General features: G+C 45.4%; 1 long non-coding RNA gene and 1 pseudogene across 1 annotated transcript; one reads left to right on the top strand and one right to left on the bottom strand.

Moving 5' to 3' along the window:
* The window catches only part of LOC141067759 (carboxypeptidase O-like), a 1,273,696-nt pseudogene extending 1,237,439 nt beyond the window's left edge, over positions 1 to 36,257 (top strand).
* A 1,296-nt stretch (positions 36,258 to 37,553) lies between these two features.
* Positions 37,554 to 71,055, bottom strand: LOC141067758 (uncharacterized). Its single transcript, XR_012226475.1, has 2 exons — positions 70,980 to 71,055; positions 37,554 to 39,741 (listed from the first exon to the last, which is right to left on the bottom strand). It is a non-coding gene; the product is annotated as an uncharacterized lncRNA (long non-coding RNA).
* Between the last annotated feature and the right edge of the window lie 1,034 nt (positions 71,056 to 72,089).

The following is a 72,089-nucleotide window of genomic DNA, read 5'->3' as shown; positions in this document are numbered from 1 at the left end:
GGCCTAGGTGCCTCCTTCTCGGTATCCGAGTTCCAGCAACGTCTGCTGGTCCTTGGTCGTTCTTTCTAGCACAGGTACCTCCTGCTTAGTAACCGTGTTCCAGCATCGTCAGCTCGTCCACAGTTGTGCCATTGGCTCTTGTTCCTTCAGCTGCCACTCTGGGTTCCAGCACCGTCAGCTGGTTCTCGGTAGTCCCATTGACTCTTGTAGCTTCTGCTACCCATCTGGGTTCCAGCACCGTCAGCTGGTTCTTGGCAGTATCTTTGGCACGGGTACTCCCTCCTGCCCAGCCTGGGTCCAGCACGCCTGCTGTTTCCGGGTAGTGTCAACGTCTCTTTGCCACCAATACGTTGTCCTGTCGTGTTGCGGTCGGATTAGCCAAGCCTATGGTGCCTGCTGTTAAGGTGCTTCCTATGTGGGCTGCGGGTTCTGGTAATAAAGGCTGGTTCCATAGTGCCAATAGGACAAGCACCCCCTGTAGGACTGTGGGTTTCGGTAACTGCGGCCGGCTTGCGGCCTTGCAACTTTGTTTTTTTCATGGGTACCTTCTGCTACCCATCCGGGTTCCAGCACCGTCAGCTGGTTCTCGGCAGTGCCTTTGGCCTAGGTGCCTCCTTCTCGGTATCCGAGTTCCAGCAACGTCTGCTGGTCCTTGGTTGTGCTTTGGAGCACAGGTACCTCCTGCTTAGTAACCATGTTCCAGCACTGTCAGCTGGTCCACAGTTGTGCCATTGGCTCTTGTTCCTTATGCTGCCCCTCCGGGTTCCAGCACCGTCAGCTGGTCCTCGCTAGTTCCATATGCTCTTGGTCCTTCTGCTAACCATCCGGGTTCCAGTACCGTCAGCTGGTTTTCAGCAGTTCCTCAGCCTTCTTGCACCTTCTGCTACTTTTCCAAGTTCGAGCATGTGGAAATGGTTTTTGGATCTCACTCTGGATCTCCCTGACAATGACCCTGAAGACGACGACCCTGAAGACCACACCGAAGAAGACCAAAAAGATGACCCTGAAGAAGATGACCAAGAGGATAAAGAACATGAAGACAACCACCAAGATGCAGATCAACAAGAGACAGAAGACCAAGAAGCAGAAAAAACAAAAGCAGAAGAACATTAAACTTAAGACTAAAAATCAGAGCAAATGATATTATCTAAATTATAACCAGAAGAAGACTAAGCAGTGTATGGGGGTGAGTCCGTTCCTCCTCGTGGTGCCCCTGGAAAATGTCTGCTGCTGCAGGCCAAACTGAAAGCGGACAAATCCTGTTGTACATCTTTTGTGACAGGCAGAACGGAAGGTGTAATCTTCAAACTTTTATAGATAACAACTACAGGAATGACTGTCACAAATAAGAACATGATGAATAAGAAGAATAGGAAGAAGATGAAGAAGTAGAATATGAAGAAGAATATTAGTTGAATAAGAAGAATATGAAGAATGTAAAAAAAAAAGAATAATAGGAAGAAGGTGAAGAAGAAGATGAATAAGGTGAAGAAGAAGTTGATGATAAAGATGCTGCTGCTGAGGATCATGAAGGAGAAAGTGTGGGATAAGTAAAAAAAAGGTGAAGAGCATGGAAGTAGTAACATAGTAACATAGTTATTAAGGTTGAAGGGAGACTTTAAGTCCATCTAGTTTAACCCATATCCTATCCTAACTTGCCCTATCATGCTGATCCAGAGGAAGGCAAAAATACCCATGTGGCAAATAGTAAGCTTCACATTGGGGAAAAAAATTCCTTTCCAACTCCACATACGGCAATCAGACTAGCTCCCTGGATCAACGAAATATTAAGGAAACTAGTGTGTTTACCCTGTAATATTATACTTTTCAAAAAAGCATCCAGTCCCTTCTTAAATTTTAGTAGGGAATCACTCATTACAACATCATATGGCAGAGAGTTCCATAGTCTCACTGCTCTTACAGTAAAGAATCCACGTCTGTGAGTATGCTTAAACCTTCTTTCCTCCAGACGTAGAGGATGCCCCCTTGTCCCCGTCACAGGTCTAATATTAAAAAGATCATTAGAAAGGTCTTGGTATTGTACCAGCATATATTTATACATTGTAATAAGATCACCCCTAAGCATTCGATTCTCCAAACTAAATAACCCCAAGTGTAATAACCTGTCTTGGTATTGCAGACCCCCTAGTTCCCTAATAACCTTGGTCGCACTTCTCTGCACCCGCTCCAGTTCAGCTATGTCTTTCTTATACACCGGAGAACAGAACTGTACACAGTATTCTAAGTGTGGTTGCACTAGTGACTTATATAGAGGTAAAATTATGTTCTCCTCATGAGCATCTATGCCTCTTTTAATGCATTCCATTATTTTATTTGCCTTTGCAGCAGCTGCCTGACACTGGCCGCTAAATGTGAGTTTGTCGTCCACCCATACACCCAGGTCTTTTTCAGTGACTGTTTTGCCCAGTGTTTTACAATTAAGCACATAATTATACTTCTTCTTCGTTCTACCCAAGTGCATGACCTTACATTTATCCCCATTTAAGCTCATTTGCCATTTATCAGCCCAAGCTTCTGGTTTACATAAATCCTCCTGTAATATAAAATTGTCCTCGTCTGTATTGATTACCCTGCAGAGTTTAGTGTCATCTGCAAATATTTAAATTCTACTCTCTATGCCCCCTAAAAGGTCATTATTAATTATGTTAAAAAGAAGCGGGCCCAAAACTGACCTCTGTGGTACCCCACTGCTAACCGTGACCCAGTCCGAGTGTGCTCCATTAATAACCACCCTTTGTTTCCTATCCCTGAGCCAGCTCTTAACCCACCTACACATATTTTCCCCTATCCCCATTGTTCTCATTTTTTGTATGAACCTTTTGTGTGGCACCGTATCAAAAGCTTTTGAAAAGTCCATGTACACCACGTCCACTGCATTCCCTTGGTCCAGTCCGGAACTTACCTCTTCATAAAAGCTTATCAGCTTTAGTCTGACAGGAACGGTCCCTTGTAAACCCATGTTGATATTGGGTCATAAGGTTATTCTTCGCTAGATACTCCAGTATAGTATCTCTTAGAAAACCCTTCAAGATGTTACCCACAGTTGAGGTTAAACTTACTGGCCTATAATTTCCAAGTTCAGTTTTTGTCCCCTTTTTGAATATTGGCACCACATTTGCTATACGCCAGTCCTGTGGTACAGACCCTGTTATTATGGAATCTTTAAAGATTAAAAATAATGGTCTATCTATGACTGTGCTTAATTCCTGCAGTATGTAGTTAAAGATTAGTTTGGGATTATTTTTACTTTCTCTGGTAATGAGTCTCTCTGTCTCAATCTTTGCTGTTTTGATTTGCTTTTTACAGAATTTATTTAATTTTCTGTATTTATTTAATGCCTCATCACTACCCACTTGCTTTATTTCTCTAAATGCTTTATTTTTATCTCTTATTGCACCCCTTACAGCTCTATTTAGCCATAGTGGTTTCCTCCTATTTCTAGCATGTTTATTCCCATACGGTATATATTGTGCACAGGTCCTATTCAGGATGCTAATAAATGTCTCCCATTTTCTTTGTGCATTTTTATGTCTCAGGATATCGTCCCAGTTAATTGCACCAAGATCATCTCTCATCCGTTGGAAATTTGCCTTCCTGAAGTTTAGTGTCCTTGTAACCCCTCTACTACACATCTTAGAATCATAGAATCATAGAATCGTAGAGTTGGAAGGGACCTCCTGGGCCATCTGGTCCAACCCCCTGCTCAAAGCAGGATTCGCTAAATCATCCCAGTCAGATGTCTGTCCAGCTTCTGTTTGAAGACTTCCATTGAAGGAGAACTCACCACTTCTCGTGGCAGTTTGTTCCACTCATTGATCACTCTAACTGTCAAAAAGTTTTTTCTAATATCTAATCTGTGTCTCCTCCCATTCAGTTTCATCCCATTGCTTCTAGTCTTTCCTTGTGCAAATGAGAATAAAGTTGATCCATCTACAATGTGACAGCCCTTTAGATATTTTTAGACAGCTATTAAGTCTCCTCTCAGTCTTCTCTTTTGCAAACTAAACAATCCCAAATCCTGCAACCTTTCCTCATAAGACAGGGTTTGCAGACCGGTCACCATTCTGGTCGCTCTTTTCTGAACTTGCTCCAGTTTGTTGATGTCTTTTTTAAAATGTGGTGCCCAAAACTGGACACAATATTCCAGATGAGGTCTGACCAAAGAGGAGCAGAGGGAAATAATGACTTCACGTGATCTAGACTGTATGCTTCTGTTAATACATCCTAGAATTGCATTTGCCTTTTTTGCTGCTGCATCACACTGTTGACTCATATTCAGTCTGTGATCTATTAGTATACCCAAGTCTTTTTCACATGTGCTGTTGCTTAGGCCTATTCCTCCCATTCTGTATATGCTTTTTTCATTTTTATTGCCCAGATGTAGAACTTTGCATTTTTCCCTGTTAAAAACCATTCTGCAAGCTGCTGACCACTTCTCCAGTTTATTTATATCTTTTTGAATCCTCTCTCTCTCTTCTCTAGTATTAGCTATCCCTCCTAGCTTTGTGTCATCAGCAAATTTAATCAGTTTACCCTCAATTCCTTCATCTAAATCATTGATAAAGATGTTGAACAATACAGGGCCCAGGACAGAGCCCTGCGGTACCCCACTTGAGACATTCTTCCAACAGGATGTGCAGCCATTTACAACCACTCTTTGGGTCCGATCACTAAGCCAGTTATGAATCCACCTAACAGTTGCCTTGTCCATTCCATACTTAGTCATTTTTTCAATAAGGATTGTATGAGATACTTTGTCATATGCTTTGCTGAAGTCAAGATATACTATATCTACAGCATTTCCTTGATCCACCCAATCAGTGATTCCGTCATAGAAGGAAATTAAGTTAGTCTGACATGACTTATTAGTTACAAACCCATGCTGACTCTGTTTAATCACTTCATTCTTATTCAGGTACTGACATACATGTTGTTTAATAATTTGTTCAAAGATCTTTCCTGGTATAGAAGTCAGACTCACCGGCCTATAGTTGCCTGGGTCCATCTTCTTCCCCTTTTTGAAGATAGGAACAACATTTGCTCTTCTCCAGTCTTCTGGGACTTCTCCTGTTCTCCAAGAATTTTCAAAGATTATGGAGAGGGGTTCAAAAATTTATTCTGCTATCTCCTTCAGGACTCTGGGGTGTAATTCATCTGGACCTGGAGACTTGAATTCATTTAGGTTAGCTAAGTGTTTCCTCACTATCTTTCTGTTTATAGATATCCTGGATTCTTCTATTCCCTTAATAGGACAGTGAAGAACAGTTGATGTTACATTTTCTTTCTGAGAGAAAACAGATACAAAATAGGAATTTAAAAGTTCGGCCTTCTCAACATCCTGTCTTACCATTACATCTTTTTCATCCTGTAAAAATCCTATTGCATCTTTGACTTTTCTTTTACTTTTGACATATCCCCAAAATCCTTTATTATTGCTTTTGACATCTCTTGCAAGCCTCAATTCATTGTCAGCTTTAGATAATCTGATTTGTGCCCTGCAGGTTCTGCAGACAGCATTATATTCTTCTTTAGATATGCCTCCCTCTTTCCATTTTATAAACATTTTTTTCTTCCTTTTTAGCATGTGCTTAAGTTCTGTGTTCATCCATCCTGGCTTCCTTAAATGCTTCCTATTCTTCCCTCTTTTCGGAATTGTTAACAATTGTGCTTTGAGAATTTCATTTTTCAAGATTTCCCATCCTTCCTGGACATTTTTGTCTTTAAGGATATCCAGCCATTGGATCCCTACAATTCTCTTTCTGAATCCCTTAAAATCTGCCTTTCTGAAATCTAACCTTGACGTCTGAGTCTTCACAGGTCTTCCTCCTCTAGTTATCCAAAATTCTAAAATAGCATGGTCGCTACCTCCTAGGGTCCCAGCCACTTTTACCTCCTCAACCATTTCCTCCCTGTTTATAAGGATTAGATCCAAGGTAGCAGTTCCCCTTGTTTTCTCCCCTACCTTTTGGAAGATAAAGTTGTCAGCAAGAGAGGATAAGAATTTCCTTGACCTGTTAGTTTTGCCTGAGAGAGATTCCCAACAAATGTCTGGATAGTTGAAATCTCCCATGACAACTATGTCATATTTTTTGGAGAACTTGGCCATTTGATTCATAAAGAGTTCATCCATATCTTCAGCTTGCACAGGCGGCCTGTAGTAAATGCCTACAATGGTGTCCTTTCCATTGTTCTGTCCTTGTATTCTTACCCAAACAGTTTCCACAGAACTGACAGTCTCTAAAGCTTCAATCTCTGTGCAGATATACGCGTTTCTAACATACAATGCGACACCTCCTACTCGTTTAACAAGTCTGTTTCTTGCAAATAAGTTGTATCCTTCTAGTCTTGTATTCCAATCTTGTGTATTGTCCCACCAAGTTTCAGTGATTCCAATGACATCATATTTCTTTTCCTGTGTTAGTAGTTCCAATTCTCCTTGTTTGTTGCCCATGCTTTGTGCATTAGTATAGAAACATTTTAGTTTGTGATTGGTTTCTCTTTCTCCAATATTTTTATTAATTAGATTCTTTAGTCTTTGTTTTTCCTTTCCACTTCTAATAGCAGAGTTCTCAATAGCATTTGTCAGGTGTATGGCTTTTTCTGGTCTTTTTCTTCCCTTCTCATGTTGTTCTAGTTTAAAGCTCTCCTTATAAGTGTAGCAAGGCGACTTCCAAATACATGTTTTCCAGTCTTCGTAAGGTGCACCCAATCTCTAGCAAGTAGTCCATCGTAAAGGTAATTCACTCTGTGATCCAAAATCCAAATCATTGCTGACGGCACCATTGACGTAGCCAGTTGTTCACCTGCAGAATCTTATTCCACCTCCTTGTTCCATGGCCATCCACTGGGAGGATGGAAGAGAAGACCACCTGCGCTCCCAGTTCTTTCACTTTCTTGCCTAAGTCTTCAAAGTCTCTGCATATGGTTTCCAGGTCGTTTCTTGCGGTGTCATTTGTCCCCACATGTAGTAGCAGGAATGGGTAGTCATCTGTAGGTCTGAAGAGTCCTGATATCCTGTCAGACACATCTTTAATTTTTGCACCGGGAAGACAGCACATTTCTCTTGAAGTTATATCCGGTCTGCAGATAGCAGCCTCTGTTCCTCTCAACAGGGAATCCCCCATGACCACCACTCTTCGTTTCTTCTTCACAACATTTTTCTTTCTCCATCCAGGAGGACTCTGAAGGCGTACAAGGTTGCTGTTTGTGGGCAAAGTCTTATCCTGATGTATTTCTTCATCGTTTTCCTGCGTGAGAGCCTGGTACTGGTTCCTGAGAAGTGTGGGTGCTGTCTGCATCCTGATCCTCCTGCTTCTCTGGGTCACATGTCTCCATTCCTCTGTTTCTTCAGGTGCACTTCGAATTTCTTCTCTTTCTGTAACATGAAGAGATAATTCTGCTCTGTCTAAGAACTCTTCACCTTCCTTAATGATCTTCAACGTAGCTAACCTCTCTTCGAGATTTTGCAACTTTTCCTCCAACAGGGACACAAGCTTGCATTTGTGGCATGTGAAGTTTGGTTTTTCCACTGGTAAGTCTGAGAACATGTAGCAAGAAATGCAGCTCACCAAATGGCTCCTGTCCTCTTCCATATTGAGATTTCTTAAAAACGATGAAAGATGAGCCAAAGTTTGGGCGCCTATCGGCGCACGGTTTTCCGATTTTCTCTTTTAAGCTGCAACGGCCAAAAGCCAGTGAGTGTTGAGCTCGCGGAGACTCTTCACTTATCCCAGAAGGCACTGGGACTATGCAAATGATCTCCTCAAGACTCTTCCCCCGGTTTGCCTGCTGATTCTGTACTGCGTTATTATCTCTGTGTATGACTCATTGCCTGTGACCTGACTACTCTCTGCTCGCCCCTTTGGTACCTTGCAGCTATCTCTGTGTTTGACTCATTGGCTACGTCCTGGCTATCCTCCCTGTCTATGCCCCTTGGTAACTTTGTCTTGCAGTTACCCTGCTAGGAGTTCTCTTGCAGCTCCTAGCTCTCTGGAGTTTAGGCCACGCCCCCAGCAGTCACGTGCTTCAGGTCCTGCGGCTCTGAAGTACGCAGCTACCCAGCTGCTGCCCGCTCCACAGGTATCATTGAGCACAGTTCGCTTTACTCAGGACACGCGCACTGGCTCAGTGATCAAGTTCAGTGCGGTGTTCCTGACACTACCTATGATGTCAATTACAGGCCTCTCATCTTTTTAAGTGGGAGAACTTGCACAATTGGTGGCTGACTAAATTCTTTTTTCCCCACTGTAGCTCAGAAACTGGTGAATCCTCCCAGCGCAGAGTACATGTCCTGGGGTTATTTAAACATTTTTATTTTAGACTAGGCTGTATAGTCATTCATACATACTCATTCATTCATACAGTTGTGGCCAAAAGTATTGACACCCCTGCAATTCTGTCAGACATTACTCAGTTTCTTCCTGAAAATTATTGCAAACACAAATTCTTTGCTATTATTATCTTCATTTAATTTGTCTTAAATGAAAAAACACAAAAAGAATTGTCCTAAAGCCAAATTGGATATAATTCCACACCAAACAAAAAAAAGGGTGGACAAAAGTATTGGCACTGTTCGAAAAATCATGTGATGCTTCTCTAATTTGTGTAATTAACAGCACCTGTAACTCACCTGTGGCACCTAACAGGTGTTGGCAATAACTAAATCACACTTGCAGCCAGTTGACATGGATTAAAGTTGACTCAACCTCTGTCCTGTGTCCTTGTGTGTACCACATTGAGCATGGAGAAAAGAAAGAAGACCAAAGAACTGTCTGAGGACTTGAGCAACCAAATTGTGAGGAAGCATGAGCAATCTCAAGGCTACAAGTCCATCTCCAAAGACCTGAATGATCCTGTGTCTACCGTGCGCAGTGTCATCAAGAAGTTTAAAGCCCATGGCACTGTGGCTAACCTCCCTAGATGTGGACGGAAAAGAAAAATTGACAAGAGATTTCAGCACAAGATTGTGCGGATGTTGGATAAAGAACCTTGACTAACATCCAAACAAGTTCAAGCTGCCCTGCAGTCCGAGGGTACAACAGTGTCAGCCCGTACTATCCGTCAGCGTCTGAATGAAAAGGGACTGTATGGTAGGAGACCCAGGAAGACCCCACTTCTTACCCCAAGACATAAAAAAGCCAGGCTGGAGTTTGCCAAAACTTACCTGAAAAAGCCTAAAACGTTTTGGAAGAATGTTCTCTGGTCAGATGAGAGAAAAGTAGAGCTTTTTGGGCAAAGGCATCAACATAGAGTTTACAGGAGAAAAAAAGAGGCATTCAAAGAAAAGAACACGGTCCCTACAGTCAAACATGGCGGAGGTTCCCTGATGTTTTGGGGTTGCTTTGCTGCCTCTGGCACTGGACTGCTTGACCGTGTGCATGGCATTATGAAGTCTGAAGACTACCAACAAATTTTGCAGCATAATGTAGGCCCAAATGTGAGAAAGCTGGGTCTCCCTCAGCGGTCATGGGTCTTCCAGCAGGACAATGACTCAAAACACACTTCAAAAAGCACTAGAAAATGGTTTGAGAGAAAGCACTGGAGACTTCTAAGGTGGCCAGCAATGAGTCCAGACCTGAATCCCATAGAACACCTGTGGAGAGATCTAAAAATGGCAGTTTGGAGAAGGCACCCTTCAAATATCAGGGACCTGGAGCAGTTTGCCAAAGAAGAATGGTCTAAAATTCCAGCAGAGCATTGTAAGAAACTCATTGATGGTTACCGAAAGCAGTTGGTCGCAGTTATTTTGGCTTAAAGTTGTGCAACCAAGTATTAGGCTGATGGTGCCAATACCTTTGTCTGGCCCATTTTTGGAGTTTTGTGTGAAATGATCAATGTTTTGCTTTTTGCTTCATTTTCTTTTGTGGTTTTTCATTTAAGACAAATTAAATGAAGATAATAATACCAAAGAATTTGTGTTTGCAATCATTTTCAGGAAGAAACTGAGTATTAGCTGACAGAATTGCAGGGGTGTCAATACTTTTGGCTACAACTGTACATACTCATACATCACCACATAGTGATCCATACAGTATTATGGGCACCACATAGTACTGAATACAGTATAATGAGACCCATATATTGCTCCATAAGGAATAATGGGCTCCATATAGTGCTTTATACAGAATAATGGGCACTATGTAATGCTCCATATAGAATGATGGGCCTCATATTATACTCCACACAGAATAATGGGCCCCATATAATGCTCCATATAGAAAGGGCTCCATATAGTGCTCAACAAGCAGCATGGTGGCTCAGTGGTTAGCACTGTAGCCTTGCATTGCTGGGGTCCTGGGTTCAAATCCCACCAAGGACAAAATCTGCAAGGAGTTCGTATGTTCTCCCTGTGTTTGCGTCGGTGTTCTCTGGTTTCCTCCCACATTCCAAAGACATACTGATAGGCACTCTAGATTGTGAGCCCCATTGGCGACAGTACCAATAATGTATGTAAAACGCTATGGAATTTATTGCACTCTATAAATGAGTAAAATAAATACAGAATATTGGGCATCATATAATGCTCCATACAAAATGGGACTAATATAGTGCTCCATACATTTTGGCCCCATATAGTGCTCCATGCAGAAAAATGGGCTCCATATAGAAAAATGGACCCCTTAAATTGCTTGATACAGAATAATGGGCCCCATATAGTGCTTCATGGGCACGGTGGCTCAGTGGTTAGCACTGCAGCCTTGCAGCGCTGGGGTCCTTGGTTCATATCCCACCAAGGACAACATCTGCAAGGATTTTGTATGCTCTCCCCTTGTTCTCCAGTTTCCTCCCACATTCCAAAGACATGCTGACAGGGATTCTAGATTGCGAGCCCCACTGGGGACAGTGCCTATAATGTATGTAAAGCGTTGTGGAATTAATGGCACTATATAAATGAGTAAAATAAATAAAATAAATGCAGAATAATGGGCCTCATATAATGCTCCATACAGAATGGGCTCCATATATTGCTCCATACAGAATAATTGGCCTCATATAATACTCCACACAGAAAAATGGGCACCATATAATGCTCCATATAGAATAATGGACCCCATATATTGCACCATACAGAATAATGGGCCTCATATAATGCTCCATACAGAATAATAGGACCCAAATAATGATCCATACAGAATAAGCTCCATATAGTGCTCCATACAGAATAATTGGCCTCATATAATACTCCACACAGAAAAATGGGCACCATATAATGCTCCATATAGAATAATAGGACCCAAATAATGATCCATACAGAATAAGCTCCATATATTGCTCCATACAGAATAATTGGCCTCATATAATACTCCACACAGAAAAATGGGCACCATATAATGCTCCATATAGAATAATGGACCCCATATATTGCACCATACAGAATAATGGGCCTCATATAATGCTCCATACAGAATAATAGGACCCAAATAATGATCCATACAGAATAAGCTCCATATAGTGCTCCATACAGAATAAGGGGCCCCATATAATGCTCCACACAGAAAAATGGGCCTCATATATTGCTCCATAAACAAAAATGAGCGCCTTATAATTCTCCATACAGAATATTGTACCCCATATAATGCTCCATACAGAATAATATACCCAATATAGTGCTGCATACTTAGGCCTCTTTCACACTTCAGTTTTTTCACATCAGTCATAATCCGCCAATTTTTTAAAAAAACGGATCCGCCAAAAAAGGGGTGGATCCGTTTTTCCCCCATAGACTTACATTATTGGCAGATCTTGACTGACGGTCGTCCGTCACCCCCGTTTTTTGACAGATCCGCCAAAATTTTTCTGGCTCCCGGGCAGATGAGACGGACATTGCAACGTTTTTTCTTCTTGGCGGTCCGCTATTTTCATGTGCACATGCCCGGAAGCTTTGCTCCGGGATCATTTTTAACCCAGCAGTGCCGTTCCGGTCTCTCTTTCTCTCTCTTTCTCCTCTCTCTCCTTTTTTCCTGGCACGTGTTCCTTTAAAATTCAGCCTTCGCCGAATCCGTCAAAACAACGGTCCGGTGGCACACGTTGCTGTGAAAACGGAGACAGATCCGTTTTCCGCCATTTTAGCCGATTACAACTGATAAGAAAAACGGAAGTGTGAAACAGGCCTTAGGGATGAGCGAATAATCGGTACTCGAGGTACTCGGAACATAGCGAGTATTTCACTACTCACCTCGCAATATTCGGATCTCCCGCTCAGCATGTTAGCCAATCACAGTAATGCCGCAGCCTTCTTGGTTGTGGCATTACTATGATTGGCTGAACGCGCAGTGTCATAGGTCAGTCCTAGCCTATGACTCATAGGCTCTATATAAGCCCTGCCACCCCCATTTTATGCACATTGCATCCAGGACACAGCTAGTACTAGCGTAGGGAGAGTGTGAGCAGCTGCTAGTGAGAGTTGTGCTTTTGCAAATCGTCCATAAATCATCTCAAAAACACAAAAGCTCTTGTGAGTATTTTAGTAGTAGGTGACTGTAGTGCAGGGAGACAGGCAGGTGCATTACAGTACATACATAGTACCTCAATATCTCAGCTCTTCTGAGAGCTGAAAGTACTGTATAAGGTCAGGGAGTAGTGACAGTTTTCCCAGCTATTTTTGGGGTCACATTTACCCCTGCAGGCCAATTTATTTGCACTTGCGATGCTGTTTGCACACCAAATAGCACGCATGGTACTGCACAACTGAGACGCAACCAGCCTCGCTGTCTTCTGTGGTGACTGTCGAGCTAAATCTTTGGCTTTAACCTGAGACCAATGTTTTTGCCCTTGCAGTGCTGTTTGTAAAACACAAAGCATTACTAGGCTGTAGTGCTACCTTCCACAAAGCATGAACTGCTCCTTGTTCCCAAATATCTGCATCTGAATATCTGCAAATATGTCACAAAAACTCCAAATTCCCAAAAAGCCTGTTGTGAAGGGACAGTGACATGGACGTGGACGTGAGCATGGGGTTGTCAGTGGTGCCTGACAAGGCACTGAGTCTGGGAGACAGAAGAAGGTTCATGAATCTATGTTCCTGGTGAAAATTCCTGGTCTTCAACGTAAACGTGTCTGGAAGCCAGAAGAGCAAGAGCAAATACTGTTTTGGATGGCAGATAAGGGCTCAGCGAAATTTTCTAGCAGCACTCAATCTTCCACGACCACACAGTCTACTGTCGATACAAAGAATGCTGGGTCAACCAATCCTCAACCTGCTCCCACTTCTTCCCCCCTCAGCAGGAAACATTTAACCCCAAGCCAAGCTTGGCCACTCTGATGATCTGTTTGGTACATATGATCCTTTGGTTGCCTCTGGTCTCTCAACGCACAACATTGAAGAACGTGAGGAGGTATCTGTCACGGGGGCTTAGTTCAACTAAGGCTGAAATACCCGGGGCCCCTGTGGTGTCCCTTTACTAGGGGAAACCCTGTCTGACCCTCAACCCAGGGTTTTTGCTGAAGGTGCAAATGCCTGAGCCTCCGACCTTTCCTTATCTCCTGCTCAGCCCTGCACTTAACCCTCCACCCTCCACCCAGTGAGAAGTCACCACCAAAGCTCCCACACAAATAATGACAGACAGGGAGAGCTTAAACTGCACTGCGCCGCACACACACAGGAATAAACAGTAATGTGAACAGGGCACAGCTAAACACAAATATGGGAAGGAGAAAGGATAACGACGGATCATACGACACCAGATATGAATCTCTCTCTCTTGAACACCTCCACTCCAGACCGGAACCACTTGGTATGAAACACAAGCTATAATCGGCGACGCCCATAGGCCAGCATGACTATTTAAAGACCGTGGGCGTGACTAACCATCCAACCTGGTCTCCAGCAGGATTAACCCCCGAGAGCCTGAAGATCAGGCCGGCGCCACTGAGGCTATAGTGGCTGGAGGTGGAACTACCTCTGCCTGCCGGATGCTGTGGTGTGAACAGCGTCCGACATGACAGTACCCCGTCTTCTACGAGGGACCCCAGGGCCCTCAAGACTCATAGGACCCGGCTTGTCCGGATGACGACGGTGAAAAGAACTGACCAGCCGATCCGCATGTATGTCTGAGGCTGGAACCCAAGACCTCTCCTCTGGACCATACCCCCGCCAGTGCACCAAATACTGAAGAGTACGGCGTACTACTCGAGAGTCCACTACCTTGGCGACCTCGAACTCCAACTCGCCATCCACCATGACTGGAGGTGGCATCGGCGTCGTGTCCACCAAGCCTACCACCTTTTTCAATAAAGTCCTGTGAAACACGTTGTGTATCTTGTACACCGCGGGAAGTTCCAACCGATAAGCTACTGGGTTAATGATGGCAGAAATCCTAAAAGGCCCAATAAACCTTGGACCCAGTTTTAAAGAAGGGATTTTGAGTTTTATGTTCTTCGTAGCTAACCACACCCATTCACCCACACACAGGTCCGGACCTGGCACGCGTCTACTGTCAGCCACCCATTTGTACCTGGCACTCATGCTCAACAAACGCTGTTTCACCCGCCTCCAGACTGATGACAATTGGGCTCCTAGCTGATCCTCCTCCGGGACACCCCCGGAGTCACCCTGACGTAAGGTACAAAACTGAGGATGTTGACCGTACACACAAAAGAATGGAGACTCTCCTGATGACTCTTGGCGGTGATTATTTAATGCGAATTCGGCCAGAGGAAGGAAAGTAGACCACTCCTCCTGGTTGTCGGACACAAAGCATCGTAAATACTGTTCTAGATTTTGGTTCATGCGCTCAGTTTGTCCATTAGACTGTGGATGAAACGCCGATGAATGTGACAACTTGATCCCCAACCTTGAGCAAAAAGCTTTCCAAAACCTCGCCACAAATTGCGTACCCCTATCAGATACTATGTCAGACGGTACTCCGTGGAGTCTGACCACCTCCTTCACAAATACCTGAGCCAACGTCTTAGCATTGGGCAAAGAGGACAACGCCACAAAATGCGCCAACTTTGAAAAACGGTCAACCACCACCAGGATGACCGTGTTCCCTGCCGAGGCTGGCAAGTCAGTGATAAAATCCATGGAGATTTCTGTCCATGGCCTATTGGGTACCCCCAGAGGCTGTAGCGTGCCAGCAGGACGGGTTCGGGGTGACTTAGCCCTAGCGCACGTGATGCAAGCTGCCACGTACGAGACCACGTCCTGCCGGATTTTGGGCCACCAGAAACGACGCGATACCAGCTCTAAGGTGCCCTTCACCCCTGGGTGACCAGCCAGTACCGAATCGTGGTGTTCCTTCAACACCTTAGGCCGAAGATGCAGGGGTACAAATGATTTGTTGGCGGGAAGTCCTGGTGGTACCTCCTCTTGGGCCTCGGCAATCTCCGCCTCTACCTCAGTCGTGAGAGCCGAGACCACTACCCCTTTCTGGAGGATGGGTACCGGCTCTTCCCAAGGTTCTCCCCCCGGAAAACACCTAGACAAAGCATCCGCCTTGGTGTTTTTAGCCCCGGGACGGTACGTCACAAGAAAATTGAAACGAGTAAAAAACAATGCCCAGCGAGCCTGCCTAGGAGACAGACGCTTGGCCGACTCCAGGTAGAGCAGATTCTTATGGTCGGTGATAACTGTGACCTGGTGAGCCGCCCCCTCCAAGAAGTGTCGCCATTCCTCAAAAGCCAGTTTGATGGCCAACAACTCCCTGTTGCCGATATCATAATTCCGTTCGGCCGGCGACAACTTCTTGGAGAAGTAGGCGCATGGATGCATCTCGCTCAAGGACGAGCCTTGAGACAGTACTGCCCCCACTCCCACCTCCGACGCATCAACCTCTACCACAAAAGGTTTAGACACGTCTGGTTGCACGAGAATGGGGGCTGAAGCAAAACTATTCTTCAGACGCTCAAATGCACGTATAGCCACCTCAGGCCAGTTCGCCAGATCGGCACCCTTTTTTGTCATGTCCGTGAGCGGTTTGGCGACAGTCGAAAAGTGTTTTATAAATTTCCTATAATAATTCGCAAACCCAAGGAACCGCTGGAGTGCTTTCAGACTCTCCGGCCTCTCCCATTGCAACACCGCTTGCACCTTAGCGGTGTCCATTTTAAAACCAGCTGCGGACACAATATATCCCAAAAAGGACAACTCCTGGACAAAAAATAAACATTTTTCCAGCTTAGCATAGAGCTGGTTCTCCCGGAGCAACTGTAACACCTGCCTAACATGCTGCAAATGAGTGTCCCGATCGCTAGAATAAATGAGGATATCATCCAGGTATACAATCACAAATCTCCCCAGGACATGAGCGAAGACATCATTAATAAAATGTTGGAAAACGGCAGGCGCGGTCGTCAACCCAAACGGCATAACCAGACTCTCAAAATGACCCTCAGGAGTGTTAAACGCCGTCTTCCACTCATCCCCCTGACGGACCCTTATGAGGTTATACGCCCCCCTGAGGTCCAGCTTGGAAAACCATTTTGCCCCCGCTACCTGGTTGAACAAATCCGGGATCAACGGCATTGGGTAGGGATCACGGATAGTAATCTGGTTTAACTCTCGGAAATCCAGACACGGGCGTAACCCCCCATCTTTCTTCTTAATGAAGAAAAACCCCGCGGCTACAGGCGAGGATGAATGCCGGATGTGACCTTTGCTCAGACTCTCCGCGATGTAGTCTTTCAGAGCTTGTCTCTCAGGACCAGAAATATTAAACATCCTGGCCTTAGGTAATTTGGCCCCGGGTTTTAACCTAATAGCACAGTCATAGGCTCTATGTGGAGGCAGTTCTGAGCAACCCTTCTCAGAGAAAACATCCGCGAAATCCTGCAAAGCCTCCGGCAGGCTGGGCGTCACGGCGGACACACATGTGGCCAAGCAATTGTCTTGGCAGAAACCACTCCATTGTACTATGTCCTGAGTTTTCCAATCAATTACCGGGTTGTGCCTGGACAGCCATGGAAAACCCAGGACCATTTGAGCTGGGAGATTACGGAGGACCCTACATGTAACCGACTCAGAATGTAGGACCCCAATGTGGAGTTTCACCTCTGCCACAAACTCAGTAATCTCCCCTTGAGGGAGGGGAACAGCATTAATGGTCACCACCTGTATGGGGTGAGGAAGTTTTTCAATCTTAAACCCGGCGGTGTGTGCAAACTCCTCATCTATGAGATTGGTGGCGGAACCGCTATCCACAAACACTGATATAGGTAGCTCTCTGCCGGCGACAATAACCTTGGCAGGGAGCATACATTGAGATACCATCATGGAGGATATGCATACGCTCAGTTGGGTCTCCTCCATACCCTCTGAGCTTAACAGTTTTCCGCCGGTGTGACCCTCTTAGGTAGTACCGGGCAAACGTTAACATAATGACCTCCTTTACCACAGTAGAAACATGCTCCGGACTTCCGGACTCCCGGAGCGCGAGGCTGAACCTGTGCCACGCCAGCAATCTGCATAGGTTCAGGGGACTCATCTACTTCAACCACACCTGCACCTCTGTTTTCCCCCAGAGGTAGCGTCTCCTGTGCCCCCTGACGAAAACGGCGATCAATACGTATCACCAAACTCATGGCAGACTCCAATGATGCCGGAGTCTCATACATCAGGAGGGCTTGTTTCACCCTCCCTGATACCCCATGAATAAACTGGCTCCGCAGTGCTGGGTCATTCCACTGTGTGTCTACAGCCCAGCGGCGAAATTCCGAACAATAGTCTTCTGCCAAGCGCTCCCCCTGGCGGAGGGCGCGGATTTTAGATTCCGCTAGAGCCAGTCGGTCAGGGTCATCGTAAATGAGCCCGAGGGCAGAAAAAACATTATCGACCGAATGAAATGTAGCAGAGTCAGGTGGTAAGGAAAATGCCCATGCTTGGGGGTCACCACTCAGTAATGACAACACCAGCCCTACTCGCTGGGCCTCATTACCTGAGGATATTGGCCGCATGCGGAAGTATAATTTGCAGGCCTCCTGAAATACGACAAATTTGCTGCGATCGCCTGAAAATCGTTCTGGCAGCGGAAACTTCGGCTCTGCACCGATACCTGCAGATGCCGTTTGCACCTTTGCTACTACCAGGCCCTGCTGCTGAACTGCCCCATTCAACTCGGAGACCTGTATGGACAGCGCCGCCAACTGGCGGGTTATGGAATCTAATGGATCCATGGACTCCTGAAAAAATGTGGGCCGATTATAATGTCACGGGGGCTTAGTTCAACTAAGGCTGAAATACCCGGGGCCCCTGTGGTGTCCCTTTACTAGGGGAAACCCTGTCTGACCCTCAACCCAGGGTTTTTGCTGAAGGTGCAAATGCCTGAGCCTCCGACCTTTCCTTATCTCCTGCTCAGCCCTGCACTTAACCCTCCACCCTCCACCCAGTGAGAAGTCACCACCAAAGCTCCCACACAAATAATGACAGACAGGGAGAACTTAAACTGCACTGCGCCGCACACACACAGGAATAAACAGTAATGTGAACAGGGCACAGCTAAACACAAATATGGGAAGGAGAAAGGATAACGACGGATCATACGACACCAGATATGAATCTCTCTCTCTTGAACACCTCCACTCCAGACCGGAACCACTTGGTATGAAACACAAGCTATAATCGGCGACGCCCATAGGCCAGCATGACTATTTAAAGACCGTGGGCGTGACTAACCATCCAACCTGGTCTCCAGCAGGATTAACCCCCGAGAGCCTGAAGATCAGGCCGGCGCCACTGAGGCTATAGTGGCTGGAGGTGGAACTACCTCTGCCTGCCGGATGCTGTGGTGTGAACAGCGTCCGACATGACAGTATCATTAGTTCATGGCCAAATATTTGAAAACCCAAGGCCAGAAGAAAGCCACTTTCAGCCACGCGATATACCGGCTCAACAGGTGAAGGCTGATGATTATGAAATACAGTTGCCATCTGGCCAGCCAACAATATCAATACGGAAGGAGGATGACATGGATGACAAGGTGGTCGATGATGATTCCACTGATCCGACCTGGACTGTTAGTACGCATAGCCAGCACCACAGCACAGAGGAAGAAGGTGGATATGTAGCACCAACAAAGGAATCAAGGGATATTGGTTTGAGCAGAGTTCAAAGTGTGTCAACTGTTGCCAAGAGCAATCCCTCTGTGCCCCAAGTCAAGGCAAGGGGGCGTTCATCTTCTGTAATTTTTTTTCGGATAGTCCTTCCTGAACCAAACATGGCATCTGCCATACGAAGCTGAGCAGAGGCCAGGGCAAAGGCAGCCAGAGCACCAGTATGCGGAAACACATGACAGCCAAGCACCCTAGTTGGTGGGTGGAACAGTATCAAATCAGTGTCTGCGGGTCAAACAACTGCCATGTCGCCTGTGATCTTTCCTTCCCAATCTGCTGGCCAGGAAGCAGGTACTCATACCTCCTGATCACAAGCTGCAGTTGCAGAGACACAGGACACAACAATCCCATTCACTTGTTTGTCCCAGCCAAGTGTCCAGTTGTCCATGACCCAGATCTGTGAAAGGAAGCAATACCAACCCACGCACCCACAAGCACAAATACTAAACGCACACATTGCCAAGTTGCTATCCATGGAGATTATGCCGTTTAGGCTTGTGGGGACACAGGCTTTCTGTGATCTCTTGGCTGTGGTTGCCCCATACTCTGTTCCCAGCCGGCACTATTTTTCCCGGTGTGCCATCACGACGTTACACCAGCACGTGTTAAACAATCTAAAGTGTGCTCTCATCAACACCGTAACCTGGAAGGTCCACCTAACAACAGACATGTGGACAAGTGGTTGTGGACAGGGACAATACATTTCTGTCATGGCACACTGCTGAACCTGGTGGAGGGTGGGACAAAGTCACCAACTGGAACATCACATATCCTACACATGCCACGGATAGTGTGCCCAATCTCAATCATGGTTTTTGCCTCATCATATACGTCCTGTCTCTCCTCCTTCTTGTCCTCCACCTCCTCATTCTATGCTGAATTACCCTCCACATCACTCCCAAATTGGGAGCTATGCAGCAGCACATCGGCAAAGCGGCAACATGCTCTGCTGAAGCTGATCTGTTTAGGTCAAACACCACACACTGCAGCAGAGCTGTGGCAAGGGATAAAACAACAGACCGATCAGTGGCTCTTCCCACTGCAACTCGAACCCGATCTGGTTGTCTGCGATAATGGGCGTAACCTCATGGCAGCTTTAAAGCTCGGGAAGCTGGTACACGTGCCTTGCATGGCTCACGTGCTGAACCTAGTAGCTCAGAAATTTATCAAGACATACCATGACTTGCCGTACCTACTTGAGAAGGTGCGCTGTATTTGCACCCATTTCCGCCATTCCTCTACCCCTGTTGCCGAACTTGTAGCGCTTCAAAAGTAATTTAATTTGCCAATTCACTGACTCATTTGCGACCTGCCAACACGGTGGAACTCAACATATATGTTGGCAAGGATTAGTGAGCAGCAGAGGGCACTTGCTGAATACCAGATTAAACATGCCCGACAGACTGCGACTCAGCCAAGACACATAACAACAGTCGAGTGAGTGTGGATCCCTGACATTTGTGAGGTGCTTGATAGCTTTGAGTACTGCACCAACCTCGTGAGCGGTGATCAGGCTATTATCAGCGTTACCATACTGATGCTATGTACGTTGAAAGAATCACCGCATAATCTAAACATGGAATCTTTGAGTGCCTATCAGCTGGGTATGGTCCAAGATTTCACACTGGGTGATCCTACCCAGCCCAGCCAATATCATGAGGCAAGATTGGGTGATGAAGATGAGGAGGAAGACAAGGAGGGAGAGGACTTCTTTTTCTGTTGGACCACTGATGCTACAGAAGGGACTCTGTTATGATTGAGTCACCGTAGGAGGCAAAAACAGAAATGCTAGCTAGGTCCAGAAAACCAGAGCGGTTGGCAGCTATCGGATTGCAGACCCCTGATCCTATCCACAACAACTAACAGTAGCCGTGGGGGGTTCCTACGATGCCCTAGACCCCTCGATCACAGCCGGAGAATTAAATAGGCCTAAAGAAAGAAAGGGGAAATCTAAACTGCCCCAGAGCAGACCCCAAAGCAATAGGCAGCCCCCAACATATAATGACGGTGAAGCAAGATGAAAACACTAACACAGACAGAAAGATAGACTGAGCAAAGACGGGGCCCAAGCTAACTAGGTAGGAAAGGACAGGAAGGCTGCTGTCTGCAATCCGTGAAAAACCCTATAAAAATAAGAGCCAACAGACTGACAGTGAAAAAGGCCCTGAAGACACTAGGCTTCAAAAAAGCTATGTCAGTACTCAGGAATATTCTGAAGACAGATAAACAGGCAAAAGGAGATTCAGCTCACCCCAGCAGAGAATGGCAGAATCCAGAAAAGCAAGGAAAACAAAAAACAAAAAACAAATGCTAACAGGCAAAGCAGAAAACTTAGCTTTAGAGGAGCAGGAATCAGACTGGTGTCCTAGAAGTCCACAGAGAAATCACCCGCAGGGCAGAAGGGCGTCGGCAGCCTTATATCCAGTCCGTGACCCCACTCAGCCAGTCATCCTCATTAGGCTCAGGTGCCTGATAATCAGGCTCATTACCTTCCTTTACCAGAATAGGGAGTTCACCAGACCTCAGTGACGAAGGGGAAAATGAACTCACAACAGTACGTCCCCCTTGAGGAGGGGTCACCGAACCCTCAACCACGCCACTAGGGCGATCAGGGTGAGCCCGATGAAAGGCACGCACCAATCTTTTGGCATGAATATCAGAGGCAGAGACCCAGGAATTATCCTCCTGACCATAACCCTTCCACTTAACCAAATACTGGAGTCTCCGTCTAGCCAGACGGGAATCCAGTATTTTCTCTACCTCATATTCCATGTTACCTTCAACCAATACAGGGTCCGGAGGTGCCACCCCAGGAACAACTGGTTCAACAAACCTCTTCAACAAGGACTTATGGAACACATTATGGATTTTAAATGTGACAGGAAGAGCCAAACGAAAAGAGACCGGATTAATAATCTCCAAAATCTTGTAAGGTCCAATAAATATAGGCTTAAACTTAGGAGAAGCCACCTTCATAGCAATATTTTTTGATGATAACCACACCATATCACCAATCTTAAACTGGGGACCAATGGTCCTATGTCGATTGGAAAACCGCTGGGCCTTTTCCTGGGAGAGAGATAACTTATCCTACACTTTGTCCCTGATCTGGTGCATTCTCTCCACCACAGTGTCAACACCTGGGCAGGCAGAAGGCTCCACCTGCCCTGAAGAAAATCGAGGATGAAACCCAAAGTTACAAAAAAAAAGGTGACATCAAAGTGTCAGAACTAGCTCTATTATTTAAAGCAAATTCGGCCAAGGGCAAAAAAGAAACCCAATCATCCTGATCAGTGGAAATAAAACATCTCAAATACGACTTCAAGGTCTGGTTTGTTCTCTCTGTCTGCCCATTGGTCTGAGGGTGAAAAGCAGAGGAGAAGGACAATTGAATTCCCAGCTTGGAACAGAAAGTCCTCCAAAATCTAGACACAAACTGAACTCCTCTGTCAGATACAATGTTCTCAGGAATCCCGTGTAAGCGAACCACCTGTTGCAAAAACAGGGGCACCAACTCAGAGGAAGATGGCAACTTAGGGAGTGGTACAAGATGAACCATCTTAGAGAACCTATCACAAATCACCCAAATAACAGTCATTCTTTGAGAGACCGGCATATCAGAGATGAAATCCTTTGAAATATGGGTCCATGGCCTCCTGGGGACCAGCAAAGGCATCAACAACCCACTGGAGCGAGAACAAGATTTAGACCGGGAGCAAGTCCCACAGGACTGCACAAAATTCCTGACATCATGAGACAAGGTGGGCCACCAAAAAGAGCGACTCACCAGATCTCTAGTACCAAAAATACCTGGATGACCAGCCAATGCAGAGCAATGAACTTCAGACATCACTCTCTTCTTCCACTGATCAGGAACATACAACTTTCCACTGGGACAACGCTCAGGTTTGTCCTCCTGGAACTCTTGCAGAGCAAGTCTCAAATCGGGCGAGATGGCAGAAAGAACTACCCCTTCGCCTAAGATGGTAGCAGGCTTGGTCACCACAGGAGAATCAGCAAAGAAACTCCTAGAGAGGGCGTCTGCCTTGACATTCTTAGTTCCAGGAAGAAAAGAGACCATAAAATCAAAACGTGTAAAAAACAAGGCCCACCTAGCCTGTCTAGGGTTCAAGCGTTTAGCCGACTCTAGGTAAATCAAATTCTTGTGGTCAGTAAGGACCACAACTTGATGTTTAGCTCCCTCCAACCAATGTCTCCACTCCTCAAATGCCCATTTCATGGCCAACAGTTCCCGATTCCCCACATCATAGTTACGTTCAGATGGAGAGAACTTTCGGGAAAAGAAAGCACAGGGATTCATTTTAGATGTTACAAGATCCTTTTGGGACAAAACAGCTCCTGCACCAATCTCAGAAGCATCCACCTCTACCTGGAACGGGAGTGAGACATCAGGTTGCCGCAAAACCGGGGCGGAGGTAAATCTTCGCTTCAGCTCCTGAAAGGAAGCAACAGCCTCCGGACACCAATTCAACACATCAGCACCCTTCTTAGTCAGATCAGTCAATAGCTTGGCAATACTAGAAAATTTTGCTATAAATTTCCGATAAAAATTAGCAAAACCCAAAAACTTCTGGAGGGCCTTCAAAGAAGTGGGCTGAACCCAATCATAAATGGCTTGTACCTTGGCTGGCTCCATTTCAATAGTTGACGGAGACAAAATAAATCCCAAAAATGAAATCCTCTGTACTCCAAAAAGGCATTTCGATCCTTTGACATACAGGGAATTCTCCCTCAAGATCCGGAACTCAGTCTGAATATGTTCCACATGAGAATCCCAATCCTTGGAGAAGATCAAAATATCATCCAGATAGATAATCAAAAATTTATCGACAAAGTCTCGGAAAATGTCGTTCATGAAGCACTGGAAGACGGAAGGGGCATTAGTGAGCCCAAAAGGCATCACCAGGTACTCAAAATGTCCCTCCGGAGTATTAAACGCCGTCTTCCATTCATCCCCCTGCTTAATGCGGATAAGATTATACGCCCCCCTGAGGTCAAGCTTGGTAAACCAGCAAGCACATCTAACTCTAGAAAATAGATCCGAAATCAGGGGTAACGGATACTGATATTTAATAGTAATCTTATTGAGGGCACGATAATCAATACAAGGCCTTAAAGAACCATCCTTTTTGGCCACAAAAAAAAACCCGGCACCTAAGGGTGAAGAGGATGGCCTAATATGACCCTTCTCCAACGCCTCTTTAATATAGGACCGCATAGCCTCGTGCTCGGGTACAGATAAATTGAAGAGCCGACCCTTGGGAAATTTACACCCCGGGCTTAGTTGAATTGCACAGTCATAACTCCTATGAGGAGGCAAGGACGCAGACTCATTCTCACTAAATACGTCATAAAAGTCCGCCAAATAGTCAGGAACATCATGCGACTGAGGAGAGGTGGAAAAAACCAGAGCCTCACTAAAGGCACACCGACAACCCCAACTCACCACAGACACAGATTTCCAATCCAAAACTGGATTATGATTTTGCAACCAGGGAAACCCCAGAACAACGGCATCATGCAGACCATGCAACACCAAAAATCTGCAATTTTCTTGATGGTCTGGGGTGACCCGCATGACCACCTGGGTCCAAAACTGAGGTTTATTTTTAGCCAAAGGAGTAGCATCAATCCCCCTCAAAGGGATAGGCGTCTGCAGAGGTGTCATCGGAAATCCACAACGTTTAGCACAATCCAAGTCCATTAGGTTTAGCGCTGCTCCCGAATCCACAAAAGCCTTGGCGGAAAATGTGGACAGGGAGCAGATCAGAGTAATTGCCAGAAGAAACTTAGGTTGAACACGACCAACAGAAAACGTGTGTGCAAAGCGTTTCTCTCGTTTAGGACAAACAGAAATAATATGCGAGGCATCTCCACAGAAAAAACACAGCTTATTACGCCTTCTGAACTCCTGACGTTGCGCCTTAGACAAAACTCTATCACATTGCATAGGTTCAGACGTCTGTTCAACCGGTGGCGACACCTCTCGTGCAATCCTGCGTTCACGTAAACGCCGGTCAACCTGAATGGCTAATGACATAGAATCGTCCAGACCAGAGGGAACAGGAAATCCCACCATAGTATCTTTTACGGCTTCTGACAAACCCTTCCGAAAGAGAGCAGCCAAGGCATTATCATTCCAGGTAGTAAGGACCGCCCACTTTCGGAACTTTTGACAGTATAACTCTGCAGAATCTCGACCCTGGTTCAATGCCAACAGGGTCTTTTCAGCCTGATCAATAGCATTAGGTTCATCATACAACAACCCCAAAGCTTGAAAGAATGCGTTCACATTAGTCAGAATAGGATCATCTGGTTTCAAAGAAAACGCCCAATCCTGGGGATCGCCACGCAGCAAAGAGATGACAATTTTAACCTGCTGCGCGGAGCTCCCTGACGAGTTAGGCTTCAAGGCAAAAAATAATTTACAATTATTTTTGAAACTCAAAAATTTAGATCGATCCCCAAAAAATACATCAGGTGTAGGGATCTTTGGTTCAACAACATGCGAACGAGCAAGGTAGTTGGATTTCCCCGCACTTCCGCAGCGAGCTGCTCCACACAATCAGACAATTGCTTTATCTCCATTGAGAGAAAAAAAAATTCCCCCTACGGCCTCAGATATATAGAGGAAAGAATATACACACACCTTTTTTTTTTCTTTTTTTTTTTTTAAACACAATTCTTTCCTGCTATTAAGTACCCTAGGATCTGCGGTATGGCGGGTGATTCTGTTATGATTGAGTCACCGTAGGAGGCAAAAACAGAAATGCTAGCTAGGTCCAGAAAACCAGAGAGGTTGGCAGCTATCGGATTGCAGACCCCTGATCCTATCCACAACAACTAACAGTAGCCGTGGGGGGTTCCTACGATGCCCTAGACCCCTCGATCACAGCCGGAGAATTAAATAGGCCTAAAGAAAGAAAGGGGAAATCTAAACTGCCCCAGAGCAGACCCCAAAGCAATAGGCAGCCCCTAACATATAATGACGGTGAAGCAAGATGAAAACACTAACACAGACAGAAAGATAGACTGAGCAAAGATGGGGCCCAAGCTAACTAGATAGGAAAGGACAGGAAGGCTGCTGTCTGCAATCCGTGAAAAACCCTATAAAAATAAGAGCCAACAGACTGACAGTGAAAAAGGCCCTGAAGACACTAGGCTTCAAAAAAGCTATGTCAGTACTCAGGAATATTCTGAAGACAGATAAACAGGCAAAAGGAGATTCAGCTCACCCCAGCAGAGAATGGCAGAATCCAGAAAAGCAAGGAAAACAAAAAACAAAAAACAAATGCTAACAGGCAAAGCAGAAAACTTAGCTTTAGAGGAGCAGGAATCAGACTGGTGTCCTAGAAGTCCACAGAGAAATCACCCGCAGGGCAGAAGGGCGTCGGCAGCCTTATATCCAGTCCGTGACTCCACTCAGCCAGTCATCCTCATTAGGCTCAGGTGCCTGATAATCAGGCTCATTACCTTCCTTTACCAGAATAGGGAGTTCACCAGACCTCAGTGACGAAGGGGAAAATGAACTCACAACAGGACTCCCAACCCCAGCTTCATGTCTGTCCAGCATGGGTGGGCTGGAGAGGAGGAGGTGGAGGAGAAGAGTCAGTTTGAGGAGAGGATGGGTATTGTTCCTCCTTCTGGGGCCACAGAAAATTTACCTTTTTGCAGCTTGACACACATGGCACAGTTCATTTCTAACTGTACATCCCAAGACCTCACGTGATCCACATTTTCATCAGCAACCTATTGGGTTGGCCACCTTTCTAGAAGCACCATACAAGGACAAATTTCCTTTGCTACTGCTGCAGTCACCAAGGGGTTTCATATTTAGATCCTTCAAGAGGGCCGTTGTCGATCATTTGATGACAACATCACACTCAAGACACCGCTGATAGCAGAGGTACCAGCTCTTTGCAACAGCATGCATTAATGGGGAGAGACATGCCCAGCAGTTCCAAAAGAGGTGGGGGGAAAATGTACGCAAACTGGGCCATCTCTATATATAAAACTGAATGTATGTATGTATGTGTGTGTATCACCAACCAATCACGAAGCATCTTTCATTTCACCAGAGCTGTTCAAAAGAAGCTGAGCTGTTATTGGTTGCTATGAGCAACAGTTTTCCTTGCAACCAATCACTAAGCATCTCTCATTTAACCAGAGCTGGTTAAAAGAAGCTAAGCTGTGATTGGTTGCTATGAGCAAGTTTTCCCACTTGACAACACCTCAGCAGACACTGACATGGTGGGAGAAATCTAGCATCCCTGGGAACATAAGCTCCCAGCCATTGTCTGCCCCCCAGAAAGGAGCAGTGAGTACATGACAGAAATGAATCCCCCCTCCCTGTCCATATCCCCATCACACATCCTCCATCTCATAGTCACATCTTCCCTCTTAAAGGGATCATTGATATGGAAGTCAGAGTAAATCCATCCAGTGCTTTTGTTTTGACCCCAGGCCTCTCTTAAAGGGATCCCCGGTATGGAAGTTAGGACCTTTCCACTCAGCTCTGTGGTTCTGACCCCAGGGTCTCTTAAAGGGATCATTGGTATGGAAGTTAGGGCAAATCCACTCTGAGCTTTGGTACTGACCCCAGGCCTTTCTTAAAGGGATCTCCGGTATGGAAGTCAGGGCAAATTCATCCAGCACTTTGGTTCCGACCCCAGGCCTCTCTTAAAGGGATCCCCGGTATGGAAGTCATTGCAATTGCCTTCAAATGCTCTGGTACTGACCCCAGGCTCTCTTAAAGAGATCTCCTGTATGGAAGTTAGGGCAAATCCCTCAGCACTCTGATTCTGACCCCAGGATTCTATTAAAGGCATCATTGGTATGCAAGTCAGGGCAAATCCACTCAGTGCTCTGGTTCTGATCCCAGGCTCTCTTAAAGGGATCCCCGGTATGGAAGTTAGGGCAAATGCACTCAGCACTCTTGTTCTGACCCAAGGCCCCTCTTAAAGAGATCCCCGGTTTGGAAGTGAGGACAAACCCACTCTGCACTTTGGTACTGACCCCAGGCCTCTCTTAAAGGGATCTCCAGTATTGAAGTTAGGGTAAATCCCTCAGCGCTTTGATTCTCACTCCAGGCTTCTATTAAAGGGATCATTGGTATGCAAGTCAGGGCAAATCCACTCAGCGCTCTGGTTCTGATCCCAGGCTCTCTTAAAGGGATCCCCGGTATGGAAGTTAGGGTAAATCCCTCAGCGCTCTGATTCTCACCCCAGGCTTCTATTAAAGGAATCATTTGTATGGAAGTCAGGGCAAATCCACTCAGCGCTCTGGTTCTGATGCCAGGCCTCTCTTAAAAGGATCCCCGGTATGGACGTTAGGACCGTTCCACTTAGTGCCCTGGTTCTGACCCCAGGCTGACAGGATTATATGGGATATTAGGGGGAGTAGTCCAGTGGCTCTGGCTGACGGGATGATGTGGGATATTAGGGGGAGTAGTCCGGTGGCTCTGGCTGACGGGATGATGTGGGATATTAGGGGGAGTAGTCCCGTGGCTCTGACTGATGGGATGATGTGGGATATTAGGGGTAGTAGTCCGGCGGCTGTGACGGGATGATGTGGGATATTAGTGGTAGTTGTCCATTGGCTCTGGCTGATGGGATGATGTGGGATATTAGGGTTAGCAAGCAAAAAATCAATATTCCTCAAATTAGTTATCCAGTGGCTTCTAAAGAAAAACTAATTCTTAAAAAATCCTTTATTGTCAAATCTTTAAAAAAATGAGAAAAAATCTCAAAAAGGCACAAAAAACTGATCAATATTTTAAAAAATCCAGCTTAAATCCATGATATGATACCACGTCAGGCAGGTGTATATGCCCTAATTTGACCCTATAGGGCCCTATAATTCTTCCCTGCCTGACAGCAGAGGTTGGCACCCTCTTGGAACGCAAATGGCGCCCCCGCTCCACGGCGGCTGTCCCTACTCACCCTATTAAGTTCTGTATCTATAATATACCAGATTGCGTAACAGACAAATGGCTGAGTTCAATAAACCATACTCAGAAAACTCATGCCAAAAACCACCAATAGGAAGCCAAAAAAGCAAAAAAAGGGGTGAAATACAGTAGCTGGAATAATCATTATTTTATGGGAACATAGTGCGTAGGGAGACAAATTACACTATACTATCAGTCCCTAACTGTGGATAGCCCTACCTAGCAGCGGAGATATTTCACCCTAAGTTGTTCTGGTGCCCCCGCTCCATGTGGACTATCCCTTACTGACCTTCCATAATATTGAAGAATTCTATATGGGTACATATAGGGCCAAAAAAGCAATATTGAAAATTGCTGTCACAAAAATCCCCCCAAATAAATCAAAAATACGTCAAACAGAATCCCCTTAATGAGGGGTGGGTTAATAACATATGCCAATAGCGACCAATGATATCTATGGGAGATCAACCTTAACCTTTTAGATACTGGTTTCAACTAGCAACAACATTATTCTCCCATGAAAAGGAAACCATTAGCAATATAACCCATACCATTCATGTTCAATAGAATTGCACTATGCCCAAAAACAAAAACCAACAAAAAGTCATATTGATGTAACGTAGCTCATCACTGATAAAGTGTCGCCTCAACGCGTTTCACTCCTAAGCACGGAGTTCATCAGGAGGCCCATGATGCCAATAAATGCTCCCACAGAGGATCCGATGTTGCGCCTGGTTGCAGGTGTCAATCAGAGTGTAGTGACTATTACCAATTTATAGTTACCTCGCCGCTTACTACAAATGATAGAGTATAAGGTCATAATATTATCACCTCCTACATGTCTCCCCTTTCAGTAGTATGCCTGCGCTGGATAGCTTAAATCCTAGAGGTATCTTATTCATGTTTCACTTCCCGTCAGGCAAACCCCCAGAGCTCTATTGCGCCTGCGCTCCTCAATCCAGCGCGTCCCCCATCTACCACTGCGCTTGTCCAGACTCTCCCAATACATCCCCATGGAGTCCATCCATCATGAGCGTCCGGTATCCTCCCATCTGACATATCACGCATGCCCAGTTTCTCAGTCAGGAGATGCGCATGTCCAGACCAAACTAGATGATCGGCCTATCGCGTCGATCCCCCTGGCGTCCTATGGACACTCCTCCAGAGTGCGGCGCGTACCCGGATTCGGCCGGGGGAGCTACCTCACTCTCTCGATAGCAATCCTGGGTGCGCGCTCCCATGTTATAGCGCGCCCGCTCAGATTCTCAATCCATGGACGAGCGCACCATATCTTATTACCAGGATAGCAACCCTGGTCCTCCTTCGTCCTCCGGGCACTCGCAGCCGTCCGGACACACGCGTATTATGCAGCCCCATCCCTATGTAGAGTATTAACCCTGTTAAAGTGAATATCATAAGTCCGCTGTCTCGGTATGCATTATTAACACGTGATGTTGTTAACCCACTGCAGCAGTCAAAGACCTAACTGAAATATACTCCACCTGAAGGGGCACATAGATGTACAGAAATACACTCCACATAGAGGTGCGCATAGATGTAAGGATAAATAAATTGAGGTAACCAAACCCTTCAGATTAACCCATACCACACCTTTCAGTGTAGAACCATGTATGAAATAATTTGATCTACCCCCTAAATAACCCTATGACTCTTAGTAGATACATATAAAAGTCTAATTACTCCCCAAGGTATGATATAAAATAACAATGGGTTCCCACACTCATGATTCCCCTTAGTCTTATGATAACCTGATATAACAAAACTCATCATAGGGATCAATAATGTCAATATGACCACCACATTTCCACAAATCATCTCCTAGATCTATGGTTTCCAAGGTTTTCCTGAATTATTAACAATGAGGACAATTGATATCTCATATCTCTCATATTGGGTTCTCTTCAAATAAAGCAACCATACGTGAGTCGATCATTAAGGCCCCTCGGAGCCACGGATTCCATTTTGAAGATCCATCGTGCCTCTTTTTGCAAAATCAAAAAACCATACCCACAGAGCGAACAATTCCCGCATCTAAATGTACCACAGACCTTTCTGTCCAGCCACGTACCCTCCTGTCTAGCTCTCTTATAGTGGCTGTGTACGAGACTATCTCTGATAGAGCAGCCCTTACAAAAAGTGACCTCTGGTCAGTGTCCGCCTGCAGAATGCTCCAATGTTTGTTGAGAATTCTAAATACGTGGTCCATTTGGTTATCATAGGTCCCTATCACTCTCACCGTATTGTTATTCTCAACTACAGTGTTGGGTTGCAATAATGTGTGTCTCTCCCTACCCAAAGCATTTCTAAAGGCGGGCTCCAAAACATGATCAGGGTATCCCCGTTCCCTAAACCTATCTCTCATTTCATAGGCCTGTACTCTAAAGGCCTCTGAATTCGAGCAGTTCCTTCTGGTTCTAAGATACTGACCTCGAGAGATACCCCTCTTGAGCGGGACAGGATGACAGCTGTCCCATCTCAAGAGAGAATTCGTAGCAGTAGGCTTCCGATAGACACTTGTCACCAAGGCACCCTGGGAATCTTTTGCAATTTTTACATCAAGAAAGGCCAACTTCTTTCACAAAGGGGCAGAGGGATAGGTCAATTCTATAGAAGCAGATGGCGGAATCAGAGAGGGAATGCAAGAGGTCAATATGGGGGCAGAGGACGAGGCTACAACCAAGCAGGCCCCAATATGGAGGAACAAGCCTCGGGATCTCTAAGTGTGGTACCTTCCTCCTCTGCAGGGAATTGTTCGTTCTGTGGGTATGTGACATCAGGAAAAAACTTTACAAGTGCATCAAATGGCAAAAGGTTTTTTGCCAGGGATTTTGCGAACTGTAAAAGTGTTGGAGTGGTATATATGGCGACCTGCTCTTGTCCAAAAAATTACATCGGTAAAACCAAAAGAGAATTTAGGAGGAGGATAAGCGAACACCTGGGAGATACAAGAAACAAGAGAGATACCCCTGTGGCACGCCATATATGGGAAGAACATGGGGGCAATGGAGATGTCCTCTCCTTTTGTGCTTTGGAAGTGGTGAAACCAAGTAATAGGCAGGGTGACTGGGATAGATTGATTTTGCAAAAAGAGGCACAATGGATCTTCAAAATGGAATCCGTGGCTCCGAGGGGCCTTATTGATTGACTCACGTATGGTTGCTTTATTTGAAGAGAACCCAATATGAGAGATATGAGATATCAATTGTCCTCATTGTTAATAATACACGAAAACCTTGGAAACCATAAATCTAGGAGATGATTTGTGGAAATGTGGTGGTCATATTGACATTATTGACCCCTATGATGAGTTTTGTTATATCAGGTTATCATAAGACTAAGGGGAATCATGAGTGTGGGAACCCGCTGTTATTTTATATCATACCTTGGGGAGTAATGAGACTTTTATATGTATCTACTAAGACTCATAGGGTTATTTAGGGGTAGATCAAATTATTTCATACATGGTTCTACACTGAAAGGTGTGGTATGGGTTAATCTGAAGGGTTTGGTTACCTCAATTTATTTATCCTTACATCTATGCCCACCTCTATGTGGAGTGTATTTCAGTACTTCTATGTGCCCCTTCAGGTGGAGTATATTCCAGTAAGGTCTTTGACTGCTGCAGTGGGTTAACAACATCACATGTTAATAATGCGTACCGAGTCAGCGGACTTATTATATTCACTTTAACAGGGTTAATACTCTACATAGGGATGGGGCTGCATAATACGCGTGTGTCCGGACGGCTGCGAGTGCCCGGAGGACGAAGGAGGACCAGGGTGGCTATCCTGGTAATAAGATATGGGGCGCTCGTCCATGGATTGAGAATCCGGGTAGGCGCGCTATGACATGGGAGCGCTCAATTAGGGACCGATAGTATAGTGTAATTTGTCTCCCTACGCACTATGTTCCTATAAAATAATGATTATTCCAGCTACTGTATTTCACCCCTTTTCTGGCATCCTATTGGTGGTTTTTGGCATGAGTTTTCTGAGTATAGTTTATTGAACTCAGCCATTTGTCTGTTCCGCAATCTGGTATATTCTAGATACAGAACTTAATAGGGTGAGTAGGGACAGCCGCCGTGGAGCAGGGGCGCCATTTGTGTTCCAAGAGGGTGCTAACCTCGGCTGTCAGGCAGGGAAGAATTATAGGGCCCTATAGGGTCAAATTAGGGTATATACCCCTGCCTGACGTGGTATCATATCATGGACTTAAGCTGGATTTATTTAAATATTGATCAGTTTTTTGTGCCTTTTTGAGATTTTTTCTCATTTTTTTAAAGATTTGACAATAAAGGATTTTTTAGGGATAGTTGTCCGGCGGCTGTGACAGGATGATGTGGGATATTAGTAGTAGCAGTCCAGTGGCTCTGGCTGATGAGACGATGTGGGATATTAGTGGTAGTAGTCCGGTTGCTCTGGCTGATGGGATGATGTGGGATTTTATAGTGAATGTGTCTATGCGGAGTGAGCGGGACTCTACATTCATCTTTATTTATATATATATATATATATATAGATATAATTATAATTTGTGCATCAATGCACAGATTGTTTTTGATCTTCCAACCTGAATTTACAGCCTAATAGGCATGTATGAAGCTGTAAGTTTCAGACATAATACCAAAGGTCTATCCATTAAAGTCTACATAAGTACCATGAAATATAGCCATCTGAACCTGATCTAATATAGGACTGGACAAGTTCTCTGGAACAACAGATTTTTTTAAACCAACTTTCAAAGGAAAATAATATGGAACATAATTCAGAATTATAGAAGAACTAGAAATAGGCCCGATTCTATTGCATCGGGAGTGCGGTGAAATGAACATCTGTGTATCCTTAGTGGCGGGGGATTCAAATCCTGTGCGGAACTGCTCATTGGCTTAGCCGACGGGGCAGGGGATTTGAATCCCGCGCTGCTCATTGGCTCAGCCGGCGGTAGCTCAGCCAATAAGCGGTGCTGCGCGGCTATTAGCGGCGCGGGATTTCAATCCCCCGCCAAAGCCGAGCGGCACCGCTCATTGGCTGAGCATTCCTGGTATGCATGGTCCTCTCACCCCCCAATCCTGGTATACATAGTCCCCTCACCCCCCTTTCCTGGTATGCACAATCCTGGTATGCATGGTCCTTTCACCCCCCAATCCTGGTATGCATGGTCCTCTCTCCCCCCAATCCTGGTATACATAGTCCCCCTCACCCCCCTTTCCTGGTATGCATGATACCCCTCACCCCCCAATCCTGGTATGCATGGTCCTCTCACCCCCCAATCCTGGTATGCATGGTCCTCTCACCCCCCTATCCTGGTATGCATGGTCCACTCACCCCCTATCCTAGTATACATGGTCCCCTCACCCCCCATCCTGGTATACATGGGACCATCACCCTCCTATCCTTGTATGTATGGTCCCCTCACCCCCCTATCCTGGTATGCATGGTCCTCTCACCACCCTTTCCTGGCATGTATGGTCCCCCCACCCCCCAATCCTGGTTTGCATGGTCCTCTCACCCCCCAATCCTGGTATACATGATCCTCTCACCCCCCTATCCTGGTATGCATGGCCCCCCTCACCCCCCAATCCTGGTATGTATGTTCCTCTCACCCCCCTTTCCTGGTATACATAGTCATGTCACCCCCTTTCCTGGTATGCATGGTCTTCTCACCCCCCAATCCTGGTATGCATGGTCCTCCTCACCTCCCTTTCCTAGTATGCATGGTCCCCTCACCCACTATCCTGGTATGCATGGTCCTTTCACCCCCCAATCCTGGTATGCATGGTCCCCTCACCCCCCAATCCTGGTATGCATCGTCCCCTCACCCCACAATTCTGGTAAGCATGGTCCTCTCATCCCCCAATTCTGGTATGCATGGTCCTCTTACCCCCCCAATCCTGGTATGCATGGTTCTCTCACCCCCCCAATCCTGGTATGCATGCTACCCCTCACCCACCAGTCCTGGTATGCATGGTCCTCTCACCCATCAATCCTGGTATGCATGGCCCTCACTCCCCTATCTTGATATGCATGGTCCTCTCACCCCCCTTCCCTGGTGTGCATGGTCCCCTCACCCCCCTATCATGGTATGCATGGTCCTCTCACCCCCCAATCCTGGTATACATGGTCCCCCTCAACCCCCTTTACTGGTATGCATGGTTCCCTCACCCCCCTTTCCTGGTATGCATGCTACCTCTCACCCCCCCTATCCTGGTATGCATGGTCCCCTTCATCCCTATTAAACTGCACACATACAAAAAAACCATTTATACTCACCCTTCTTTCCTGTGTCCCGTTCTGTCGGAGGCAGGGGGAGGAGTGTGGCGCCGGAGTACGCACATGCCCATACCGCGCTGTCCGGCGCCATATTGCTGAAGACACACTGCAAATGTGTCTTCAGTAAAATAGCGCATGATAGCGCTATGTGCATGCGCGATTCTCACGCGCACTCCTGCCCTGGTCTCCGGAAGAAGAGAAGCGCCACGGCAATGCTCCTCCTGATGAGGTAAGTATGTAAGCATGGTGCCGGAGATCACGGTATGCAGTGTCTACGCGTACCGCCATCTCCGGCACCATACTCGTTCAAATCAATGAGCAGTGCCGCACGGCGTGGCGAGCAATATGAATCCCGGCAGCCATATCGGAATACCCATAACATGGGTGTTCCAATATGGCGGTGCCGTTTTTGTCACAGCTTCCAACCGCGGTGGATTGTGGGATAGCAACACAATCGCCGGAAGCTGTGACAGAGCCGACTGGCAATTATATATTAGATATGTAAAGATAAGTTTCTTATTTAGTTTATTAAAAATATATTGCAGGTGACAATATGCAGACTATATTTTGTGATCACATTGCAATTAACATTCTGTCGCCCTTTACATTGTAGATTATTTCGATTCTGGCTCATCCGGTGACTGGGCAACTGACATTGGAATAAAGTTTTCATATACCTTTGAGTTAAGAGACAATGGTACTTATGGATTTGTACTTCCAGAGGATCAGATAAAGCCCACTTGTGAGGAGACAACAACGGCCATAATGTCAATGGTAGAATACGTCCATGAGAACTACCTTGAAAACAGTGCTGTGGTTATCGCATCAGTGTGGATCAATACATTCTTGGCAGTGGCCACAAGCATGTACTCTGCACTAAAGCATTAATTATATCAAAAATTATTTAAGCTTATTCAATAGTCTAATGTGTAAAAAATAATCTAATTTGGTACTGTTTATAAAATTAAATTACAGTAAATTTGCAATAAAAAATGTTTAATTTCAAAATTGTTTTATTGAAATTTATAACTTTAGAAAACAGTATACTTAGAAACATATTCCCTCGCAGGGGAATTTTTAACTTATCATGTCAAACATATAACCTATAGAGGGAAAGACAAGGCAATTACAACAAGAGGATAAAACAGTAGGGAAAGGGAACATTAAATCCACAGTGTACATTATAGTAACTTTAGTATTTTTTGATAGCCTAGTTTTAATGGTTGTTTCATTCCGATTTCATTTACACCATGAACCAAGGACAAGCATATAATGATTATATACTGTAGTTCGAAGTCTAGATCCAACTCCCCATCTCCACAGTCCAGAGGTATTACGGTGATATGCGCAAGATCTGGTCCATTTGTGTATTTGGTTCCAAATCCATCCATCCATGGCCCCCAAATCTTAAAGAACTGATCCCACATGTCGTTTCTAGTAGCTTCAAAGCGTTCATAGAGCATAATATTGTTCATCCTTTCTTTAACAAGTAACTATGACAATGTTGGGGATTTCCATTTTGCTGCTATATGAATTTTGGTAGCCATGAAAGGGGAGTTTACCAATCTATGGAAACCTCTAGGAAGAGACGGGTGCTTTTCCCCAAAGAGAAAAACCGGAGGTTCTAGAGGAATTTTCCTGCCTGTCAATTGATCCACTTTGAGTTTCACTCTATGCCATAGGTCAGAGACCGCCGAATAAGTCCACCAGATGTGTTTCATATCCCCCGGTAGACCACAGCCCCGATAACACAGAGCAGAGATATTTGGGTATATACTGTGAAGTTTAGTTGGAACGAGATATGTCCTGTGGAGAACCTTCAGTGAAGTCTCCACAAGGGATGATTGGTGGCTTTCCTTGGAAAACATCACAACAAGATCTCCAATCCTCTAGTGACAAATCAAATTCCATCTCCTCCTCCCAGTGTATCATAAATTTCAATTTTTTTTCATCATGAGGTGGATTAACAATTGAGTATATTAAAGATATAGTTCCTTTTCCCATTGGATCACTAATGCATTCTTGCTCAAAACTAGACACACGTAGGGAGTTTTTGTTTGGGAGAAGACTATCGGCAAAGTGGAGGACTTGGTTTATACTGTCGTAGCTGCTTTTGTTCTGACCAAGCGTCAGCTGTCCAGATCACCAGTGAGTCCGAATTGTGAGGTTTTTCGCCCTTTCTGTTGCAAGCGCTTGGAGACAAAGAGACTTCAACACACAAGCCGTGGTCAAATCACTTTATCTGACGTAATGAAATACAAGATATGTTTTTATACCATTTACAACAATATGTGACTCTATGGAGCTCATTTGGCCCCCACCATCACCTCAGGGTCGTACCTTGTTTACAATATACCCAGAACACGTTGAGAACAAATATGATAACAAGTATAGTTTCCTTGAAGACAGAGACTACTAGTCTACATAAGAATAATTCTAGCAATAATAAGGCAAAAGGCAATTGAAGTCTTAAAGGCATTTAAAGGGATATAAAAGCAAACCATTAACTCTTCTATATCAATTTCCCCCTTTTGTAAATGGTATAACCTTTGCCACAGGGTCAGCTGATGTCCACAAAGGAGCTACTGTCTCATGGGTCTAGTACCCATAAGGGGGCTTCCTACCTGCTTCGCCCATCCACCCTCAGTGTGGACACTCACTTTCCCCATCAGCAATGGCCACCTGAGGTCTATGATACACTACAGAAGGTTCAGCCTTAGATTCTTTTTTTCACACATACATTATTCAGTAGCTTAAGTAATACATATATTAGCGCTTTTACGGCTACATAAAATAATAAGCAAAACAACAAAATTTGCATACAAGTCTGTACAATGCCAAAAACAATCCATCCTGCTAAGCTATTAAACCAATTTGCTGGATTTAGGAAAGAGAATGTGTTACCCCACCAGGAGTCTCTGTTTGCACTGTGCTGCTTTAACCATTGGTCTCTAAGTTCAACTATTTTGTCTATACTGGCCCTGATCTGGTGATTGCCAGCAGGGTCGATATAATTACAACAGGTGGGACCAATTATTTGACACATTCCTCCTTCTTTTGCTGTCAGGTAATCTAGTACTATAGTATGCTGGTTAGTAACTACGATTAATTGTCTCTGTATTGTATTAGTGTCATTAAGAACTTCAAGAATCTGGAAAATCTGATCATCCAGGTAGTCGGTAGCTTCCACTAATTTATCCCACATTTGGGTTATGAAGGGGTATATTAGCATACTACTGAATATTTTATTTTTTATCCCCATTTCTACTAGATGCGGCCTACCATTTGGCTTATTGTCTGCAGCCCTTCTATACGAGGTGTGAATTGGAACTGCTGCAGTGTCTATTTTACTATGAGGAACTATGAAAGTGGCTGGTGTCAGTTTAGCAAGAGTGCAGACCCCTCTTATGTCCGGGCTCACCCACCTGTAGGCACAATGTCCGCAAACCAAGAATACTCCTTTGGGGAGAACAGAAACGTGACCAGGGGTCTGTATACATTGGTATAAACTCAAAAGTCCTGACATAGGCTTATGGGCACACCAAGTATTATTCATTTGTTTTCCACTTACACCAGATGTACATTTACCCCTTTCTTTCCTTATTATTTTACCCGTAGATGATTTACAGCCTTCAACACCATCTTGGTACACCGTATCATTAACCTGTGTTTGATCGCGAGTGTATATGCGGAAGCAATTATTGTCCTCACCACAGGTGTCTGCTCCAGTGTGTTGAAGACTGAACTACAGTCCATCATTGGGAATAGGGTCTGAGTGAGGGATTTCAGTCCTCCTCCTGGCGACCATATTTCCGACATCTGAGTCATATTCCCGCCACCACATTTGTACCTTTAGGCCACATTATATTAAACTGAAACCAGGGATTAGCGGCCCATTCGACTATAGCCAATGAGGCAGATATATCATGGGGCACACCTAGATTCAGTCCAAGTCTCATTGTGTATGCAGTGTGGGGTTAATACCTCCCATGGCTCCAGAGGTAAGGCTAAGTACGGCATAGTCCTCGCAGATACAGGGCTGTGTGTACAGATCCAACAGTCCTTCGGTTTCTGTCCTTCCATGTCCTTTATAAGAAGAGCATGATGCCGAATAAGTTTGTTGCCCCAATCAGCATTTAAGAGGTTGTCCTGTGTCTCTGTAGAGTGCAGTAACCCTGTCACTGCCAGCAAGGTGATGAGGAGAACAGTCATTCTGCTGTTGACTGGACCTTCTTGCAGTGGCTGGCGTGGATCCAGGTGAGCTTTCCCTCAAGTTTTACTGAAGTGGATGTGGTCAGCTGGACTTGGAAGGGGCCGTCAAATCGTGGGTCCAGGCTCCTTCTCACGTGTCTGCGTATAACCACCCAATCACCGGATTCAGCTGATGCACATCTGCACTGGCATTAGGATCTGGAATGTATGAGAACACATGTTTATGCACCACATTAAGTCTTTCCTGCAAGGCCTGGACGTAGGCTGTCATAGCACCGTGTTGCATTTGTAGCACCTGTGGGAAGTACAGACCAGTCTTTGGTGCACTACCAACAGGACTTCAGAAGGAGACAAGCCTGTGTTTCTATTTGGAGTGTGTCTGACTGAAAAGAGTGCAAGAGGCAAGCACTCTACCCAGCTCTTTCCTGTGTCTGCCATGGCCTTTTGAATTTTCAGTTTGTGTCCCATTTAGTCTTTCCACTTTCCCACTACTTTGTGGCCTATATGGTGTATGAAACGTTTGCTGTACACCCGGGGCCTGCATGACTTCCCTCATTATTTCTCCCTTGAAGTGTGTACCCCTATCTGTTTCTGTGGCTTTTGGGACACCATACCTGCAGATCAGTTCTTTCATCAGTTTGTCTGTAGTCATTTTAGCATTTGCACATTTTACCGGATAGGCTTCCGGCCAACCAGAGAAGAGATCTACACATACTAGGATATTTGCATACACTCCTACCTTGGTAGCTGTATGTCGTCAATCTGCAGTCTCTGAAACGGGTAGAGAGGTCTAGATGTCGCTTTCTTAGGGACTTTTACTGTTTTACCTGGATTGTGCTGTGCACAAATGAGGCATGATTGTACAAGTTTCGCGGCTGCGTAGCTGAAACCAGGAGCGATCCAGAAGGCATCTACCATGGCACACATGTGACTTTTTGAGGTGTGAGTGGGGCCATGTGCTGCTTGCACCATGATTGGGAACAGGGACTTTGGTGGGCACAATTTATCCTTATTCTCCCATACTCCATTTGAGTTCAGCTCAGCTCCCAGTCTCCCCCGGTGTACCTTCTCTGTTTGGGCAGCTTTTTGCTGGAGGGATTTCAGGACATCTAGGCTCAATGTGGCTGGAATACGCTGACTCCCCGCCACCATCCACTGCTCTCTCTAGGCCGCCTTGTGCTACTTTAGCAGCCTCGTTCACCCTTCTTTTGCCCTCTACCTCCACGGAGTCACCTTTGTGTGTGCTTTTACCTTGACAATGCCAACCTGGACTGGTAACATCAATGCCTCCATCAATTGTTTCACCAGCTCTGCATTTTTAATGGGCTTCGAATCTGTGAAAATATTAGCGACTTTACCTGCAGCGGCTCTACACGCCTCAGTGAGTGCCTTCAACTCTGCCTCCTGCGCCGACATGTGAGGAGAGAGTGGTTCCGCTCGGATTACCTCATGTGAGGATACTACTGCATATCCAGTGTAGAATCGTCCATCCTGGTGGTATCTGGAGCCATCTACAAAAAAGAAACTCAAACTCTGCATTAGTAACAGGAGGGTGGCTGGATTCAGAACGTTACATCTTTTGAGGGTGACATACTCAGGAATTAGTAGAGCACACTCAAGTCGGAGCTGTCTGGCCATAGACAGATGTTTTGGTTGAACTTGTACGAGTATGGCATGGATGTCATGTGGGGAATAGATTGTCAAAAGAAACGTCAGTGTGATCTCACATGCCTTTCTGTTATGATTGAGTCACCGTAGGAGGCAAAAACAGAAATGCTAGCTAAGTCCAGAAAACCAGAGAGGTTGGCAGCTATCGGATTGCAGACCCCTGATCCTATCACAACAACTAACAGTAGCCGTGGGGGGTTCCTACGATGCCCTAGACCCCTCGATCACAGCCAGAGAATTAAATAGGCCTAAAGAAAGAAAGGGGAAATCTAAACTGCCCCAGAGCAGACCCCAAAGCAATAGGCAGCCCCCAACATATAATGACGGTGAAGCAAGATGAAAACACTAACACAGACAGAAAGATAGACTGAGCAAAGACGGGGCCAAAACTACCTAGATAGGAAAGGACAGGAAGGCTGCTGTCTGCAATCCGTGAAAAACCCTAAGAAAATAAGAGCCAACAGACTGACAGTGAAAAAGGCCCTGAAGATGCTAGGCTTCAAAAAAGCCATGTCAGTACTCAGGAATATTCTGAACACAGAGCAACCGGCAGAAGGAGATTCAGCTCATCCCAGCAGGGAATGGCAGAATCCAGAAAAGCAAGGAAAACAAAAACAAAACATAAATGCAAACAGGCAAAGCAGAAAACTTAGCTTTAGGGAAGCAGGAATCAGACTGGTGTCCTAGAAGTCCACAGAGAAATCACCCGCAGGGCAGAAGGGCGTCGGCAGCCTTATATCCAGTCAGTGACTCCACTCAGCCAGTCATCCTCATTAGACTCAGGTGCCTGATAATCAGGCTCATTACCTTCCTTCACCAGAATAGGGAGTTCACCAGACCTCAGTGACGAAGGGGAAAATGAACTCACAACAGTACCTCCCCCTTGAGGAGGGGTCACCGAACCCTCAACCACGCCACCAGGGCGATCAGGGTGAGCCCGATGAAATGCACGCACCAATCTTTTGGCATGAATATCAGAGGCAGAGACCCAGGAAATATCCTCCTGACCATAACCCTTCCACTTAACCAAATACTGGAGTCTCCGTCTAGCCAGACGGGAATCCAGTATTTTCTCTACCTCATATTCCATGTTACCTTCAACCAATACAGGGTCTGGAGGTGCCACCCCAGGAACAACTGGTTCAACAAACCTCTTCAACAAGGACTTATGGAACACATTATGGATTTTAAATGTGACAGGAAGAGCCAAACGAAAAGAGACCGGATTAATAATCTCCAAAATCTTGCAAGGTCCAATAAATTTAGGCTTAAACTTAGGAGAAGCCACCTTCATAGCAATATTTTTTGATGATAACCACACCATATCACCAATCTTAAACTGGGGACCAATGGTCCTATGTTGATTGGAAAACCGCTGGGCCTTTTCCTGGGAGAGAGATAACTTATCCACCACTTCGTCCCAGATCTGGTGCATTCTCTCCACCACAGTGTCAACACCTGGGCAGGCAGAAGGCTCCACCTGCCCTGAAGAAAATCGAGGATGAAACCCAAAGTTACAAAAAAAAGGTGACATCAAAGTGGCAGAACTAGCTCTATTATTTAAAGCAAATTCGGCCAAGGGCAAAAATGAAACCCAATCATCCTGATCAGCGGAAATAAAACATCTCAAATACGACTCCAAGGTCTGGTTTGTTCTCTCTGTCTGCCCATTGGTCTGAGGGTGAAAAGCAGAGGAGAAGGACAACTGAATTCCCAGCTTGGAACAGAAAATCCTCCAAAATCTAGACACAAACTGAACTCCTCTGTCAGATACAATGTTCTCAGGAATCCCGTGCAAGCGAACCACCTGTTGCAAAAACAGGGGCACCAACTCAGAGGAAGATGGCAACTTAGGGAGTGGTACAAGATGAACCATCTTAGAGAACCTATCACAGATCACCCAAATAACAGTCATTCTTTGAGAGACCGGCATATCAGAGATGAAATCCATTGAAATATGGGTCCATGGCCTCCTGGGGACCGGCAAAGGCATCAACAACCCACTAGAGCGAGAACAAGATTTAGACCGGGAGCAAGTCCCACAGGACTGCACAAAATTCCTGACATCATGAGACAAGGTGGGCCACCAAAAAGAGCGACTCACCAGATCTCTAGTACCAAAAATACCTGGATGACCAGCCAATGCAGAGCAATGAACTTCAGACATCACTCTCTTCTTCCACTGGTCAGGAACATACAACTTTCCACTGGGACAACGCTCAGGTTTGTCCTCCTGGAAAGCTTGCAGAGCAAGTCTCAAATCGGGCGAGATGGCAGAAAGAACTACCCCTTCGCCTAAGATGGTAGCAGGCTTGGTCACCACAGGAGAATCAGCAAAGAAACTCCTAGAGAGGGCGTCTGCCTTGACATTCTTAGTTCCAGGAAGAAAAGAGACCACAAAATCAAAACGTGTAAAAAACAAGGCCCACCTAGCCTGTCTAGGGTTCAAGCGTTTAGCCGACTCTAGGTAAATCAAATTCTTGTGGTCAGTGAGGACCACAACTTGATGTTTAGCTCCCTCCAACCAATGTCTCCACTCCTCAAATGCCCATTTCATGGCCAACAGTTCCCGATTCCCCACATCATAGTTACGTTCAGATGGAGAGAACTTTCGGGAAAAGAAAGCACAGGGATTCATTTTAGATGTTACATGATCCTTTTGGGACAAAACAGCTCCTGCACCAATCTCAGAAGCATCCACCTCTACCTGGAATGGGAGAGAGACATCAGGTTGCCGCAAAACCGGGGCAGAGGTAAATCTTCGCTTCAGCTCCTGAAAGGAAGCAACAGCCTCCGGAGACCAATTCAACACATCAGCACCCTTCTTAGTCAGATCAGTCAATGGCTTGGCAATACTAGAAAATTTTGCTATAAATTTCCGATAAAAATTAGCAAAACCCAAAAAACTTCTGGAGGGCCTTCAAAGAAGTGGGCTGAACCCAATCATAAATGGCCTGTACCTTGGCCGGGTCCATTTCAATAGTTGACGGAGACAAAATAAATCCCAAAAATGAAATCCTCTGTACTCCAAAAAGGCATTTTGATCCTTTGACATACAGGGAATTCTCCCTCAAGATCCGGAACACAGTCCGAATATGTCCAGCCGTCCTGTACTCCAGGCCTCCGTTGGTCACTGCCATCCCATCCTGCAGCTGTTCTCTCAGGGCCACCCCCCTCTCTGAGTAACCGTCTCTTTCTCTTCTGCCTTTCCTGTGCTTCTCCTTCCTCTATCCTCTCCTGAACTCTTCCCGCTTCTCTCCTCCTCCTGGGTGTCTGCACTACCACTGGGACTCGCCTTCCTTATATCTCCTCCTTCTGGAAATCCCCTTCCCAGTCCCGTAACTCTGCCCACTACGACTATGCAGTTTCCCTAGCCTAAGGCTTGCTGTTGAATCCTTTTCTCATTACTCTATGTCCCCATCTTGTGACCAAAACCCGGTACTACACCATCTTTCACTAATTCTAGCTGTTGTCCCACACATATACATACAAGTCAGAATAAAGCACTGTATACATCATCTGTTTACATTTCCCTCTTTATCAGACAGGTCCATAGGTCAGTCCACCCCCTACATACTCCTTCCTTTGACCATTGCCATCCCCGACAATCTCGCATCCTTCGTTTTTTCTTTCCCACTTTATTTTGCCCATGTGTGCTTTGCCTAAGCAGCACCCAGAGCTGTCTAGCTCAATACAGAGTGCTGGGCAGAGCCGGGAGTAGTTAAACTCTGAGTAGCTGACGGCTACTCGCCAGCGCAATTTTTGTTCATTGGAGTAGGATCACCCAGACTCCTTAACGGGTGTTCTCCCCACTGTTCTCACTTTCCAGAACTGCGCTCCACTATAGGGGCGGAATGACCGAGGCTCTGGCCTACCGGGTCAACCCCTCCCTGTTCTTCCACTCCGGGTATTTTCCACCTGGGACCTGACCTGTGGACCGCTGTCTGTTCCAAATCACAAACTTTCTTACCCCTTCTTTTATAATTAGTCATGGCAAGCATTTTCCACTTCTTCACATTTTGGACGTCCTTCTTGAACTTTTTCCCAATATAACAATTTTATCAACTTTTCTGGCAATATCTAAATTATTTCCGTTAAATACGCTCATTACCTCTACCTTTAAATATTTATTTTACCATTATTACTAATTAACTTTTTCCTTTTTAACTATTCAGCATATCCGCTAATATCCCTTGACATAATAATACCTCCAAATATTTATGTAAACATCATTAACCATTATGAAAATATTTGTCAACACAAGAGCGCCCTCTTCCTTTGCGGAAAGTACCCCCCACCACATCCCGGCTGCATCAGGAACAGGGCTTCTTACCCTGAGGGTACGCGGAATAGTCCCCTGAGCTGCACAACGGCGTGCAGCAGTCCCTGTAGTCCGTGAACATTAACGGTGGCTCCGGGGAACAGACATGGCGGTTTCCCCCTTCTCATGGAGGGCCGCCCAGATCTTCCGCTCCTTGTTCTTTTTCTGGGTGATGATATCAGCAATCCAGATGGATGGCCCCGTGTAGGCCGCAGGCCTGCTCCGCGCCGATGACGTGGGACGAGAAGCCGGGCGAGGAGACCGGGGGTCGATGGTGCGGACATCAGCCGGCCCAGCATAGGCCGCGGATTCGTCGGGCGTGTCAGTGAGTGAGTGGAGGCCGGGCAGGGAGGCTGAGACTCAGGTGCGCGGGCCTTAGGCCTCGTACCCCCTTGGGCAGGTAGAGTATGACAGGGCGTGGCTGGGCGGGGAGGCTGGGAATCGATATCGGGGATTTCGGGCCTAGCGTACGAGCAGGGTGGGGAGGCGGGGGCTGCCTGCGGGGCTGCCAGCCAGGGCAGGGAGACGCTCACCTTCCCCAGCGCGTAAATAATTATCCACTATTTTAATTATTGGACGCCCAGGGCCATGGACCGGGTCACTGCCACCGTGACATTCCCTTTAAAGAACATGACCGGCCCGGTACCGAGTAACCTAAGGGCCTGTGGGGCACTCCAATCTTGGCATCACGAACAAGATTATCGTGCCTAGCAAAGCTGGGTACTAGAAGCCTGGCAAAGCTGGGTACTGTGTGCCAGAGACTTTATGAAATTGTGTGCTAGAGACTTTAATGAGCTTTCAAATCACAGTCATAACTGCATCACACGGTGCACACGATTGAATCTTCAAATCACCACCATAACTGCATCACACAGTGCATGCGAGCAGAGAGGGGAGCACTGCCATGGGCAGAGCCAGAAAGAGAGCTCAAAACAAAGCCCTGCCCGCACTCTGACGCCAGTGGGCGAAGTAAAACTGGAGCTGCGCTCTATTGTGGGCTAGTGAAAAGCAGGAAGATCCGATTTGGAGACCAGTAGGAGCTCAATCCAGCCTGTCAGAGAGCAGCTGTTGACAATGGTAAAGGTAAACAGAGCTTGGCTGAGGTTCACTGAGGGAGGAAGAAAATTCCCAACTCTGGTGGAGATTCAGCAGTGGTCGCAGCTGCAGCCCCCATAATGCCGCTATCAATGCCATATATACCAGGAGCGGCCTGGTTACCACAGTACTCAGGGGAGTCGCACACCCTGAGCGATTTTAAGGAAAGCCTATGTAGTTTGTTCAAAGTGTACCCCCTGTCTGAGAGTCAAAAAGTCAGTATCCTCATTGGCCAGTTAACTGGTGCGGCCAAGAGGGAAGTAAAGTCCTGGCTGGACACTGATAAAGGAACTGTCAAATAAATCTTGGCCAGACTGAAGGACACTTTCGACACCCACACTGCAGCACAGATAAAAATGAGATTCTTTGGGTGCAAACAAAGGGTGCAGGACAGTATACGGGACTATGCTCTTCTGGAGGCGCTACGGGCCATAAAGCAGGTTGACCCTGAGAGCGTGCAAGATGAAGCTGGATTACTAATGGAGCAGTTTATAGAGGGACTTCAGTCTAACAATCAAAGGATACACCTGCGCATAATGGCCCTACAAAATCCTGGATTGGACTTTGCACAATTTAAGGATAGAGCCATCTGGGTGCTGCGTGAACCAAATCCTAGCAGCACAGAGCCCTCTAGGCATCCAGCAATTACCTACTAGCAGGAGGCAGCATCCTTTCCCCAGACCCCTATTGAGACCGACATGCCTGCCCAAGATGATGACTCTGCTGCCGACCTACGTCTCCAGGTCAAGGAACTAACCAAAAGTGTGGCTACACTCACAAAAACTGTGCAGTCCATACAAATGGCTCCAAAGAAGAAGATCCAGCTGGCCTCCAGTTCAGATGATGTCCCATGGCAACAGCAGAGGAGAATCCCACCGACCAGAAGGAGAGATTGCGATCGTTACGACAAGGACCAACAGCCCATCTGTCGCCGTTGCAACAAGGCGGGACACATAGCAAGATTCTGTTATTTAAACAAGCAACCCCGTGCCAACCCTCAGGAGTAAGTGTACCGTTATACGTAAAGATGCACCAGTGATCCCGACAACGATACGACCTTGTCAGGATCGCTGGTGCATTGCTACATGATCGCTGGTGAACTCCCAAAAAGGCAGCATCACCAGCGATCAGCACCAGGGAAGACGCTGGTATCTAAGGTAAACATCATGTTACTAAGCGGCACGCGTCACTTAGTTACCCGATGTGTACCTTAGAAACCTGCGTGCTCGCGCCGGGAGCTGTGAGCACGCAGGTTTCTAAAGTACACATTGGATAACTAAGTGACGCGCGCGGCTTAGTAACCCGATATTTACCTTAGATACCAGCTCCCAGCTCCTGCTTAGAGCGCTGGGAGCCTCGCTGATCGTTAGCTCCCGCTGCCACACGCAGTGATGCACGCTGGCCAGCGGGAGAGCAATGATCAAAAAATGACCTAGGACAATAGTGCACGATCAGCGATATCCGGCAGGGGGGGGGCGGTCGCTGACCCCCGTCACACACAGCGATCTCGCTGGCGAGATCGCTGTGGCGTCACAAAACCAGCGAGCTCGCTAGTGAGGTCGCTGTGTGTGACGGGGCCTTAAGACGACCAGGCTCACTAAGTTGGCAAGACAAGTACGTAGGAGGACAGCGAGTCCTGCCTGTCGTGATTGATGGCTTCCCGATGAATGCTTTACTGGACACCGGCTCCCAGGTGACAACGATGCCATATGCCCTCTTTAAGCAGTCCTGGGCTGATTCAGACATTACTCACAGCCCAGATAAAGACCTTGCCATCCTTGCCAGCAATGGTCAGCTCTTGCCTCAGATGGGATATAAAGAGGTGACCATCAAGATTGGCCAAGTAGAATTGCAGTTGCAATGTTTGATTATAGTTAATATTGACAAATGAGAATGCCATCCTATCATCACTTTAGGCACTAATGTAATTGAAAATAGTCTTGGAGAAATTATTGTTTTGTTACAACAGGTAGCCGAGACCGCCAGCTCCAGTCAGCAATGGTCCTGCAAAAAGAGATCAGAGCCCTGATGCAGAGACAACAGGTAGAGCTGCCTGGTGGAGAAGTTGGCAGTGCCAGAGTAAGTGATCCTTTCCCCATTGCAGTACCTCCCAAAAGTGAAATGTTAATTTGGTGTCAGACAGCGATAGGCCTCAGGGGTCAAGATTACCAAGCCTGGGTAGAACCAGTGTACTCTAATAGTAGGCCCACTATCCTGATAGCCAGAGGGGTAGTTGATGTCTATAAGGGGAGAGTACCAATATGCATCTTAAATTGTGGTGAGAGAGAGGTCCATTTACCCCGGTATGCCACCCTTGCTAAGCTGTTCACTGTTAGTAGCAATGCAATAGAGGCAGCAGAACACTTGCTTTCATCCGACAAGGTTGAAGACAATGGCTCTGAAGGGCAGCAGGAGGATTGGTGTCAGCAGCTACATGTAGCCACTGATTCCACCCCTTCGCACCAAAAGCATGGGGCTTACCTGGTGGCTCGAGAATTTGAACGGGTCTTCAGCAAACATCCTCTAGACTTTGGGCAGGCAAAAGGGGTCCATCATCATATCCCCACCAGAGATCATCCACCCATTAAAGAGAGGGACCGACCTGTGCCTCAACACACTATCAATGTGCCAAGGGTATGTTACGGGAGATGAAGGAGGCTGGGGTAATCAGAGATAGTTGTAGCAATGGGGCAGCTCCATTAGCCTTTGTTAAAAAGAAAGATGGTACTATGAGAATGTGTGTGTAGATTACAGGCGGATTAATAGCATTACACATCAGGACGCTTACCCATTACCTAGAATTGAGGAATCACTAGCTGCACTGAGAACCGCTAACTATTTCTCTACCTTAGATTTCACCAGTGGGTATTGGTAGGTTCCCGTGGCAGAGGCATACAAATAAAAGACAGCGTTTACAACACCAGTGGGCCTCTGAGAGTTAATCTACATGCCGTTCGGGCTCAGCAATGCCCCACGAACATTTCAGCGGTTAATGGAATGCTGCCTTGGACATAAAAAAAACTTTGAAACCGTTCCACTGTACCTGGATGACATCATCGTCTTCTCCAAAACCTACGAAGACCATTTGAAGCACCTAGCCGAGGTATTCGAAGCCCTGTCCAACTTTGGCTTGAAAGTAAAGCCGTCCAAATGTCACCTTTTGAAGCCCAAGGTGCAGTACCTAGGCCATATGGTAAGTGCGGAAGGTGTGGCACCAGACCCTGACAAAGTCACCGTTATACGGGACTGGCAAAGACCCAGCACTATTCATGAAGTAAGGCAGTTTCTTGGCTTAGTAGGCTACTACCAAAGATTTAGCAAGAACTTCACCAAAATATCTGCACCCCTGCAAGATTTTCTAGTGGGCCTATCCAAGAAGGCCAAGAACAAGAGTCTTCCGTTCGAGTGGAAAAAAAAGAATAGAAGAGTCCTTCATCAGGTTAAATTGGAGATGAGGTCCTGGCCTACCCTGACTATGACCAACCATTTGTACTTTACACTGACGCCAGCAACGTGGGATTGGGAGCAGTGCTGTCACAAGTGCAGAAAGGCAGAGAGAGAGTGACTGCCTACGTCAGCAGGAAGCTTCGTCCCACTGAGAGAAACCACGACAACTACAGTCCCTTTAAACTGAAGTTCCTCGCCATAGTCTGAGTGGTAACGGAGCGCTTCAAGTACTACTTGGCTTCGAGAAGTTCACCATCTATGCTGACAATAATCCGCTAATCCACCTTGAAACGGCAAAGCTAGGGGCACTTGAGCAGCGATGGATGGCCCGACTATCAAATTACGAGTTTACCAACAAGTACCGAGCGGGATATAAGAACGCTAATGCTGATGCGCTGTCCAGGATGCCCAATTCACCACACAGGGGAGAAGATCCATAAGAACTCGAAGAAATTGAGTTACCAGCCTTCCACCCTCCAGTTGCAGCCCAGCGCTCCCAAGGGGTGAGGAATAAGCACTATATCGTACGAGAGGCAACATTGAACCCATTACCCCATCATGAGTGGGCAGAGACACAAGAGAGTGACCCAGCCGTTCGCCTAGTAAAGGAGTTGCTGACACAAGCTGATTCACACCCTGGTCCAGATGACCCACAGTAAGCACAGTAGTTATGGAAGGAGAGAAGCAAGCTGTTCATCTATGAGGGTAAGCTGTGTCGGAGGAACATCAACTCATGCACGCACGAACTGGTCTGGCAGGTTGTAGTCCCAAAGCGGGATGCGCCAATGGTCTTGGAGGCGTACCACGATGGAGCAGGACACTTTGGGTAGAAGTTGGAGGTTCTACTTCGTGAAAGATTCTACTGGGTTGGCATGAGGAGAGCCATTGAGAAGTAGTGCCGTGAATGTGGCCCATGCAACCTGCGCAGGACAGACTGTAACAGCCAGTGAGCCGCATTACAGCCAATCATCACGAAGCAGCCGCTTGTAGTAGCCTTGGATCATGTGAAGTTAACTCCGAGTAGGAATGGCTACACCTACACTCTGACTATCGCTGATCATTACTCAAGGTTCTTGGTAGTCGTGCCTGTCAAAGACCAAACAGCGAAGACAGCAGCCAAGGCATTTCAACAACACTTTTGTCGACCGCACGGATACCCTGAACAGGTGCTCACGGATCACTGTAACATGTACGGTTGCAAGAAAATCAGGACAACGCTGTACCATCCACAGACAAATGGCATGTGTGAGAAGATGAACCAGGTGGTAATGGACTTATTGAAGTCCTTACCTCTGGAAGAACAAAACTAGTGGCCAGAGAAGTTGCCAGATCTGGTAGATCTATATAATCATATACCGATAAACTCCACCAATTGCACTCAGGCCTAACTGATGAGGGCAAGACCTGGCAAGTTACCCATTGACTTGGACATGGGAGTCTTAACACCTGAGACGACATCACCAGATGCAGACTGGGATACGGAGCGGCAGCAACAATACCGCAAAGTGCAAGAATGAGTGGAGAAAAGTTTGGCCCAGGCAAGACAGAGGCAGGAAAGGAATTACAATCAACAAGCCCCTGCAGTTCCCTTGACTCCAGGAGAACAAGTACTCAAAAGAAAGAGACTAGTTCACAAACTAGATGATCAATGGGAGGCAGAGCCATATACCGCTATACCTTCAGACTTTAATAACACCAAGGTATGCCTCATCAGCAAGGATGGAGGAGAAACCTCAGAGGCAGTCTCAAAAGATCATCTGAAAGTGTGCCCTGATCAGCTGAAAGACAAAGAGGAAGTCCAAGACACCCCACGGCACAGAGTAGAAGTGGAAGAGAAGATGCATATTATCCTTGGAGAATTTCCTCGGACGTGGATGCAAGTGAATCAAGCTATCGTAGTACCAGTCCTAACCTTTCACCAGCCTACTGCATCGGATGAAGCAGAGACTCTTAATGATATGATATGCCACATCTGCAGTGGAATGCGGAAATCTGTCCACTGCTAGCGGCAAATCTGTCAGTCTCATGGTGAGTCTAAGAGTCAGGAGAAGGCAGTCCAGAATACCAATACTACACAGGTCCACTTATAGAGTAGTGACTAGTGCACTCGCTGCACCAGCAGTAGACATTAGAGAACAGGTCAGGTCATCGGAGATACCTGTACTGCGTAGATCCACTCGTAGTACCAGAGATCAGATCCCTGTCCATTATAGAGAATACATAATGTAAATAAGTTAATAAGAATGTATAGTTGTAACCATTAAGCATGAGAGCCTACAGAGACTTACTGTATGAATTTTTTAAGCATTTTGTATTAACCAGTTGAAGGACAATTGGGCAAAAGGACTATGTGTGGTCAGGACTTTATTTGTAAATAGTTACCCCAACTTGGCCTTGAAAATAAGCCGCCAGCATAGCCGAAAAACCAGGCACATCTACAGAGTGCCCTGTAGCCACGCCCAGGGACGACACACAAAGTGGGCAAAGGCGTTTCCCACCAATCAAACCCCAGGAACAAGGACAAAGACAATTCCTGTACGGCAGCGTAAGGACTGGTCGCTGCAGTAACTGTGTTATTCTTTTTTTAGGTTTGGATAATTTTTATGACTTTGTAGATTTTCATTTATTGTTGTTGCTAACAGTTCTTGTTATGTTACCTCAGTCCCGGAGTACTGAATTTCACTTGGAGGTAATGTGGCACCCCAGAGTCTGGCTGCCATGGTGACATTACCTCCCTCTAAGGGGTGATGTCATGCCTGGAGGCAGAGGGGTCCCCATGCCAGGGAACACAGTGTACATGACAGTTCCAGCTACAGGCCAGAAAGGGGAGCTTCCTTATAAATTCTGGACAGCAGGTGGGGTTAGTGAGTCAGTAAGAAGACACCTGAGAGAGTTGTCATGGAAACGAGACCAGTTGGAGCTCATGACAAGGCAGTTAGGGACAGTTGGAGCTGGTCTGTGGAGAGGGAAGGGACAGGAGCAGAGACAAGGGGCTCTGGGGAACTAAGATTGCATATAGTTGACCCCAGAGCGAAGCGCTGATAAAAGGGATGCCAGAGTCCTTGGCTGGGCAGCAGCTTACGCCCTGACAGCCAAATCTGGAATACAGTGGACTGCAAGTTCCTTGGCCATACTGAACATCTGAAAGCACGGCAGCAGACCAAGAGCCCGGGGCTGACAGTGAACAAAACAGTGCCCGTGATATAGGCTAACGCTGTCAGCCATACAGGTTAGCAATCATCATGCAGGAGAGGGACGCAGCTTAGCTACAAGCAGCAGGGACCCAAAAACAGAGCGCAGAAGGAAGGTCCTCAACCACACCTGGCAGGGTGGGTCCCCTGAATGCCTCCATCATCTGTATGTGGTACTCCAGATTGCATTTACGTTCAAGTAAAAGGTAAATAAAACTGCACTTCTCTGTGTCCTTCACTTTTCCTCAGCACCCCAACGTTCACCACCATCTGAACAATAAAATATATTTGCCCTAGGGCCCTGCACAACCTGTGGGGAGCTGAACCATCTTTGCTGCGTCATCAACAGCCCCAGTGGACCAAAACCGCAGCGTCGGCCGCCCATTGCCGAACACCACGGGTGGCGTCACGACCAAACACCACATAATTATCTACTGTTTTAATTACTGGACACCCAGGGCCATGGACCGGGTCACTGCCACCGTGACATCCCCTTTAAAGAACCTGACCGGCCCAGTACCGAGTAACCAAAGGCCCTGTGGGGCGCTCCAGATACATATCAATGTTGGTTTATCCGGTGTTCTATTTTGGCATTTTGTCAATCCCTAGTCTATTAAGGTCTTCATTCAGTGATTCCTGGGTTGAATTTAAATGGTCGGTCCAAAAGCGTTCAATTAACCATCCTTGGCTTTAGGCACCATATACTATCAAGGGGACCTTTTTCTTAGGAGAGCTTTTGGGGAAGACACAAGGGGTGTCTTGGTTTTCTGGCACTCGTCAAATTTATTCTAATGTAAATAAAAGAGAATATATGATAGCCTTGCCATAACAGTTGCAATTCTTCCCTTCCCGAAAATTGTAAAAACCTTTGTCACCACATATGTACACGCAGAGAACCTAAAGATGTGGCAACCAACATCTGTAGTGTTGTGACGTGTACACTTATTAAACTGGACTAGCATGCCAGTTTTGCAAAAATGTAACCTTTTTTAGTATTTTTTATATATTTTTTGTTTAAATTCTCCTTCTTTGACAAGTATAATGTAAACCTAAAAACCATGTTGCTATAAGGTGCATGTGTAGAAAGTAAGTTGCGACAACAGCCAACATGGTTGTTGTATTGCGTACACATGTTATCTTGAAGTAAAATTCTAAAATGGTGCTGCTTGGACAGTCCATATCTCATATTTAAGCTATAACGTTCCCCTTGTTTTGTTGTGCTAGACCATACGATATGATGTGATAGCTTCAAGGCATTATGAGAAAGCCTGTGCCTGAAGATCTACAACAAATCTATCTGTTCAGCTATAATATTAAGATATCATCTGGATTACCTTCATAATCTTCAGGCTTTCCCATAAACAATGAAAAATGAAAATCCTCTCTCTTTCACCATTCTCTAAATGATCTATCTTGATGGTGACCTGGAGTTATGCTAGTTTTCATTCCACATACTTCATTTTCAAAGTGTTTTCTCTCCCCCTAGTGGCAGCTTTCTATAATCACGTGCTTAGCTTAAGACATTAAAAGGGTTGAACAACTCAGCTTAATCAAGTCAGACCCAAATTAAAATAAAAATCTATACTCACCTCCCACAATTCAAATGATGTCTGCACCCCTGTTCATGGAAAGTAACGTGACATTGTTGTGTCAGATGCAGGCTGCAGCCAATGAACAGCCATTGAGTGCCTGCAGACCTAATTATTTCCTAAGGCCGGGGTCACACTTGCTAGTGTGATGCAAGAAACTCATGCGAGTCTCTCACATCAATACCCGGCACTGCCGCCGGCACTTGTGACCGAAGTGTGCGGCTTCATATATTTCTATGCAGCCTCACACTCCAGTCCCGAGTGCCGGGTATTGATGCGAGAGACTCGAAAGAGTTTCTCGCATCACACTCGCAAATGTGACCCTGGCCTAAGAGTCGATGTCCACCCTGACAAAGTATGGAGCTGCAGCAAGTCATTTGCGGCTCATTAAAAATGACAATATCATTTCATGTCTGAATGGAGCCACTGTTTGATATATCTCCTGTTTTTATTTTAACTGGGGCACTGAACTGGTTAATTAGGGGCAGTCCAATGGTGGACAATCGTTTTAAACTAGAAATTATCTTAAATTAAAGTAAATGAATAATGAAGCATTATCCATTTGTATGAGTAATCCGACAGAAACCAACCAAAGAAATATATAAGTATAATTAATTAGACAAATGCTAGAACTGAAATCATTAATTTAATCACCCCAAAATATTTTTACACAATTGACAAAAATATATAATTCTTTATTGATGACAATAAGGGCTCTTAGGTTGTCATATATTTCTACATTTATGGCACTGGTCTTTTGTTAATCATGGTGAGTTAAACTTTTTATCATTTAGTGATATTTCCAGGGTTGTAAATGGTTAATTTATGTTCCCTAAGTATGCTCCACTCTTTCTTGATTAGAAGCACATGCATTTGGCTTTTGTTGCTTTATTTTCACTTTTACAAAAGTTGTCAGTGATGTTTGAAAGGAAATCAGTGATGGCGACTCCTCAGGCTACGAGAGAAATCTTTGCCCATGATTTTGGAAAGCTAGAGCCTCAAAGTTTGATGCTCATGACTAGAGATAAGCGAGCCTTTTAAGGTCGGTTCGGTTAGGTTCGGCGAACTTCCCGATGTTCGCTGACAAGTTCACAGCAATTATCTGAAACCCACTGAATTCAGTTAGAGTCAAAACCAAACGCAATGACAACAACTTTAGGGGGAGGACAAAAGCTTCCAAAACAGCTCAAATTAGGGGCAGACCCCAGAAAAAGTGACATCAATTGAATTAGAGTACAAATAGTATAATTGTGCAGCATATATGTATGGGATAGGGTCTGGGACAGGACTTGGAACAGCATTTATTACTTAAATATTGATCAGTAATAGGTGGATGAGTGACAGGTATAGGCCTGCTGCTCTGCCAAATAAAGGCAACACACATGAACGAGACCCAACTTGGATTCTAAATATTTCAAAAATTAGGGGCAGACACCACTAAAGTGTCACCAATTTCCCCAGAGTAGAAGTAGTATAATGGGCATGGTCACCCCTTTCACTGCAGCTAACCCACCAGATGTAGACCCAACTTGGAGTCGCCACTAGATATGAGTGAATATTTCAGTGTTTGGCTAGGATTATGCTGAATTTGCCTGTGGCACAGCTGAGGTGCTAACTAACAGTAACTACTGTGGTTTCTCAGACACCACCCTATTGGGGAGGGTGCCTATTATACAAGATGCCTCCCATCTATTGGCTGGTGGACACCTTTCAGATGATCACATTAACTTATTACCTCCTAGCTGACAGCGGGGGATATTTTTACCATGTGCGCGCACTGCCCCTTTAAGCACTAGGCACACCGCCAAAACACAGTGCGATATGCACACCAGGAAGTGACAGGAGGCAGGAGCACTCCAGGGACTGGGGCAGTGAGTAAGCCAGCATCCCTCCACGGAGAGAGAAGGGAACACTGTGCAGGGGCACCAGCAAAAGTGCTACAACACAGGATAAGGATAAACACGGGATAAGGATAGATAAAGACCTAATGTTATTGTGGTGTACAAATTCAGTGTAGAATTATAAACACTGAAAAAAAACAAACAAATGCTTTCAGAGTGAATGGATGGATCAGTGATCAAGTTGAACATGCTGCTCAAGTCTAGTGGGGATAAAAGTTCCACATTCTGCCAATTGAGTCCAAGCAGTCAGACCCCCCAATCAATGCATTATCATTTATCCTCTGGAGATGTGATTACTTTTTTTCACATGAGAAGCCCTGTAAGTGCATCTCTGCTGCTGTGGTTCCAAGTATTTAATCTCTAATGGAAATAAAGAATCTTCTAATTAATATCAGAGAGAACAAATGACAAACACAATTCACTATACCAAGACCAATAATACCACTTACAGTCAAAAAATGCCACCACACCGTAATCAAACCACATAGTAAGCGAATAATACCACATACAAGGAATAGTTACATAGTTACATAGTTACATAGTTACATAGTTATTAAGGTTGAAGGGAGACTTTAAGTCCATCTAGTTCAACCCATATCCTATCCTAACTTGCCCTAACATGTTGATCCAGAGGAAGGCAAAAAAAACCCATGTGGCAAACAGTAAGCTTCACATTGGGGAAAAAAATTCCTTCCCGACTCCACATACGGCAATCAGACTAGCTCCCTGGATCTACGCAATATTAAGGAAACTAGTGAATATACCCTGTAATATTATACTTTTCAAGAAAGGCATCCAGTCCCTTCTTAAATTTCAGTAGGGAATCACTCATTACAACATCATATGGCAGAGAGTTCCATAGTCTCACTGCTCTTACAGTAAAGAATCCGCGTCTGTGAGTATGCTTAAACCTTCTTTCCTCCAGACGTAGAGGATGCCCCCTTGTCCCCGTCACAGGTCTAAGAGTAAAAAGATCATTAGAAAGGTCTTGGTATTGTCCCCGCATATATTTATACATTGTAATAAGATCACCCCTAAGCCTTCGATTCTCCAAACTAAATAACCCCAAGTGTAATAACCTGTCTTGGTATTGCAGACCCCCTAGTTCCCTAATAACCTTGGTCGCTCTTCTCTGCACCCGCTCCAGTTCAGTTATGTCTTTCTTATACACCGGAGACCAGAACTGTACACAGTATTCTAAGTGTGGTCGCACTAGTGACTTATATAGAGGTAAAATCATGTTCTCCTCATGAGCATCTATGCCTCTTTTAATGCATCCCATTATTTTATTTGCCTTTGCAGCAGCTGCCTGACACTGGCCGCTAAATGTGAGTTTGTCGTCCACCCATACACCCAGGTCTTTTTCAGTGACTGCTTTGCCCAGTGTTTTACAATTAAGCACATAATTATACATCTTGTTCGTTCTACCCAAGTGCATGACCTTACATTTATCCCCATTAAAGCTCATTTGCCATTTATCAGCCCAAGCTTCTAGTTTACATAAATCCTCCTGTAATATAAAATTGTCCTCCTCTGTATTGATTACCCTTCAGAGTTTAGTGTCATCTGCAAATATTGAAATTCTACTCTCTATGCCCCCTACAAGGTCATTAATAAATATGTTAAAAAGAAGCGGGCCCAAAACTGACCCCTGTGGTACCCCACTGCTAACCGTGACCCAGTCCAAGTGTGCTCCATTAATAACCACTCTTTGTTTCCTATCCCTGAGCCAGCTCTTAACCCACCTACACATATTTTCCCCTATCCCCATTGTTCTCATTTAATGTATCAACCTTTTCTGTGGCACCGTATCAAAAGCTTTTGAAAAGTCCATGTACACCACGTCCACTGCATTCCCTTGGTCCAGTCCAGAACTTACCTCTTCATAAAAGCTTATCAGATTAGTCTGACAGGAACGGTCCCTTGTAAACCCATGTTGATATTGGGTCATAAGGTTATTCTTCTCCAGATACTCCAGTATAGTATCTCTTAGAAAACCCTCCAGGATTTTACCATAATAAGCACGCCACACCATGAACAAACCACATAGTAACTGAATAATACCACAATTTACCAGCATAGAGTGACCAAGTAATACCACATCCACATACAAGGAGAAATACCACCACACCATAACTGGATGACATATTCCACCAAATAGTGACCGAATAATACCACATACCTGTGACAAATACCACCACACCGTGACCAGACTACAAATTACAACCACATAATGACCAAATACTACAATACTGATCATGAATACAAACCACAATACTAACAACACTGTTATTACCACCAGTGACATTATACACAAGAGCTCTGTATATAGTATACAGTGTATAGTGTAAGTGTTCAGGTGTGACACCCCAGAGTCTGGTTGCCACAGTGACATTGCCTCCCTCTAAGGGGTGAAGTCATGCCTGGAGGCAGGAGGGGGGCCCCCATGCCAGGTAACATAGATTACATGACAATTCCTGCTGCAGGTCAGAAAGGGGAGCTGCCTGATAAATTCTGGCCAGCAGATGGGGATAGTGAGTCAGCCAGTAGTCAGCTGAGAGAGCAAACAAGCGAGTTGTCATGGAAATGAGAGCAGCTGAGCTCATGACACGACAATCAGTTGGACACGGGGAGTTGATCTGTGAAGAGGGGAAGGGGAGGAACTGAGACAAGAGGGTCTGGGGAAGCTAAAATTGCGTATAGCTGACCCCAGAGTGAAGCGCTGATATAAAAAGAGGATGCCAGAGTCCTAGGCTGAACAGGTGTTACGGGCTGGCGGAACGCATCAAATAAATAAAGATGAAATAATATAAGGGGTGCGTTCACAGCTCGGGCCCACCGTGCAGAGGTGACCAACTGCTGCTAAACAATGAGGGGAAGGAGTGTAAGAGAAAAGCCAGACACCGGTAGGTAACCCCTGACCCGGTGCTAGCAGGCACGAACTCTGTTGCTTCACGTAGCACGTGCCAGCCGGCAAACAGCAACCTGTTTACGTCACAGTGGTGTGAACCACTGCTTATGAGGGGTGCAATGTCCGCCCTGACGGACGCCACTATCCAGCCTAACAACAGTGCTGGAAAGCGCTCACATGGCGCACGGCGTTACTGTGGCGGATGCTGTGGTAGCAGTGTCGAGGAGGTCACTACTGGCCGACACACTAGGCGCTGAAGGTAGATGAGGATAACACTGCGGCGCTGTGCAGTGTCCGAGCTATTGAGCTGACTCTATTTCCTAACCCTAACTCATGCGTAATATCCAAGGAGGGAGAATTATAATGTGTCAGTCACCAGGCTCAGTCATCCATCATCATGCATACACTAAGTACTATAGCCTCAGAGTCTATCATAGCGCATGGCGGGGCGGCCATGCAAACCTTTTATAGCCGTGCCCTTCCGGGACCTTCCTGATCCTCCAGATGGACCAATCAGAACTGGAGAAGGATCTGAACATGTGACTCCAGAATCCCAATGGGAGATCGCCTCATGAAGCATGCTCAGTGGACCGAAGGAAAGACTTAGACTCTGGAGTCTTTTGCTGCTGGCCAGGCTGCATTGCCATAACTGGACCAGAGGTGGTAGCTGCAACCGAACCCACAATGCTGGTGTGGGCAGAACGCCGGGATCGTGGAGTCTGCTGAGCAGGCTCCACTGCGGCCAGAGGGGAATGGGAGATGGTTGATGGCAAGACTCGGGATTCCCGCTGTGCAGTGCCCGGAACCCGACGCCTAACAACAGGAGCTTTATGCCCTGATCGCCGAATCTGGAAGTACAGGGGACTGCAAGTTCCTTAGCGACATTGAACACCTGAAGGCACGGCAGCAGATCAAGAGCCAGGGTCTGACTGTGAAAAGGACAATACCCGTGATATAGGCTCACGCTGTCAGCCAGACAGGTTAGAAACCATCACACCAGAGAGGGTCGCAGCTTAGTTACAAACAGCAGGGACCCGAAAACAAAGCGCAGAAGGAAGGTCCCAAACCCCACCTGGCAGGGTGGATCCCCTGAATGCCTCCAGGTGAGCTGGACTCAATCCGTCACCTGTATGTGTTACCCCAGATTGCAACCACTTGCAAGTAAAAGGTGAAACCTGCACCTTTCTGTGTCCTCTTATTTCTATGCACCCCAACGTTCACCGCCATCTGAACCATTAATCAAATATCTTTGCCCTGGGGCCCCGCTCCACCCGTGGGGAGCAGAACCATTCTTTGCTGCGTCACCATCGGCCCCAGAGGACCAAAACCACAGCATCGGCCACTCATTGGCGTCACACTTCAACATCACACAACTTTCCTTAATTTTATTACTGGACTCCCAGGGCCACGGACCGGGTCACTGCCACCGTGACATCCCCCATTGAAGTCAACGGGCCCAGTACCGAGTAACCTAAGGCCCTGTGGGGCGCTCCAACAGGAAATATAGCAATCACCAGTGACATTATACATAGGAGCTCTCTATATAATACTAGCTAAAGAGCCCGGCGCTGCCCGGGCATAGTAACTAACTACGGTTAGTTATAACAAATTATAATGATGCGCATTGATAATTAGGATACAATAATTTGGGTTAAAATTCATGTATTCATACCTTTTGCATGTGGAATCTGTGGTGTGAACTTATATGTGTCACAGTCTGAGTGACAGATAAGGATGAGCAGCTGCTGAGAGAATAACGTGGTATGTGTGATGTGTGAGAGGCCTCATGATGACATGGTATGTTAGGAGAAACCAAAAAACTATGTCTTATGGGAAATAATGCAAATCAGTTAAATTATTAGAATATTAAGATACATAATGAAATATTATCTACACAACATATATTTCTATATTTCTTTAGTAATTATTTCTTCATTTACTTAATTGTGGATAATTGTAATCACATCAAAATGGTTTAAGAAAATCTACATTTAAATTAATTTTTTCCAAAGGATAAATTTATGATATTCAATTTTATTTTTTAATGGTTACATAGATGGGTGCACATCTTCAGACAAATATATGGTATAAAGCAAGTATAGAATTTACACAAATAATTTTGGTTTGATAAATGAATTATTTCATAAAACAATACTTTTTGGTATTAAGGGGGAAATGTGTTTTTGATCCTGATTACATCATCACGTTTGATTAATACCTCTTCAAACATTTTAATAAAGAAGATATATGAATAAGGCACAATGGTATAAATACTGGGTATAATAACATTAAATATTATAAAGATTCATTTCTTTACATTAAGAAGAGTATAACATGCAAAGTTGCATAATTTGAATATTTTGGTAACACAAGTTTATGACAAATATGAAATAATCCAGATCATGGAAATATTAAGGGTATATGTTAATGAGGACATAACTACTCTGCATTTGTCTTCAACATATAAAGTCCTAATTTTTATTTTTATTTTTCATTTTCAATTTTTATTATTCTTACTTTATTTTTATTTTTAATTCTTAAATTTTTATTTTTTCTCTCAATCAAAGAAAAAACATCAATATTTAATAAAGTAATGTCTAGTATGAGAATATTGCTTCATTAAATATAGCGATGATATGGTTCCATTATAAGGGAAAAATGTTTCAATTCTGAGTTATGTACATCAATTATTTCATTCATTGTATTCACTCAGATGTTCTTATTTTGGTTCATGGATATATATTCTTATCTATTATTGGTCTAATAAATATATTCTATTAATAAAGTTTTAGTAATAAAGATGAAAACACTTGTTACATAAAACACACTGACATCTATGGTTTCAAAAGGTAATTACACCCATGACATAAAAACGCTCTATCACATGAAGAATATGGTTAATATGGTTAATAATGTATTATCATTTATTATTCCAAATATGAATTGCATATTAATATTCTGATAATTATATGGATATTACTGACTGCTATGGTACGCTGTGACATTATAGGTTAGGAAGATAACCAGATTTGGTATAGAATAGGGAATGAAGACTTCAAGCAAGATACTGAGACGTTAATAAAGACTTTTTATATTTCTAAATTCAATTGATTCTTAAAAGTTGCAAGAAGAAAAAGCCACTATCCAGAAGTCTCAGAAGGTAAAAATACTATATGATTTCTGAGAATAATGGACTGTGTCAATAACAATTCATTTCATCACTGACACCTGCAGCATCTATCACTGACAACCACGATTGCAGAGAACGATGATCCTATGATGCTGAGATGAACTGTGTTATCAAGTTCCAGTGGTTTCCTATCACCTGCAAAGCTTCGATGAAAGCTGGTGAATAATAAGGTAATTGTCAGGAAGCTACAACCCTGACAAGTGTCCTGTGCATTAGGACTGAGGACTGGTTATGGTACTATGTTTAGCAAGGAAGAGTAATTTTAACCCTTGCTTTGCTGACCAAAGACATCACACCTGTTCAAACACCAGTGCAGATGACATGGAGAATTCCAGAAATATCCAAGGCGAGCCAATGTAAGCCAGGTCTTTAAAGGTGACACTGCACAGATATTAACCCCTTAGCAACAGAGCCAGTTTGCAGCTTAATGACCAGGCCAATTTTTACAATTCTGACCACTGTCCCTTTATGAGGTTATAACTCTGGAACGCTTTAATGGATCCCGCTGATTCTGAGACTGTTTTTTCGAGACATATTGTACTTCATGTTAGTGGTAAAATTTCTTCGATAAGTCTTAAGAAATATGGCGAAAATTTTGAAAATTTTGCAATTTTAAAACTTTAAATTTTTATACCCTTAAATCAGAGAGATGTGTCACAAAAATTTCATAATAAATAACATTTCCCACATGTCTACTTTACATCACAACAATTTTGGAAGCAAATTTTTTTTCTATTAGGAAGTTATAAGGGTTAAAATTTGACCAGCGATTTCTCATTTTTACAACAAAATTTAAAAAACCATTTTTTTTAGGGACCACATAATATTTAAAGTCATTTTGAGGGGTGTACATGACAGAAAATACCCAAAAGTGGCACCATTCTAAAAACTAGACCCCTCAAGGTGCTCAAAACTACATTCAAGAAGTTTATTAACCCTTTAAGTGCTTCACAGGAACTAAAGCAATGTGGAAGGAAAAAATTAACATTTAACTTTTTTTTGCAAAAAATTTACTTCAGAACCAATTTTTTTTATTTTCACAAGTGTTAAAAGAGAAAACCAACCACAAAATTTGTTGTACAATTTCTCCTGAATACGCCGATACCCCATATGTGGGGGTAAACCACTTTTTCAGCACACACCAGAGCTCGCAAGGGATGGAGCGCCGTTTGACTTTTTCAACGCAGAATTGGCTGGAATGGAGATCGGATGCCATGCTGCGTTCGAAGAGCCCTTAATGTGCCTAAACAGTGGAAACCTCCAACAAGTGACCCCATTTTGGAAACTAGACCCCCCAAAGGAACTTATCTAGATGTGTGGTGAGCGCTTTGAACCTTCAAGTGCTTCACAGAAGTTTATAACGTAGAGCCGTAAAAATAAGAAATCCATTTTTTTCCACAAAAATGATCTTTTCGCCTCCAAATTTTTATTTTTACAAGGGTAAGAGGAGAAATCATACCCCCATAGTTATTGTGTGATTTGTCCTGAGTATGCTGATACCCCTTATGTGGGGGGAAACCACTGTTTGGGTGCATGGGAGAGTTTGGAAGGGAAGGAGTGCCATTTTGGAATGCAGACTTTGATGGAATGGCCTGCGGGCATCATGTTGCATTTGCAGAGCCCCTGATGGGCCTAAACAGTGGAAACCTCCAACAAGTGACCCCATTTTGGAAACTAGACCCATTAGGGAACTTATCTAGATGTGCAGTGAGCACTTTGAACCCCCAAGCGCTTCACAGAAGTTTATAAACGCAGAGCCGTGAAAATAAAAAGTCTTTTATATTTCCACAAAAGTGATTTTTTTTTTAGACCCAATTTTTAGACCCCCAAAGTTGGTAAATAGTGGAAACCCCTCAATTCTTGCTCCAACCCTAACCCCAACATACCTCTAACCCCAATCCCAACCCTAACCTTAATCCCAACCCTAATCCCTAATCCTAATTCTAACCCTAATCCTAGTTCGCCCCAACCCTAATTCTAACCCTAGCCCTAACCCGAGCCCTAACCCTAGCCCAACCCCAACCCTAGCTCAACCTTAACCCTAGCCCTAAACCTAGCCCAACCCTAACCCTAACCCTAGCCCAACCCTAATCCTAGCCCTAGCCCTAACCCTCACCCTAATGGAAAACTGAAAAAAAAATATTTTCTTTATTTCGCTATGTTGGCCTAACTAAGGGGGTGATAAACAGGGGGGTTATGTACTATTTTGTTTATTTTGATCACGATGATAGTTTATCATCGTGATCAAAATGAATCAATGGAATCTGCCAGCCGGAGCCGGCAGATTCCCGGCGGGCACACTGCGCATGCGCCCGCCATTTTCCCTGGATCCAAGATGGCGGAGCCCACCGGAGGACGTCGGCGGGACGCAGGACCACTGGGAGGGGACAGAGGACCACGGATAGGTACCGGGGGGGATCGGGGACCCTCTTTCTCTCTCCTCTGATGTGCGATCACATCAGAGGAAAGAAAAATTAAATGTAAAATCGCGGCTTTTTTTTTGCGGTCGCCGTTATAGGGTTAATAACAGTGATCGCAAAAGCGGGGTCTGTAAAAACCGACCGATTCATGTTCTCTGGGGTCTCGGATACCCCCGGCAGCTGAGACCCCGGAGAAAATCCGACACTGGGGGGCGCTATTCACTTTCCCAACAGCGCCGTGAATTAGCGGCGCTGTGGTTTTAGTACAGATAAATACCACCGTTAAAAGGCGTATCGGCGGTCGCTAAGGGGTAAAGCTACATTTCATCTATGGACTTTGTTTTCTTATCAACATTTGAATTTATGGACTTTGATTGACACATGACACACAGTCTCAACAACATCTACATTCTATTTCAAAGGAATTATTATATAAAGACTGTGTTTTAAAAGAACCAAGAAGAAGACAGAAGACATCAAAATGAAGACCAGATGATGACTGGACCTGAGATGCTTCAATTTAGATTTAGGGAAGTATATATATATATATATTTTATATGAATATTGGTCACGGCTTACCATAACATGAATTCACATCATTATGTTATTGAGTATCTATAACAATAATCTGATATTATTATTATTATTATTATTATTGATATTTAATTATTTTTCCAAAGAAGAAGAAAAGAAGAAACAAGATCTTATTATCCTAAAGATGAACTTATCTACTTTGAGGGTTCCAATTGATGTCTGTCACCCTAAAAAGGGCGAATTGTTAAATATTAGTTATTCAGTTTATTCTTATTCTCAGTTCTATACCGAGCACATTGCTTTTAGCTGACAGGTTATTTCTGTATTTAGCTCATGGTAAATGTCAACCCTATATAGAGAGAACAGATGCTCTGTGGGACGTATATAATACATGGCCTGCAGGAAGGAGGGGCTCTCTCTTCTTCACTCTCTTCGGCCACTACATTGACTGGACAGCTGATATGTAAGTTAGCCACATGTTGCTTCTACGATTCTTTTGACAGAGACAGACGCCTTTCACCATTCAGAATCGATGGAAAGAAGCGTTCAAACTTTGATATGGACAATGTAACTATATTATCTATTTCACCTATTTTGTTTTCCTGTAATGATCTGGTAACAAGTCCTGAATAAATAAATACGAGAATAAGTATAATTAACACTTTTGCATCTCTGCTGCAGCCGGTCAAAAGCACTTTGCCTGGAGATACCCTGCAGTAGCTGTTTCACCCTTGTGGCGTGGCTAAGGGTTGTATAGTCGATGGGAGATATGTGTCTCAGAGATGGCTTGTCTCCGTAATATAAGGCATAATGGATATTACTATACCTCTAATGTACTGCAAGGACCTTTGGTGAGGTCACAATCATGTGACTAGTCAGCTGCTGGCTTTGTGGGTGTGGCTATACCCTTATAACTAGACTGCTCCTGAAACACAGAGCTGTATGTGAGGAGGGAAAAGCCTCCTGTGTGAGGCTCCAGGACTGAGCCTGAAGGAATGGACATTTATGTATTTTCCTCCTGAGCTGAAGGCTGCTTCTTTTGGTGATGTGCTGTTTTGGTTTATGAAGCAATAAACCCTATGAACTTTACATGGAACGTGCCTCCTGATTGCCACCTGTTGCACCTAAGCGAGTGAAATCCCTACAATTGGTGCTAGACATGCGGGCAGCGTTCCCAGCAGAGACTTGAGACAGTTGCTGCATGTCCTGGGTAGTGCTTGCAGCAAGGCAGCAAGCACTACCTGGAATAAAGGAGAAGCTGCTGAAACACCTGGTCCAGTCCCATTCACAGCAACAGGAGACCAACAGGCTGTTGTTACAGCAGATCCAGCAGAGCCAGCAGGAGCAACGACAGCAGATGCAGCTTCTGGCAACCGCCATTCAGGGCAGGATGAGCGCCCCAACCCCTGGTCTAGCTGATGACACCCACGTCAGGAAGGTGGTAAGATGTGCATTACAAAAAATGACCCCTGAGGATGATGTTGAGGCCTTCCTGACAGTGTTTGAGAGGGTGGCTGAGAGGGAAAAACTTCAGCCAGAGCAGTGGGCAGAGGTACTGGCCCCATACCTGATGGGGGAGCCCCAGAAGGCATACTATGATTTGACTTTGCAAGATGCCAAGGAGTGTCCCAAACTAATAGCCGAGATTCTCGCACATTTGGGGGTGACAATGACTGTCAGGGCACAGCGAGTTCATCGCTGGGCCTATCACCGGGACAAACTACTGTGCTCCCAAATGTTCAACCTGTTGCACCTGGTCTAGAAATGGCTGCAGCCAGAGTCTTCTATGCCTACACAGATGGTAGAGCGAGTGGTGATGGATCGGTTTCTGCATTCCCTGCCGAGACCCCTACAGACTTGGGTTGCCCAGCTTGATCCCCAAAATGACGATGAACTTGTCGGGCTGGTCGAGAGATACCAGGGGATGGAAGGCCCCTTGGGGAAGCAGCCCATTCCGTATTGGGGGTCCCATCAGGGGGCGGAGTCCCAAAAAGGGGTGGGGCTTCAAGGTCAAAAGGGGGCGGGGAAGGCAGTGCCCAAGGTCCCCATGGGTGATATTTGTTGAAGTTGCCAGGGGCCAGGACATATAGCTGCCCATTTTCCCCAGACCACTGAGCAGATGGACTGCAGCATGGGACGCCATAGTTCATACTATGCATATCCAGCCTGCTGTGTGAATTCGCCACCTAACGAGGGGCCACAAGAGTGTCCCATGAAGGTGAACGGTCGAGCAGCAATGGCGCTTCTGGACTACGGGAGCCTAGTGACCCTTGTAAGGGCCACTGTTCCTCTCAACCTACTCCCGGGTAAAAAGGTCGGCGTTCTGTGCATTCATGGTGATGCAAAGGACTACCCTATGACCAAGGTGAACATTGAAATGGCGCATGAATGTTGGCGTCGTTCGGGACTTGTTGCATCCTATAATTATAGGCCGGGATTTCTGTCTGTTTTGGGGCTGTGTGGTAATGGATCTGAGATTGCTAGCAAGAGCAGGGAACCAATGCACCCTAATAAGGTATCGCCATCACCAGAGGCAGACGGGTTTCCTTTGTGTGTCCTTGTGGGGGATGAGGAGGAAGGGTCCCCTGTATCTGACATTCCGGAGTTAGAGGTGGCAGTGGGAATTTTGGGACTGCCCAATATAGGGACCCAACACTGAGAAAAGCCTTGAACAATGTCACCGTCATTAATGGGGTTGCACAAGAGCCGGGAGCAGACACAAGGTTCCCCTATTTTATGATAAGTGGGGAGTTGTTATACCGGGTCACAAAAATAAGGGAGGAGTTGGTAGAGCAGTTAATAGTACCAGGCCCCTATAGACAGAAAGTGTAGGACATGGCCCATTCACACATCTTGGGGGGACACCTGGGGGTAGAAAAAATGCAGGAACGGGTTTTGCAGAAATTCTATTGGCCTGGGTGTCACCGGGAAATAGTTAACTATTGCAGGTTCTGCCCTACATGTCAGTTAACTGCCCTCACCCCTCATTTCCAGAGCCCCCTTGTGCCATTGCACATTATTGAGGTGCCATTTGAGAGAATTGCCATGGACTTGGTCGGTCCCTTAGTTAAGTCAGCCCAGGGCCATCAGTATATATTAGTCATCCTGGACTATGCCACACGCTATCCTGAGGCAATTCACCTGAGAAATTCCTCTGCGAAGCGTATAGCCCGCGAGTTGGTCCATGTGTTTTCCCGGATGGGTTTGCTGAAGGAGATCCTGACCGACCAGGGGACACCTTTTATGACCAAGGTGATGAGGGAGTTGTGCAAGGTTCTGCAAATCTCCCAGCTGAGGACTTCAGTGTATCATCCTCAGTCAGATGGCCTTGTTAAAAAATTTAAGAAGACGCTGAATAGTATGCTAAGAAAAGCCGTAGAGAAAGACGGTAGAGACTGGGATTGTCTCCTATCGTATCTACTGTTTTCTATCCGTTTAGTTCCCCAGACCTCCACGGGGTTCTTGCCCTTCGAGCTGCTGTATGGCCGACATCCGCGTGGTCTCTTAGATATAGCCAAGGAAACCTGGGAAGCCGAAGTCCACACATACACAGGTCACCACAGAGGCACAAACATCACCATGTACACAGACACACACATGTTATCATGTACATGAATGCACACATACACAGGTCACCACAGAGGCACAAACATCACCATGTACACAGACACACGCATGTTATCATGTACATGGATGCACACATACACACATCACCACAGAGGCACAAACATCACCATGTACACAGACACACGCATGTTATCATGTACATGGATGCACACATACACACGTCACCACAGAGGCACAAACATCACCACGTACACTGACACACGCATGTTATCATGTACATGGATGCACACACACACACGTCACCACAGAGGGACAAACATCCCCACGTACACAGACACACACATGTTACCATATACTCGGATGCACACATACACACGTCACCACAGAGGCACAAACATCACCATGTACACAGACACACGCATGTTATCATGTACATGGATGCACACATACACACATCACCACAGAGGCACAAACATCACCATGTACACAGACACACGCATGTTATCATGTACATGGATGCACACATACACACGTCACCACAGAGGCACAAACATCACCACGTACACTGACACACGCATGTTATCATGTACATGGATGCACACACACACACGTCACCACAGAGGGACAAACATCCCCACGTACACAGACACACACATGTTACCATATACTCGGATGCACACATACACACGTCACCACAGAGGCACAAACATCACCATGTACACAGACACACGCATGTTATCATGTACATGGATGCACACACACGTCACCACAGAGGCTCAAACCACAACATACACATGCATGTTACCATGTACATGAGATGCAGACATACACCGGTCATCACAAAGGCACAAACATCACCACATACACAGACACATGCACGTTACCATATACATGGACCCACACATACACAGGTCACCACAAACTCACACACATCACCACGTATATACTCACACACATACACATGTCACTATGCACACATACAAATGCATTCATATGCACATCACCATTTAAACGAACGCACATATACATACGTCCTTGCAAACTCACATACGTCACAATGTACACGGATGCACACATCACTACATATACACAGGTCACCACGTGCACACTCTTACACACATTACGTACACATTCAAACCCATATCACCACATACCACTCATGTCACTATGTACACACTAATACACACTCAAATCACCAGGTGCACATTCACCCACGCAGGTCACCACGTACACGGTTGCACATATACACAGTTCACGTACACAGACGCACATATACAGATATCACCACATATGCTCACACATTTCACCACATACACTGATGCACACTTCACCAAGAACATGCATGTACATTACATATACATATGTCATCACACACACATACACACAAACATACACAGGAATACACTGAACTGAGGACTTGAAACTGCTTTTAATCACACAGAATGAGACATACAGAAAATTCCCCTCCTATTTCTGCCTGGCTGACAGACATGTACCCTAACTGTCCCCCTCCAGCTCAGTTTCGCCCATGCACCCCCCAAACAACTAAGAAGCAAAAAGACACCTTATCACAAGCCCCCTTGAATGCCTGCAGCTACTCACACTGTCACATGTTGTGAGGCAGCCTGCAGCCTCCTCAGCGGTGCAACACTGTCTGCTTCCTGCTCTTGGATTGGCATGGCAGCACACTGAGCAGGAAGAATACAATACAGCCCCTTGGGACGGCTTCTCCACCAATCAGAGAGCTGGAAGGACATTGCAGCCTTGAGTGACCTCTGCTCCACCAATCAGGATAATGCTGCTTGTTGCGAAGAGCAAATGAAGACACAGTGTGGCTTCTGAAGTAATGGGTGTCTGAATGGCCCACAGCTGCTGCTAGGAGACCAGCCCAGGAGGCAATTGCCTCTCTGCCACCCGGCCCAGCCCGCTCCTGAGTGCCATATTCTGGCAAAGTTGGGCAGTAGGATAAGCAACGTGCATATAGGGATGGTTTTGACAGGGGTTTCACCATTGCCCGTGGTACTCACATTAGCTTTACTACCGTTCCTTTAGGCAGCCTCAATCTTTGTGACCATACCCTGCTTGCAGCGCCACTTGTAGTGGTACCAGAATGACACCACTAGGCAGAGTTGAAATATGGTACAGTATATAAGAAGACAGAAACAAAACACGGGCATTATTGAAGAAAAGAGGGTTTTATGGAACATGCAACTAGCAGATTTTATGGTGATAACAGCAATAGGAGGCACAAGAAAAGATAGCTGGAAAGTGTCACACAAGCTGCACTTCATCAATGGCAATACAAAGTGAATTTCCAACAGTATACACAATTTTTTACAGATTACTCTCTTTTAAATTCCTACCTGGCCTCCGCTAACCGGGCCACGCTTCTGCAATACAGATGAGCAAATATGTTTGAAAAATGATCGCCAAACATAAATTCGGCACGAATATGGCACATTCAGATTCGTGATCAGAAACACAAGCAAATTTTTATAAAATAGGGAAAATTCACTAACATTTGGTAAAGAGTGTGGGAAAATATTTGCGTTGCCACTAAACTATTTTGAGCACTTTGGCTAGAATAGTGGTGGTATGTGAGGAGCGTGGGGCACATGTTTGATGAGAGGAAGAGGTAGGGAGAGCTCAGAGGAGCGGCGTGCTAGTAAAAAAAAAATTTTTTTCTAACTTTATGTGTGCACATGGCGGCAA

This window comes from Dendrobates tinctorius, unplaced genomic scaffold (genome assembly GCF_039654945.1).
Source record: "Dendrobates tinctorius isolate UK_male_01 unplaced genomic scaffold, ASM3965494v1 ptg000254l, whole genome shotgun sequence".
In the NCBI taxonomy this organism is placed as follows: domain Eukaryota; kingdom Metazoa; phylum Chordata; class Amphibia; order Anura; family Dendrobatidae; genus Dendrobates; species Dendrobates tinctorius.
This window is presented reverse-complemented; position numbering and strand designations above follow the sequence as displayed.